The 71,259-nt window shown below is 46.9% G+C and overlaps 1 protein-coding gene across 1 annotated transcript; it reads left to right on the forward strand.

Annotated features, from left to right (window-relative positions):
• The first annotated feature begins 7,294 nt into the window (after positions 1-7,294).
• Positions 7,295-14,652, forward strand: RHOU (ras homolog family member U). The gene is made up of 3 exons (XM_064708535.1): positions 7,295-7,816; positions 8,556-8,614; positions 11,655-14,652. Exons 1-3 carry the CDS (start codon positions 7,492-7,494, stop codon positions 12,108-12,110), a joined length of 840 nt encoding a protein of 279 aa, XP_064564605.1. The 5' UTR covers positions 7,295-7,491; the 3' UTR covers positions 12,111-14,652.
• The last annotated feature ends 56,607 nt before the right edge of the window (positions 14,653-71,259 follow it).

Below are 71,259 nucleotides of genomic sequence, written 5' to 3' on the forward strand. Positions count from 1 at the left end.
TTCATCTTCTTGCGCTAACTCCCTCTGTCAAAAATATGGAGACCTGTAAAGCAGCAGAAGAAACAGGTTTGAACCCGGGATCACATTATCTACCAGTAATGCCCTCGTTTACATCTTCAGTCTGAGGACTTCAAGACATCTACAAAGTCCCTTCTCAAACACTGACAAACTGAGGCTCAGTTTGCACTCAGCAGAAGTTTTCCTGTAGAGTTTTGGGTTTGGGCACGTTAATTCTGTCTGCTCCCTCCCCAGCTAAGAAAGGACACTAATCTGTCAAGGTTATCCAGCAAAGAAGTCTTCGGAATTTCATTCTGTTCAGAAAACTGTTTTAAACTAGACTGGTGAAAACACTACTTTGTGAAAGTAAACCATTGTGGAAGTGACTGCCTCGTAGAGCCGTGCTGGTAGTACATTTTAGTACAAGTTTTGGCAATTCTTTGTTTCAAAATCCAGCTCCAATGAACTAGAATTGCAGTTTCTTGGGCCCAGCCTTGTATGCTAGTGAGGGAGTCCCAGGAAGAGATGGGATGCTTGAAAGGGAAAGAAAACCTTATTCTGTGCCTGGCTTCTATGTCTGATTATGTACACCTATTATGGTAGAAAAGTGCTGTCCTGAAGACTTGGGAGTTGGAAGTTTTCATTCTGTCTCTGAAAAGAGAAATATAATGCCTGTATAACTGCTTTCCAGTACACCAAACTGCTCACAGTTCTCTCCCAAAGCAGACTGTGGGGTGGAGCATGGTGTGTTGAGAAGTGCCTGCTCCTCCCCAGCTGCGTCTGCCAGCAGCAGGGATGTGGGATAGCTGGTTCAGCTAAGCTGGAGAACCTGGGAGTCCCCACATACACCTGAGCCAGGACAGTGCTGTTTTGGATGGCAGGGTTTGCTCCACACCAAGTGAATCCCGTTCTTTGTTTTCTTGCCTTTGTGTTACCATGCAGCACAGAAAAAGCCATGACTTTCCTCCTGTGCCAAGCTGCCCTGGAGCTGTGGATACTTTCCTGCAATTCCTGCCCTCAAAGTCAGGCAGCTATCAGGAAAGAACATCCTGCTCACTTTCAATAAAACTAACACTTGCATTGGCTTTTTCCAAGCCTTTCAATCCCCACCAAGGACATCCTAGCAACCGCTTTTGGAAAATTTCTTAAAATGTGGAAATGGAAAAGGCTTTTCAGCAGTGGCTATGGGATTCTTCCAAGTTTGATATCAAGAGGAAGTGGCTGGCTCCAAAAGAGATAACACTAAGACCAGTTGTTTTTCAGACTTTCAGAGTAACCAACTAAAAATGCATGGGACAAAATGTCTGCAAATGCAGATCAGCACAGAAGTACTGGCTGGGCCAAACTTTCAGGAGTGGGAGGGTGCAGAAGCAGGCATGGGAGCATCTCTGCTCTCCTCATGTCCCAGCATTGTTAACAAAAGTGAAAGGTCCCATTAGGAAGCTGGTTTGAGCCCTCATACAAGGATGTGTATGGCCCAGTGAGGGGCGTTACTCACTAGTCTGCTCTAACAGGGAAGGGAATGCATAGGAGAAAGGAAAGTTTTCCTAGCTGCTGGAAAGAACCCTTAAAGAACAGAAGCATGGCAGACTAGGATTTTGACAGCTATATTGGGAGTCCACCTGGGGAACTAGTGGGGTTGTGCCAGCTAAGGAAAACTAATAAGGGGATTCACCTGCTGGCTGGCAGGCAGTCTGGCAAAGAGTACCTGTGCTGCAGATACCACACCCGTTTCCAGTGCAGGCAGCTCTGCTCTGGCTCCTCAGAGATGTGCCCAAACTGAGCTGTCTTTGCTCAGCTCTCTTTCTCCATCTCTCCCACCAGTGTGCAGCACATTATCCAAGCATGTTTTCTTCTCCAGCTTAGTTCTTAGGCTTCCTCCCTCTCCATTTCTGAAAAAGGGGCTCTTGTGGCAGAAACAGAAGAATAGTTATAAATCCCAGTGAGCAGAAGGGCAGTGAAATGCAATATACTCCAGGGCAGGGGCCGTTCCATCAGATGTTTGTCAAAGCTGGTGTCTTTGTTATTTTTCTTACCAAGACATTTATCTGCCACCACCTAGGTCTTATCCAGTGTGTCCCCAGCAATGCCCAGGGGACCTGCTGGGTCCACTGCTTGAGCCAGCAGGGAGAGCCCTGGGAAGAGCTCTCCCTGAGAGAGGTGGTGAACCCAGAGGGGTGTTGGGCAGCCCTAAGGCAGTGAGGGGCTTACTCAACAAGCTGGCAAATTGGTGACTGTCACACAAAATCAGGACATGCAGTGCTTTTCAGCAACTGTGACCCCAGATCAGCTGAAAAGGATTTTGAAAGTGAGATAAAGGGCTCACCTCCCACCGTGGTTCTCCTGCAGAGGGACTGCAGATAGGAGACTAGGGTTAATTTGTTTTCTGAATTAACTAGGAATCTGGGAGCCTTGAAGCAATTGTGCTTTGTTTGGTTTTGTGAGGGTTTTTTCCAGGTTTATCTCAACAACGGGTTTTGTCTGTGAGTTTTTGGTACCCTGTCCTAAATTCAATCAGAATTTAGCTGGCAGGGTGGTGAGAGTTTATTGTGTTAATAATGTGTGCTATTTACTGATACCATTCCCCAGGTAGTGAAAACTACCCTGAAATCCATACATAGGACATTGTAAATGTTACTAAAAAAAGCGCTGGCAAATACATATTTTTGTAACACTACAAATCAAATGTAAAAGTAGCAGTATTTTGTACTTCTCTAGCCCTTTCCCCTCACAGATCTCATAGAACAGCCTCAAAGGCACTTCTCTAGAGTCAGAGCAGGTCAGAGCAGTCCTTTATAAAAGCTGCCTTTTCTTTCTTGGGTTGCTGTCCTTTCCTTGCTCTCTCCCTCCCTTCCTATTCTTCCCCTTTCTTTTCTCACCAATTCGCCTGCCAATGATCAGCTCAGTTGAGTCACTGGGATCCAACTCTTTGAAAAATGGATGGAGTCATCACAGATGGATATTTTTCCAGATCTTGGGGTTGTTCTTCTGAACAAAGATCAATACCTTGGTGACAGCAGGCCATGCCCTTCCCCTGAACAAGCAGCACATCATGTTCAGAGCATGCTGCCTCACTCCTTCACTTCTCTCCCTGTCAAGCTTTTCAAGTTTCTGTAAGAAAAGAAAAAAGAAAAAGCTTTCATTCTCCAAGGCCAGCATCCCGTTCATATTTTTTGTATCATAGGGAAATGATAAGCCAGGGTATAACAATGACCTACTTCACGTCCTGATAAAATAATTTCCTCTCTCTGTCATTTTTCTTGAAGAATAACATTTGACTAACACAAGCATGTTGGACAGAGCAAAAGCTTTTCTGTGAACTGGCTGATAATGCCTCAGATTCAGCCCTGAGACAGACAACTGCCACCCTGTTGACCTATGAGGAGTTAAGCCTGTTTATCCCCCAGCTTAGAGCTCTGAAAACAATTGGGTTCAAACCTGTAAGATGTGTGCCTGTGATAGGATTGAGGCCAAAAGCTCGGAAACAGGGACTATCTGTTACAGCATCCCTCATCACTGCCCCCTCAGCCCACTGCCACCAGGGCTGCCCAGGAGCTGCTCTGACTTGCTGCTGTGGTGCAAACAGCCCCCCTCTGCAAAACAACCAGTTAGCTCATCCTCTCACACAAAAGGCTTCTGTACTGAGCAGGGTACATTACAGTATAGGGCAACCATGCAGCTCTGAATCCACTCACGCCCCCCTCCCTGAGCACAGAAACAATGCAGACTCTTATAGCTATCCCACTGCAGCCTACTTAGCTCAATGCATCAGCTGTACTTGTCTGCTGAAGGTGTTTAAAAATGTACAAGTGGCATTTTTTGCTTGCAGCATTGCATGAGGAGATTTCTCACATCATATTTCAGTGCCGTTCAAATGGGCTGTCACCCAGTGCGTATCGCCTGCCCCCTCATCTCCCACCTACAGGAGTTTTCCTTGTGGTTATGCATCTTTTTATGAGGAGTTTTCCTTGTGGTTGTGCATCTTAATGAGCTCTCATCATGGCATTGATCCAGGACGCGAATTTGCCATTTGCCATTGCTAGTAAGGGGTGACGTGGCTTGCACATCCTTGTGCCCTCAGTTGGGCCACGTCCTGGTGTGGTGTCAGAGATTGCAGTACATCTGCTCACCCTCTCTTTGCCAAAACTGGACAAAATGGACATAAATTCACCTGCTGTCGTGACTTCATCATATCAGGATACACTGCCCAAGATGGCCAAAGCCAACCAGCTTACAGTCTTTGCAGTCTTTACTGCCAGCATACTTAGTGCGTGCTGACTTCCAGCATCACATGTTATTCCACAGTACTAACAAGGTGCCTGATTTATGGGATGCTGCTGAGACTAAAAGGTAGTTAAAATATAATTATAGTGCTCCTTTTATTTCTTTCCTTGCACAAATGTGGTATGAAGCTAGTCTGGTCTATTGACTTTTCTCCAATTTCTTGTTCCCTGAGCTGGAAAGTTCCTCTGGATTTCAGGAGATGGAAAACTACCAGCTGCTGGGCTCTGGCAGAAGGGTAACACAAATTTTGGCTTTGAGATAGAGACTCCTCTTGATAGCTCCACTTCTCAGGCACAATGGGCCTTTCTATGAAAGCTCATGTGTGCTGGAGACAACTTTCTTGGGTGCTGCTCAGAGCCTGAAGAATGAACTCTGAGGGAACTAGATCCTGGAAAGCTGTACCTCTTCCCAATGTGCATGCCTCTTGCCAGCAATGCCTTGTCTTGTCCAGAGACGCAGCTAGGCATACACTGGGAACCATGATACAGAATAACAATGAAATGCTGGGCTGCAAACGTGGCTCTGCCCCTTGCACAGAGCAGTAGGGAGGAAATGCACCAGAAATAACAGTATCCAGGCTCCACACTCCATGCAGTTCACCAGAAATTACTAAAGATATTCCTTGTTTTAAGCAGATCCTGACTACCTTCAGAGTTTCACTGAAAAGCGATTTGTTTTCAATTCAGAAATAGGGACACAAGCTTCTGTGCAATTAATCAATTTTCCTTTTTTCTCACTTTAAGGAAAAGGTGAGTCTAGGCAATTTTGGTTACTGGGGTTGGTACCTGACTTTGATCAGGGATGTGATTTGTCACCTGCATCACTCTAATACTGAGCTTATACTGTTGAAACAGCGTTGAGTTCAAGATGTTACCACGCCACAGATAGCTCTGAGCTCCCTCACCAGTACAGCACAGCAGCCACACAGGAATCTCAGGCCTTTCAGGGGAACCCCTGCAGGGCTGAAGGCACCCAGTACTGCATGAAACGCTGTGATTTTGCAGCCAGGTGGCCGTGGAGCACGCTTGCTGTATGGCTCTGTTATGGAGGCAGCAAACCCAAGAACAAGTGTGGCAGCAAGCTGACATGGCCGTAACCTTTCAACTAGCTGCAGCTGTTTGCAAAGCAACCTGCAATGCACACATCATGTTTTTCCCTTTTCCCATGAGAATAAGCCAAATCAACATTTTCCTGGCACAACTGCATGCATACTCTAGGGAATTAGCTGCAGTAGTATTACTAAAGCAATTCAGCTTTTCTAGGTAGACAGGCTATAATTACACCAAATTAAAATAGAATGCTTTTGTTCTAACTTTGGCTTCCCCTCGAGGACTTGTACCAAAATAATCAAAGGTATGAATTAAGCCATTTCAGGTATTTTAGTATAAGCCTGAGTGCAGGCAGGCTCCTGCTCCAGTCCTTCTACCTTGGCAGAGCTCAGCTGTCTGGGTGATCTCTCACAGGCTTCATCACAGAGGGACAAATGTAGGAAAGCACCCAATGGGAAGCTGGGTTTGGCTGTAGCCGGTTGCCCTGTGATGGCTCTCTCTGGGGCCAATGCCATATGTGACAGCACCATCTTTGTTCATTTAAGGGAAGGTAATTCTGCAGGACTGGGATGTCCCACAGGAGGGTCAATGGCCCCTATGGGTCTTGAGCATGAGGGTCACACTGAGCCTCAACGCTCTGCTGGTTGCTGTGCTCCATCCCTGCCTGGCTGCGCTCCCTGCAGGGAGTGGGTGCTGCTGAGCTGACATGGGGCTCCACGGAGATGTTTTTTCCTACACCTTCAATTGCACACACAGCGTATCCAACCTGGGGGTTCTGCAGCTGCTTTCAGCCAGGCAGGACCCTGCTTTGGCCCTGCTTTGAAATGTCCAAAATGTCTATGTGCAAAAGAGCCATGGCCCAATGGAGAGCTAGTGACTCTTCCCATGGAAGAGGCCAGGGCACTTACGAAAAGATCAGCTGTACATGGTGCTTTTTTCCATGAGACGTGAGCCTTGGCAGGGCCTTAAGTGGTTAGACCACACCACTCCAGGGTTTAAAGGAGCAGGAAGACGTCAGCTCTAGTGACCATGGAAATACGGATGGGATGTTGGGCAGCTGTAGCACGCGCTGCCTCACATGGGTTTCCACTTCACCGAGGGAAATGGGGAAGCAGCACTTCAGGACTCAGTGGCAACTCAGGGGTGTTAAAAATGGTAAACTGAAATTGTAACTCTGCCATAGACTTGTCAATATCGATTTGGGTAAGTTCAGATGTATGCACTTGCTGCCTGTCAAATGAGGCACCCCAGATTCTCCAGGTAGTGTGGCTCGTATTTTTATGGTGCTTTTAAGGTTCCCTTAAGAAATGCGTTAATAACGTTTCCAACTGAGAACCGAACTAGGCTAATCATCAGCCTTTCATTTTCAGCGTTTTGCTGCAAAACTTTCCATGGCCAAATTATTGAAAATGAGGAGCCCCCTTTCCTAGGGCACACAGCTCAGTTTACCCCTCCCCGATGCGCGCAGGTGGGAGCCCACTCAGCGGCTTCCACGGCAAATACGCCGAGAGCACCCATGGAAACTCCAGGGCTCTCCCGCCCAGCTGAGCGCGACGCCCTCCCCTCAGCCAGCCGCGCCCTGCCGGCAGGGCCGGGCGGGCCCACACGGCGGCTCCGCGGGCAGGGCCGGCCGCGAGCCCCGAGGGGCCGGGCGGCACCGCCCCCTCCGTCGGACCCAGCCAATGGTAGTGCGCGGCGGGGCGAGCGGGCCAATGAGGAGCGCGGCCGCGCGGCGGGGCCCGCCCCCTGTGCCCGCGCGCGGCCGTCGGTGAGTGCGGGGCGGGGCGCTGCGGCGCCGCCTGGCGGCCGTGCCGGGCCGGGCCGGGCTGCGCCGGCTCCTCCCCGCGCCGGCGATGTCACGCGGCGGCGCGGGGCCGGCGGCCGGGACTCTGGCGCGCGGGGCGCGGCGGTAGCAGAGCCGCCGGGAGCCGCCGCCGCGCTGGGAGCTGCCGCCGCGCTGGGAGCTGCCGCCACCGCCCGCCACCGGGAACCGCCAGCGCCGCCGGGGCTGGCTTCGCGGCGGTCGCGCCGCTCCTGCCGGCCCGTCGGGGCCCCGCACCGCTCGCCCCCCGCCTCCGCCGCCGCGCCTCGCCGCCCCCCGGTCGGCGGCCCCGGGCAGCGCGCCGCCCCCCGGGCCGCGGGGCTCTGCGTGGCCGCGCGGATGCCGCCGCAGCAGGAGGGCGAGGCGGGATACATCAGCAAGCCGGTGCCGCCGGGCGGCTGCGAGGTGCCGCCGGTGCCCCCGCGCAGGGTGCGCAGCGGGCGGGCGGCGGCGGCGCTGGGAGCGGCGCTGGGCGGCCGCTGCCGGGCGGCGGGGTCCGGGGCCGTGGCCGGAGCCGGGGCCGGAGCGGGGTCCGAGCCGCGGCGCAGCATCAAGTGCGTTCTGGTGGGGGACGGCGCGGTGGGGAAGACCAGCCTGGTGGTGAGCTACACCACGAACGGGTACCCCACTGAGTACATCCCCACCGCCTTCGACAACTTCTCCGGTAAGTGACCGGGGCGGTCGCGGGCATCGGGGCGGCGGGAGGGGATTCTGCCGTCATGGGGGAGCGTGCCGCCTCAGGGGCCGTGGCTGCAGTGCATGGAGGGGGCGCGATGTCCAGGTTCGGTGGTTTCATTATGGATCTATGGGAAGCAGGACTCCACGGAGCAGGACCGAGCTTGTCAGGCTGCCATCGCAGCCAGCAGCACCGGCCGGTCTCCGGTGTAACGGAGCCAGGCTGGCAGCGGGCTTTAACTGGGAGCCCTCCGGTGGAGAGCTTAGCGCTCTCGGGGATATCTGAAACGCCTAAAGGGCAAGCTTAAATCCTCGCCTTCTCTCGCCTTTGCAAAGGGGGAGGTGCAGGGGTTTCTCTGCGGTTCAGCGGCGGCTTTTCTTGTCCCGGGCGTGCTGAATGTGTACGGGGAAATAAAGCTGAACCCCTCTAGCAGGAGAATGTGCCAGACTGCCGGGCTCGCTCTCCGCGCTGCCTGCGGAGCACTTGTGCCGTCACTGCCTAGCTCATCTCTTGTAGTAGAAGGAATCGGAAAGCACTGAAGGGAGTGCTTGTGTTAGCGACGGACTCCCTTCCAGCTCGGCTAAGTTGTTAAATATAAAATAATTGAAGCAAAGGCTATTAGAGCTGAGGGATGGTAAATCTTACTTTTTAAATTTTTTTCTTTAATGGAAAACATGTAAAGTTGAATTCACCATAGTTCCCCCCCTCCCTTCTTTCTCTCCAAAAGCTGTTGTGTCTGTCGATGGGAAGCCGGTGAGACTTCAGCTCTGTGACACAGCTGGTCAGGTCAGTGGAGCCACGTACTTGATTTAAGTGACAGCGGGAGGGGAGAAGTTGTTGCTGTTGCGCAAAGTAGTCCTGCAAATGACTTCATGGATTTGAAAGTATTCCCAGTGTTTGATCATGTTATTATCGGCTGTCATTTTCACTGCTGCTTGACTCACTGCTCTGCCTGTCTGTTGAAGGGTGGGGGACGGACTGTTTCTCCGTATAGGGGCTGGGCACAGGCTGCTGCTCTGCTGGCTCAAGCTGCAGCTCTGCTTAGCCTGACTGGAAATGCTGAACATATTGGGGATTCAACAGCCGCCTGGTTTTCTCTTTGAGCAGTTGTCACAGTCTTTATTTTTGCTAAATAACTGGGGGTTTAAGAATTGGGGTGTTTGGCATATATGCATGCAAAGCAACCACATCTGTAGGTGTCCAGAGATAGAGACTGTGTTTTTGAAGGGATCGAAGCTGGAGGGAGAAAAAAGTACTATTGGGTGTTGTCCGTGGAGGCTTCATATTCACCATTCCCACCCATTTATAAAGGGCTGCTGTTGCAGAGCTGAGGTTTGCTGTAATCTGCAACCTGAAGGGATGAGGGTAGCTGATGCGTCTCATCTCCTACTTTGGCTGATACATAAAAAAATTCCATGTTTTACCATCTCAGATTTTCTGGAAGACCCAGGCTTGTACCATCTTGAGCAGTGTGCAACACTGCTTGCCAGAGGTTGAGGCTGGATAACCAAAAGTAGCCAAAAATATTTTGCTACCTCACTGCTTGTTTGAAGGCAATGGGAGTTAGAGTCCTGTGCAGCTTTGTGGATCTAGGTCTATGCTTTCACCAAAACCATGCTGAAAAATCTCAGTGGTCTTAACATACAAACCTATTTAGATGAGTGATAGCTGGGTGCCCTAGTTAGGAATGGAGTTTTAAGGGCTATGCAGTAGTAGACAGCAGTGTGCCCTACCAAGCAGAGCTAAAATCCTACAAACAGCCTTCTGCAGGTAGTGATATGAAGTCAAACAGCAGAACTGTCCCATGATTTTGTGTCCTGCTGAAGAGATGGGGTGGTACTGCAACAGTCTTGGCTGTGCATGTTCATATGCAGAGCATGGCAGGTGAAGTTGGCATCGGGTGACAGCCTGTGGACATGCAGTGCCTGTGGAAATGCAGCTGCAAGCTGCAGGAGGGATGAACAGGTCCTGTCACCCCTTGCCTTCCCTGCCCTTAATGGTTAAGGTGTTTGCTCTGGTGGCCCAAGTGCAGCTGGAATGAGTGAAGTTACTGCCTTTAAAATGAAGGGATTATCTAAACTGACAGAAATTGTCCTGAGTAAAAAGATTCCTGGCTGGATACTTTGATAGAACTGCTGCTGGGAGATGGCTGCTGAAATCTGGAGCTAAAAAAACCACTCCTGGCAGCAGGAAATTCTGTTTCAGCATCACTAGCCCGAAGAGGTGTAGAATCGCTGCAGGCCATGTACCTACCATTGAAATGGCAGAAGTGTACTTAGGATATAAAGGGAACTGTTTCATCTTAGTAAAAACCCATCAGATCCAGGGTTTGCTTCCAAACCCATTTAATTGAGCCCTTTTGAGGTTTCACATGTGGCAAGAAGAGGCAATTACATGGCAAGCTGCCTTTCTGCAAACAGCCCTGTTGGTCAGAGCAGCATCTCTCAGTGAATGTGGGGTTTTTCTTGAGCCGAGTGGTGAGAGCTTGGTTTCCTCTGAGACTCAGTCTGAGAATCAAGAGAGCCAATGGATCTTACTTTTTTGACTAGTGTTTTATAAATGTCTCTCTGTCTCTCTCAGAGATACTGCTGCAAAAAATTCATTTGAGCAGAACAAGATTCCTGAGGCTTCAGGACGCTTTACACTGCATATCCTGGGCCTCCAGAGGCTTTAAAGCAAAATTTCACATCTCAAAAATTAACATGCAACTCGCAATTCATCAGTAAACCGAGAGATATATTCAGCTTTATGTTTCTGTGCCTGATTTGAGAACATGGTCCATTTTAATTAAATGTCACTGCCGCTGAGGCAAATCCTACCTGTTCAGGCTGCTACCCTGGTTTTATCCTGCTGTCAGCATAAAAGCAGCCTGCCTGGAGTAACCCTAGCTTCTACCTGCATTCTTCCCTGAGGGTCAGCACACCTTTGTTACCATGAGGTGTTTGACTTACTTGTGGCTTCATCCTGAAGCTGAAAAAGGGCCTTGCTTTGCTGGAGTTTGCACTAAAAAAAAAAAAAAAAAAAAAAAAACAACCAAACGAAAAAAACCAGAAAGGTAGTGCTGGGAGGCCCGTGTGCAGTTTGTTTGATGTGGCATGGGTGGGAGGGAAAGGTAAAGCTCTTACTCTATGCCATTGGCATGTTAAGCCTGCACATTGTAAGTCATTATTGCTCCCATCAGATTTAAATCCTTGGGCACAATGGCAGGGAAATTATTCCCATATCCTGGAGGATGTTGCTAAGTAGTTACCAGTTTAAAAGCTGACTCCAGGAAAGGTACCCACAAAGGTACACATGCTGCTGCATATCTGCTTTGCCCTTGCCCGGGTCTGTCAGCAGAGCAGCTTTGAGGTATGTGGTGCTCCTCCTCAGAGCTGCTCACTGACTCACCCTGGCAGAGGTGGGTCTGGAGAAAGTGCTCTCTCCCTCTTCAGTTTGTGCCTTTCTGTGCTGTAACTGCTTCCCACAGCCTTGCTTCTCTGCTCAAGTAGGGCACAGGGCCTGTGTACAAAGAGCAGAGGAAATATTTAAGCACTTGAAATAACCTGCAGCATTAGTTGGAAAATCTCAGGTATGTGGGGAAGCCACCACCTTTGTCCTGTGTGCCTGATGGTGGCCGGGTGCCCGCTGGCTGGCAGCCATGGGACATCAGGCAGGGTACAGGTGGCTTCTGCATGGGTCACACCTTGCTGAGTGGTGGTCTGGGTGCTCATTTTGGGGTGCCTGTCAAGGTGGCAGTGGCAGGTGGTCCTCAGCTTCACCAAGGCTCAGGGCAGACTGGAGCTGCTCTTTCTGTGGAGTGCTAACACGGTTTTGTTCTGTGCAGGATGAATTCGACAAGCTCCGGCCTCTGTGCTACACCAACACGGACATCTTCCTGCTGTGCTTCAGCGTGGTGAGCCCTTCCTCCTTCCAGAACGTGAGTGAGAAGTGGGTTCCTGAAATTCGCTGCCACTGCCCCAAGGCACCCATTATCCTGGTTGGGACACAGTCAGACCTCCGCGAGGATGTCAAAGTCCTCATCGAGCTGGACAAGTGCAAAGAAAAGCCAGTCTCGGAGGAGGCTGCAAAGCTCTGTGCTGAGGAAATAAAAGCCGTGTCCTACATCGAGTGCTCCGCTTTGACTCAGAAAAACCTCAAGGAGGTCTTTGATGCAGCCATCGTGGCTGGCATTCAGTACTCGGATACCCAGCAGCAACCAAAGAAATCCAAATGTAGGACTCCAGACAAGATGAAAAACCTCTCCAAATCCTGGTGGAAAAAGTACTGCTGTTTTGTATAGGGGCTGCAAGGACCGGAGTGCTGCTCTGAGGAAATCAATAGAGGCTATATTAGCTGAAATCTCAATTTGTGTCGTCTTGAGTGTATAGTGTAGATCTGTATGTATGTGTAAATGTTGCTACTGGATGACTCAGTTGCCCTTTTGAGGATTGCAGAAGGATTCTTAGTTAAATAATTGCTATATATCAGGTCTGGCACCCAGTTTTGTGACCAGACATTCTTGTTAAGGAAAAAAAAAAAAGCACCATGTGTCTGTGAGCATAGAAGGATTTGTCCAAAGGATTCAACTTGTTGTAAGGTGTATGTGATGGGGCGGAGCACAACAGAGGCCTTCACTGCCAGGGCTTTGCATGAGGAACGCACAAGCAACGGTGGAAATGTAGAGCTCTGTACGTGGACGATCAAAGGGAAAAATAACACTGTGCCTCCTAACTGACATTTTTAGCTTTAAACCCCACTCCTGCTCTCTTTGTGTCTTCCCAAGCCAGTGCTCTTAGGGATCACTTTTAAAAGGGTATGCAAGAAGTGTAATCTATACGCAAATGCCATGGTTAAAAAGGTCATGGGTATACCTTCAGCTTGTGGTGAGGGAACCTAATCCCTTATGGAGCTGACATCTCATTTGTTACCTCCTGACTTTCAGAAAGTCCTTTCTGTCCTCCTTCCCCTGCCTTTCCCAGGAAGCCGAGTGGAAGCCCAAAAACATGACCAAGCTTTTAACTCGCTACCTCGAGCAGTGGCATTTTCCTCTGTGTTTTTGCAGACATGACGACAGTTCATCTATTTCAGCTCAAAGGAATGTAAATACTGTTGTGTTGGGGTTTTAATTTTGTTTTTTTTGCAATGTAACAAATACCTGTGCAGCACCATATAAACCGCATCTGGTTTTAAGTCTACAGCCAAGAATTCCAGGATGCCCCATTTTACCTTTTAAGGCTGCTAAACAAATAACAAATCAGACAGATTGAGATTTATAACAAACTGGACTCCAAAAACTGAGGCTACTGCGTCCTCTTCATGATGCTGTTTCCAACCAAGTTAATGTTTCCCTTCTAAAGGCAACAGTCACTTGTGATTGAATCTTGTCCAAGCTCATAGTTGTGAAATTGTCTGAGGCCATCCCTGAAATACAACTGATAATCCTTTTTTTTTCCCAGATCAGTCCAACAGATTAATTGAAATGTGCCTAAAATGTAGCTGAGGGATCAACATAGAGCTGAGTGTGACCTGTTCTCTGACTGAATCTGGTTCCTACTGAACTCAGCCTAATTGCAGTTCTAGTGAGTTCAAGAGACCCAAATGATAATGTGACTCTCTGCAAGGGTCAGTATTTGAACCTGTTCTGCAGAGGACATTTAGTTTGTGCTGTCTGTCTGCCTCTTTTATGGCCGCAATTACTTTTTTCCCTCCTCTAGATAGTTCAAGATCAAATTATACTTCTTTTTTGTTCCCTTTGGCCCTAGCCTTGAAGTGACCTTTTCCTTATTCTTAAACTAAACTGTAGTGACAGAAGGCCAGAACCTTTTTTCATCAGAAATGAATCAATGTCTGATACAAAGAACTGTAGGGGCTGTTTGAGTTGATAAAGCTGACCACAGTTTACCTCCTGGCCCATTAAGGAAAATGACACTATGTAAATGGATTCTGGGCTATTGGCATAGGCTCCACAGACAGTATTTTTTCCTTCTCTACAGAAGAATGAGTGCAGAATGGGTAATGTTCCATCACTGAAAACTTGAAAATGGGATGGAAATCTTTACCTAGGGCCTAATTCAATAAAAATATGTTGGCTTCTGCACTGGAAGAGCCTGGAAAAAGAGTTTCCGTAGCACAGAAACTGGATTCCTTTGACTTGGTTGCATCTGGTTGGTAATGGTTTAATGTTTACTAGTCCTGAAGTTAACATCTGAGCCTTTATATTTCTTACTCAAATGCTTTGACAGGATTTCAGATATGCAGTCATGCCAACATCTTTGAGAAAAACAAAGCTAGATTTCTCCTGGGTGCTTGGCTTCCTTGTGAAAAACAGTCTCAGTCGCTCAAAAAATGTGGGTTTGATGAGGAGACAGGCTTGAATCTGAGCAGCTTCCATTTACAAAAATAACAAAATTTCCTCCGCAAGATCATACTGCTTGGTGTCATGCTGAACTGGAAGCAGTAGGTTATACTTTATAAGCAGCCTGTTTCATAGTCTGGAGTAGCATTACTTTTGAATGTAGCCAGCTGTGACTGTTTCTGAAGATGTGATTTATATACAACTTGTTATAGCCCTTTACTAGGTGTGTGTAAACTGAGGTCTAATAACTCTATGGATACTGCTCTACGTGGGGCCACACAGGGTCTAGGTTTTAGAAATCTTACTTTTAAAATTACCAGTATTTTACAAGCATAAATGAGGGGGAGATGCCTCTATGTAGTCTATAATCTGATGTGCCTTATAAAAAAACTATCTTCTGTTTTCTGAGTGTAGGCTATATTCCAAAAGAAATATTTCATGTGAGAATGATATAAATGAGGTATTTGGAAATAAATTCTGACCTGTGTATGTGTCTGCCTCTGCTGCGTGCTCGAGGAGGCTGGAAGGCAGTCTCTTGGCCATGGACTGGGCTAATACCCAGCAAAATACTGGGACTGTGCTCCCAGTGCCCCAGCAAAAGGCCTCTGCCCAGAAAATACAGCCTTTTTCTGCACTGCCCCAGCCCCAGGGGCTAGGCTGGGTGGGAAGGGTACAATGGCCAGCTTTCTGTCTCCCTGCCAGCACAGCATCTTGCTGTGGCCCTGTGAGGCGTGGACAAGCTCATTGTGCCTGGCCCTGAAAGTGGGGTGAGTGGCAGGGAGCACAGCATAACTGGGGTGTTTGCCTGCTGATGTTGTGCCAAATGTGTCCTGGGGGAGCCAGAGGGCATTTCTGGAAAAGCAGAGCTTTCTCCATTTTGACACCATAGGTCATGCCACTCCTTCCTGGGTCCTGCCCCTCATGCCAGGGCCAAGGCGAGTGAGGTTTGAGATTGTTTGTGCCCAGGAGCTGCATGACTGTGGCACAGAAGCCTTCAACCCTTCAGTGCCATTGTGTTAGCTGAGTGGGGAGCAGCATCTAGACCTCCAGGCATTCCCATGGATCCAGTGTCCTGCTCCAGAGAGGGCGCTTTGCTCTGCACCAGCCAAAGTTTGTAACCTGTCACCATTGTGTTTGTTTTTCTGGGAGCTGAGAGGAGCAGCATGCTGGGGATGGCATACCAGGTGTCCCTCCCATGCCACCTGTCTCTTGCGTTATAAGGCCAAGGCATTTTCAACCATGGGAATGCACACAACCTGCATGAAGTCAGGTCAATGCACAGTTCCTCTTTCTCATGGTTGATTCCTCACTGGAACAAAGCCTTGGCTTCTCCTCTTTGTTAAGTGCCAGGCTGGCTGGTTCACCTGGTGGTGCCTGCAGCACAGTGGCCCTGCCCGAGAGCCAGCCTGCCAGCAGGCTCCTTTCTGGGGATACTGCTGTTGAGTCACCAATGCCCGTGGTGATGCCTTCAGAGATTGCTTCCATGGGGTTCCTGTGCTGCAGGAGTGGAGTTGAGGTGTGCTGGCTGGAGACCAAGGCACCCCACCTTTGTGTGCTGACTTTGCAGGAAAAGGGGATGTGCTAGCTTAGAGTCCAGAAACTGTTCTTGCCAAATCCTGGAACAAAAATCCCTCTGCTACCTGTGGGGCATTGATTTTCTGCTGAGGCAGGCTGCTGTCTTGTGCAGCCCGGCATCTGGACAAGGCTAAGGCAGTTCAGGTCATCCTTTACCCCAGGGTGACTTGGTGCCTGGGTGTGCTGCTGTGATCAAAAGGCTCCCTCAGCTGCCCTGCTTCAGATACTGGATGGGCTGGCAGCTGAGGCTGATAAGGGCTTACTGAAGTAAGCCCACTGTACTTAAGGTTTCCCAGCAATGCTGAAACAGCTGATGATTTGTGATGGATGGATGTTCCCAAGAGAGGAACTTTCATATGAAATTAAACTGCTAGGAAAAATACAAACTGGAGGTTTTTTTGTTAATGGAGAAAAAAGGCACTTACACCATTTCCCCCCACTGTGTTTAGTGGGTTGCAGATGTTTCTAGGGTAGGATTGAAGGTTGACTGGAGATGAGACATTGACAAATGTGACAGTTTTTCCTTACAAGGTGTCTGTAAGGACATTTCACCACACTCTTGCTTTGCTTTTTATTTTCTTTCTAGACTCCAGTTACTGACCACAGAGAGGGGGGCAGTGCTGCAGGGGACAGGGTTTTTGTATGACCACATGGAGCTGACCTAATGTTGTCATAGGTATCATGCTTAAACACTGAACCTTGCTGAAGCATTTGAGTGGCCCTACAATTGAGCAATCTTTCTGAGCTCTAGTAATTTATGTGCTTAGGGGTTTGCACAGAAGAGATCTCAACTTCTGCCTTTAGTGTTGCCCTGGCATGGAACAAGGTGAGGAGAGAGGAAAAATAACTACTCAGGAAAGAGTGAGACATTATAAACCTCAGGAGAGCTGGCAAAAGGACTCCAGGGCAAGGGGGAGTGATAGACACTACTTTTACCTACTTTAGTCATAAGCAGATTAAAAGCACAATTAGAGTAATGCATGAGGAAATGAACAGCCCCAAGGAGGGCTGTTAGGTATTAAAATACAGCCTTTTCTTTGGGAAGCCTGAAAGCTGTGGATAGCTGGAAGCTTGGAGGAAAAATCACTCAGCATTTTCTTGGTTCTAACATTCTCTCCCTAAGCATCTGTGCTGACTAGAGACAGCATGTGGGATGAGGTGGACCTCTGGCATCAATCAGCCTGACTGTCCCAGTCTATTTAATGCTTTTGAAAGAGCAGGATGGGTTTCAGGCCAGCAGCAGGGCCTCAAGATCCAATGAGACCTTCTGAAGCCTTAGCTTCCCACATTGCTGGCAGCCAGCAGGAAAATATAATGGTTGAGGGTTGTTCATTACCCAGTTAGTGCAGACCTCTATGTATAACCTGGAGAGCAAGCAGTTGTGTAATCCAATGAATTTTACTGTCTGAGGCAGGGTATTCTTCAGCGCTGCTGATTTATTTCTCCACAGTTTTAACAGGATGAATAGATCCGTGATGTGTATGAAAAAAGGCATAAAACCTCAGCTTGGAGCAGCTTTTTATTCAGCAAGGGAAATGTGTCTAGAGAAGGAAGCGTGAGGAGCAGCCCTGCTGATCTGCAAGGGACTGTTCCAACCTGAGGAGCTCTCCTGGCTGAAGGAGACCTGTCTTAGACACTGATTCAGACTCCAGTGCTGCAGAGTGTCCCCAGGTATCCCTTGTTCCCTTGGTCTGTGCATTTTGGTTGGATCCTGATATTATTTGGAGGCAAAGGAGGAATCACCCAGGTCTGCAGAGTTGCAGACCTGTAAAACTTTATGTAGCCTTGAAAAGACTCAGGCAGGGATCCCTGTTGAGCTTCTGGCACTGCAGGCACACTTATAGAGATATTGCCTCTCTGTAGCACTTTCCCCCTGGCTTCACTGGGAGGGAGGAATACTGATCCTCTCCTGCTGCTCAGACTTTTGCTGGTCTCTGTGGTACCCTGGGATGAATCTCCCACATACATATCTGATGTGTCTCACTCCTGATCCACAATTCATTCAGGTAACTCCAATTTTCTAAAGACCTTCTCTCTGGGAGCGTCATTTTAGCAGCAGTGGCCAATTTGGGTTAATAGAGATGGGATAAATATGACATGGGACAAAGCATGGTCCTTGTCCAGACAGCTGCTACTTTTCCTGTCATGATGGAACAACCCTGGCCATGTGTGTGCCCTGGGCTCTCTGTGACCACCTGGCCTGGTCATAGAATCACTTAGACTGGAAAAGACCTTTAAGATCAAGTCTAACCATTAACCCAGCACTGCCACATCTACTACTAAACCACGTCCCTATGTGCCACATCTGCACAACTTTTACATCACTCCAGCGATGGTGACTCCACTACTTCCTTGGGCAGCCTGTTCCAGTGATGCCAGCCCCTGAGATGCTTGTTAACAGTAGCAAAAAAAAACAAGTTCAAAGCAAAAATGTGACTTTTATATTTGGCATTTCCATTTTCAAGTTGCTGATGGAGTGAGAACTGCATGCATGGTGTCCTGCCATTTGTCCTGGCAGGCACTTGGTCCTCCGTGGTTCAGCAGGGATAATAGCACCATAAAACAGCTGTACCGTTCTCCTCTGCCTCGCTACACTTCACGGTTTTACAGTAGAGGCATGCTGAACAAGATTTATCTGAGGGCAGTGCTTGGACTATAGCCCCTGATGGAGGGTGCTCTCCACCCTCTCTTCCCACAGCCACCCCTCCCCTGCATTCCCCTAGGCAATTTTCTTATTTTTAATTCAAAACCTCATGTTGCCCAAAGCCTGGTGCTCAGCATTTTTCTGCTGCCTGTCCCATTCTTCTATCTTTTGAGCTCTGTCATGGCCTTTCCACATTTTAATTACAAGCTCAGCAGGCTTCAGGCTCCCCTGTTCCTCAGGGCTGAGGAAAACCACTCCTTTTATTTTCTGCTCGTTTTCGCGTAATCTTCCACAACCCACAGAGGTGAATCGGGGGAGATGATGGCAGCGTGTTGCAGAGCAAAGACTGAAGAAGATTGGGTGGTGATAGTGAGGGGTAAAGTCTCTCCTGCTGCTGGCTGTTGTGGTGGTGATAAGGCTGCTCCAATGCAGGGGCGGCTGTTGACTTCTGGGGGTGAGGGCTCCAGTATCTGCTGGGTTACAGGCAGAGCCCTGGCCATTTTCAAAGGGCTTTGAAGTACCCTCTGACAATCTCCTATGGGAGATAAGAGATTGCAGGGAGAGGAAGGAGTTCCTGGAAACAGCTTTAACAGCACGTATGTTTATCTAGGCTGGGTAACCCAGAAGGAGGCCAAAACCTGGGCTGCAGACACCTGAGAAGATATGCAGGGATTTAAGCTGAAAATGCAAAGTGATGCCAAACCTCGGGGTTCCAAAGTTTAAATCAATCAATTTTCTAACATCTGACTCAAGCCTGCAAGTGAACAAGGTATTTGTGGGTACATCCCTCTCTCATCCTTTCAGTATCTGCATGGAGCTCTTACTCACGGATTTGCCTTCTCCCTAGCAGATGTGGCTGTTGCTGCTCGTGTGGTTGCGCAGAACAGCCAGGCCCAGAGGTCCCACACCTCTGGGTGTAGAGAAGTATTATGCAAAAACATATTTGCTTTTATTTGTTTAAAACAGAGCCCCTGTTCATTCCAAGACACCATCTCTAGCTCCGGCATTGTAGGAGGTGGTGAAGAGCAGTTTGCAGGTAAGCAGGTGGCCAGATGACCAGGAAAGTGTCACAGTGACCCAACCAACTGCCTTCTTGGTTTTGTTAACCACCCTTGTGTTTGCTTTTTTCCTCCTCAGTTAAAGAGTCACAGCTTTTATATAACATCTCCTGACACAAGAGTTTCTCCAACCTCTCAGTCATTTTGTCTGCTGTCCCTTTGGGCCTACCCCAGCCCCACCATCCCACTCCTGAAGGGCAGAGAGCAGAGCTGCAGGCAAAGTCTATAATCCCATGTTTTGCTCTTCAGCACTCTTCCTGGTACTGCCCAATATTTTACTGGTGGTGTTTCAACAAGTTTTGGTATTGAGCCTTATCCAAAATTTTTTGGAATCCATCAATCCTGTCCCTGAGACCTCCCTTATCCCCAAAAATGCTGTTACCCCATAGAACAGCAGCAGCTTTCCAGAAGCATTTCCTTTCAGAGAAGACAGACTGGCACTTTCCCAGCAGACCATATTGTCCGTGTGGTCCATTATGTTACTCTTTATTGTAATATCTATCCTCTGTGTGAACATATGGGAAATAGTCTGTTCTGAGAGTGCTACCAGCAAGGAGAAACTGCCCAGGGATTCTTCTGATCCAGAATTTTAATGGATCTATGACATGAAAGTTAAATGACTGCTTTCTGCATCATGCCCTCCATCAGGAGGACACAGACAGTGAAAATTTCCTATTGCACCACACTACTATGGAGCTCCAGTACCCTTGGCCAAGACTTGCAGGTGCGACAAAAATCTTTGCCACTTTGGCGGGTTGCTCACCAGGGATTGTTCAATGGTTTCACTGATCACTGACCCTGTGGAAATCAAGTCCCTTTATCATTATTCCAAGTCTGATTGCAATAATCTTCAGTTGCACTTTGCCTTTAAGAGGCCACAATTTTTTTGTGGTGGCTGAGGTGGGAGGCAGAGCAGCAGTACAAAATAGTGTTCTCCTGCTGAAGTTCTTTGAGAAAGAGATATTCATGTCCTTCTTCAAAGTATAACTTAAACTTATTTTGACTCATTGGACAAATATTTTATGCAGGACCTGTCATTTGCCCAGTTAGAATGGACACTCATTACATTTTATAAAAATTACACTGAAAATGTTCCCATCATAAATTTGGCACTTGTGCAAATACGATGTTTATGCTGGCAACCCAGAGAGCAGATTTGGCCCAGTAATTTCAAAATATTCCTAATTTTCTGGGAGACTGTGGTCCCAGATTTTCAGCAATACACAACTGCTGTTGCTTGACTTCAGGCAATGGAGACACTTGATATACTGTTGCTCTAGGCCAGGAAACAATTGAGAATCATATTATTATAGCTGCTGCCTTTAGCAGGAAAATGCAAAAGCAGCAAGTTGGATTCTAACCTGATTTTTAAAGAGGTGAAACTTCCCCTTTTTGCACTGGGAGCTTACTGTCAGGATGCAGACAGCAGGCTAGGGATGTGATCAGGCATTTTACCTTTGTGAATCCAGAGAAGCCACTGTTACATTCAATGCTTTTGGGAGCAAAACCATCAAAATACTGATGAGAAATAACAGACAGGAGGCAGTTGGAAAGCCTGATGATGGAAGGATGCCTTGATAAGCACCGTTATTGTTAGAGATCCAGGCCAGATTTTTGGAGTTCTTCATCTGAAGGGTCAGCTAAAGCAGTCATTTTAAACCCCTTTAAAGTGCCACAAATCCATCCTAATTGAAACCAGGTGGTTCTGACTGGAGGCTGTATTTGCCAGTAAAGTTTTGTGGCGTGAACCAGGACTGGCTGACCAGGCAGCAGCCCCAGATCCTCATTGATCTGCCACAGTTCAAAGTGAATCCACTTGTCCCAGCAGCTTTCTTATGGGTCCTTTGTGTCACTTTTCTGCGCAGCTGAGGTCTCAACATTTATGAGGCTTGAAATATTGACCTGTGCTTTGGATGCAGAACACCAGAGAGGAGAGAGTGGTGGAAGAAATGGAAGTGGCACTGGGCAGGGTCTGGGCTGCAACCAAGCAGTGCCCTGGGACGGCTGGGGTTCTTCACAGTGCTGATGTTGTCATTTCTGTAATGAACAGGATAAAAAGGTGTTTGAGGCTAGGAAGTGTTAGTTCCTAGGGTCCTGGTTTAACACGAGCAGTCCAATCTATCAGCATCAGAGGCATGTTTTCACTGGAGGAGAGCAGTTGCTGCACAGGTTTCTATTCATTTTCCTCTAACACACTGTATTTCTCACCCAGGCACTTCTGTTCCTGATGATTAGGAATAAAAGTGACAAAAATATAGCACATTCTGGTGTTTACAAACAGCTTTGTCTCCCTGGGTTGACAAGAGTGGAGGTTCTCAGGACATATTGTCCATAAAATCCCCATAATGGAAGGGCTTGGCATTGCTCTTTTTTCTCTCCATTTCTCTTTTCCTTTCTGGATGGTAGTTTTATTCCTAAGAGCAATATTCCAGATTGATAATTTCCCTGATGCTGCAAGTAGGCTGGAGCTTCTGTTTCAAAGGCTGTTCCATTGCCTCCCTCAGGTCTCCTCTCAAAAGTGAACACTTGAGTGGGGAAATGTGTAATAAATGGAATGGTAGCATTGATGGTGCTCATTTGGAAAAGGAGATAATCTCCTTTGTTTGCACTGCCACATGTTAACGGGTGAAGCATCTGCAACGTTTGCTCAATAAAGCTGGTGCTGGATTTGTCTCCATTGCCTGGAAAATCCTCTTTAATCTTGTGAAATGCTATCTCTGTAATAAGACGTATATCATGACCTGCATCGCTTTGCTTTTCCCCCTCTATTGTCTTGATCTGATGTGGTGCCAATTTGCAAATATTTAGCAGGATTAAAGCATTAGGCTTATGTGAGGCAGAGAAGCATCATGAAATATGAAGAGAAAAAGAAGAGACAGAATTTATTTAATAAATCTCCTTCCAGACACTTTTTACTCAACACTTGAAGTCTTTTGGTTTTACTTCTCCTCCAGCAAGGTTTGCACCCAGGCAATTAATGCCTCCACTTTTTTAAAGCTGCTAATAAAAATTAGATGTTGTTTGGTCCTTTTGGGCTGCATTTTGACACAAATAAAGACCTGATTTATCTGTGATCCATTTGGCAACGCATAGAGGTGGGATTTCTAAGCTCTTTCTGGATAGCTTAGAAAGGCCTTAGCTTTGTGCGCTCTTCTAAGCAGGCAGATGGGGCTGCTTCTGTGAAGAGAAGGAGAGTTTAGATGAAACAAAGAGGGACAAAGGTGGGATTTTCCCTTTGCAGTCCGGTGCTTTGGCCTGCAGACTCAGGTCCCAAATCTGCTCCCGGTTACACATTGTGTAACTCTAAAATAACTTGATTTACAGCAGCCTGCTCTGGATTTAACTTGGTGTAATTGATGGCAGAGTCTGGTCCTTATTATTCATTCTGCACCCAGCCAGTTTAAAGGGTCAGGGAAAATATCTGAGGAACAGAACTGCCTTTGATCTTTGGTTTAATATTTCTGCTATGTTTTACATGCACAAGGAGCTATCATGGCCTTTTGCTAAGAATTCTTCTGCAAGGAGAGATGTGAAGTAGTCCCTGTGATTGTGAGGAAGCTTGGGAGTGAGTGAAGTGTAAAGTAGAAGTGGGTGAAAGAGGAAGATGGATGTCTCTTGCTGTTATTCCCACAAATAAGGCCATATACAGGTAAAGAAAAATGGTTAGTGAGTACACAGCCTCTTTTTTAGATCTTTTCATTTTAATTTGTTGGTTTGTGGTGACACAGAAAATGACATTGTGAACATCAAAACTGTCACTGTAATATATAGTGGGGTGGTTGCACCCAAGAATTCACATTTGCCAGCATGTACCTACACCTGCAATATGCAGTCATTATTCTAACTACAGTGGGGGGCAAAAAAAGATGTTTCAGTTTACTGTTTGTACACGCTAACTTTTGTAACATCAGTGGTGATATTTAGTTTCCTCACTGTCCCAGAATGTAACAGGAAGTGTCAAGAGGGTTACAGAGAGGTGACACACAGATGTGCAACATTTGTTCCAGGTATTCACCAGGGCCCAGCTAATAAGTTGTATTTGACGCTATCTGAGCACAACTTGCTTTTCTTCTTTGCTTTGCAACTCACCTGTAGCAAAACAACGGATGGAGACTCGAGAGGTGTTTTTCAACACCTTATGAGAAGCTGTGCAGCGTTGTGGAGAGCCTGGTTCAAGCATGGCTTAAAGAAAGAGGCCATGAAGGTATTCAGCTAAGGGAAAAAGCAGCCTTTCCCAGGCTTGATTCTGTAAATAATTAAGGTTCTCAGCCACCTTTTATATAAACAACAAGATTCTCAGACCGTTTCCTCAAAAACAGGCAATATTCTGTCCTTGGCTGCTCTAGGAACAGATGGCCGTTCTGAGAACAGATATAAAGGTTTTGAGAACTTTTCATATCATGGTGAGAACACTGATCTTGGTTTCAATAAACAAACTTCAGGTATTGTAAACAAAAGGAGGAGCTGAAGTTTTCTCTACAGCCTATCGGGAGCTCAGATTTTGCAATATGCATGAAGTGAATTAACACTGTTATAAAAGGTGCCTGGTTGATCAATAAATTGGAGTCAGATGCTGAACCAACAAAGGCAGGTCGCTCCCTTCACTTCAATGCAGCGTGGCTTCCCCAGCGTGCCAGCAGTTCAGGTTTTCCTTTGGATCCTCTTCAAATCAAGTTATCAGCCATGCAGAGCAACAGTGGTCAGAGGGTCAAGATTAACCCTTATGAACTGTTTTAACAGGCTTCCAGGTATTCCCATTTTCCAGCAAGTCTCCAGGAAGGCAGACTGTGATGGCCACTATGTGTTTTGAGGCATCAAAGAGGAACAAAACCCTCTGTTAGGATTTCATTCTCTAACTCTGTTAAAGCTGGGTGCAGATTGTGCAAATAATTTTGTAAAGGTCCGAGGGCTCAGCAAGGTGGGAGTGAACATGAGGTGGTAAAGAAAACAGCACATAAGCCCTGAGTCTGCTATAGGGAGAGAAAGCCTCAGGCACTGAAAGGAGTGGGCTTGGGCTTCAGAGGTGTTTTACTTTTAAATCCCTATGCCTGGTTAGAGAAAACTCATTACCACTTTTATGTTGAGATATCTGTGAGGGATCTGCCTGCAAAATTATAGTGTCTAGGGAAAAAACTACATGAGCATACATTTTCAACAAATTCCCTGTGTTGATCAGAAAAGGAGGCTGTCTTTAAAGGCTGTTCCACTCTTTCAGCTGAATACATACCAGGAATGAAGAGCTCTTCAGGTGTGTATTGACATTTTTATCCATATAAAGCACTGCTGCCCCATTAAAAAATCTGTGTATCTGGTGTGTGTGTGCAAATTTTGTCTGCTTCTTTTGCACATTATTTCCATGACTTGTTGATATTCAAGCCAGTGCTATAGAAAATTGGCTATTTTTCACTTCACACAGGGAATTAATTATACTTTTGCCATTCTGACTTGCAGAATTCATGCCAGATAATTTTCCTGTAAGATTAGGGGACTAAGCAAACCTATGAAGAGCCAAACAGCCCCACACCCCCCCTCCCCATAATGCAGGACAGACAATCAGAGGACAATTAATGTCCTCAGGAAGGTTTATGCATTTTGGCTTGCATCCGAGCACAAACATGATAATGGCTGCAAAAAAAACACATTTGTCCACAGCCTGTGCCAACTTTTAGCTTGAAATCCATGAACTGTTCCATATGTGACAGACTGATAGGACAACCCCACGGACAGACCATGGGTCTCTGCTCACAGAGTGCTGGGTGAGCAGCAGCAGCCCCTCTGGGTGAGTGAGATTCCTGCAGCCCTGCTTGCTCATGTATCCTGCAAAAAGACATCCATCCTGCTCCATCCTGTTCAGGACAGGCTACCAGCAGCGTGTGCCAAGCCCCAAACTGCCTGGATCCCTGGGTAACAGCTCCTCAGAGGACATTTACCAGTTCTAAGCTCGGTGCTCTGGTGCTGGCCCAGCTCCACCCAGTCCCTGCAGCACCAAGGGGTCCAGGAATCCCGGGGTGTGCTGCACACACCCTGCCCACACAGGCCAGGAGAAAAGGAGGGCATTGCCTCACCTGGAAATGCCTGAAATTCCTGCAGACCACAGGTGCTCCCTCTGTACAAGCTTACCCAGCACCTCCAGGGACCTTCCTTCCCTGTACTCCAGCTTTTCCTCTCTGCCTCCTCACTCCTGGTCCTGCCTAACCTTGGCAGGGCAAGGGTTCACCCTGTCCTTCCCTCCCGGGAGTGCACGTCCTCTCTTGGACCGTGCAAGGGTTTGGATTGAAACTTTGCTTTGTGGAGCCATTCCTAGTTTTGGAGTGGGTTTTCCTTTCCAAGAATCTGCTCTCCAGTACAAGCAAGTGAAGAAATTTCCTCTTGTAACTAGTCCTTGAGCTTAAAAAAAAATACATCTTTTCTTTGAAAAAAGCTGGTTTCATTTGATAAGTTTTTAGTTTTAAATACAAAGGTCAATGTGGGTTTTATGTGTCAGCTCTAAGAAACCTTCATTTACCCTTTAAAGAACTTTCATTTACCTTCTAAAAACCTGCCCTATAGTTGAACCTGGAGGCCTGAGCAGGATTTCTCTCTCAGAATTCCAAAAAGCATCCTTCCATGTTCCTCATGAGGATTTTGAACACCTCCAAAGAAGGATCACAGACTCCAATAAATGCATTGTATGGGATATCATGCCCTGAGACTCTGCCCACTATGCAGACCTGGCCTGTAATCCCAAAGTTTCCATTTCCCTTTGTGTAATCTCAGTGTCTGCCTGCCTGGGGCACACCAGTTTCCTGGCCAGCAATGCCACTTGGCCAAACCATGAGCTCAGAGATTTTACATCAGTTTTTCTTTGCAGCTGAGTGTCTGTGCCCATCCATTCCCTCCATCACCTGCTCAGTGCTCACAGTCCCGGCAGAGCTGAGCACACAAACATCACACAAACATCCTTCCCCAGGCATGGTGATGTGTGTTTCACCCAGCCTGAGCACACGGGGGGAGCACACACGAGTCACAAGTGAGTGACCTGTGGAGGAAAGCCTCTCCCAGGCCCCACAGACAGGGGTGGATGTCAGTGATTTAGAGCTGCTGTCGGCAGAAAACAAGGGGACGATGGCTCCATTGCTCTGCACACAGCAGGGAGCGAGGGAGCAGATATCGGGCTCAAGCAGGCCTTGCTTTGTGTCAGCAATAGCTGAAGGGTCACAGGAGGATCCTGTTATTAAAGAAAATAAATTTGGGTAAGTTGGGCAGTTATCCTCCAGTGAGCTGTTTGAGGCTGATTGATTGGCCCACAACTGGTACCAGGAGCATGAGGGCTCTCTGACCGACTGCTGCTTTTACAGCCCTACTTCTCCTTCTCCCCCGTCTCCACTTTGTTTTCTTTAATAGATGAGCAGAATAAAATGCAGGTGAACTCTGTGAACTGCAAACAATGGGAGCTCAAAGCTTCTTGAATTGAGACATTCAGGGGCAGCACAGTATGTACTTTGTGCTGGGCAGGGCCTCGATGCCTCTGGAGGAAAGTGAGCCACTTGTTTGGAGCACACACAGCAGCAAAGGGAATAAAATTGTAACATTTGAGAGAAGGAAAGGAGAGAGGGGAGAGGGGAGAGGGGAGAGGGGAGGGGGAGGGGAGAGGGGAGGAGGGGGAAGGGAAAGGAGGGGAGAAGGAGGGAAGGGAAGGGAAGGGAAGGGAAGGGAAGGGAAGGGAAGGGAAGGGAAGGGAAGGGAAGGGAAGGGAAGGGAAGGGAAGGGAAGGGAAGGGAAGGGAAGGGAAGGGAAGGGAAGGGAAGGAAAGGAAAGGAAAGGAAAGGAAAGGAAAGGAAAGGAAAGAAAGGAAAGGAAAGGAAAGGAAAGGAAAGGAAAGGAAGAAAGGAAAGGAAAGGAAAGGGAGAAAGGGAGGGAAAGGGAAAAGGAAAAGGAGAAAGGAAAGGAAATAAGGAAGTGAGCCTAAATCAAAGTGAGCCAGTCGCCATGGAAGGGAAATCAGCCCCTCCAAACTCTACTCAGTGACTGCAGCTTGGAAGGAGATGGCAGCTGAGGACTTGAGAGGAGGCAGGCATAAGAGTGCTGAGAAGAGAATTAGTATGTGAATGCACAAAAAGGAAAGTCAAGGTGATATAGGGGAGGTTTCTTCAAGAACTTGTGCTAAGGAAGGGGTGTGATTAAGAGGACAAAAGAGAGGAAGACCTCCAGAGGATGTAGGCATATCTCTCAGTGTAAACAAGAGCAAAAAACATTCCTGTGTCAAAGTGGGTAACTGGGAACTGCTGGGTTTCTGGCTGTAGTCCACAGTCTAATATAACTTTAAAAGAAACTCAGTAGTGTATGTGCATGGGGAGGTAGACTACATTGCCCATGAAGTAGCCTGGAGGGTCTGGAGAGACCAAGAGATGCAGCAGCATTCTGCATCAGGAAAAAAAGTAGTAAAATGAAGGATGGTACTTAGAAATTTGTGTCCTACCTGACTGAGAGAGCAAGAGGGATGCAAAACAATCAAGGACAAATGCAGGTGGGAGAGAGGAGATTAAAGGCACTTCTATCATGCAGGATGCCAGCTCCTGCTCAGTGTGAGCCTGGCCTGGGGCATTAGGGTGAGCATTTAACAGGAAAGAGCCTGTATTAATAGCAGGGACTGTATGGACTCCAGCGTCCAGGCACAAACCACAGCAGTCCAGTGGGAAGAGCAGCCTGCATGCTACCTGTTGAGGACTGAGAAGAGCATCCCTATGACAGAGCATCAAGGAGGAAAAGGAAATATCCATTGTTCTTTTGACATAGGAATGGTATTTCTACGGGACTGGACATTGCCTGGAGTCTGTAGAAACTTGGAGGAAGGCATTATCACTTCCATCTCCTCTGGAGAAGGGGGGAATTTGTCTCTGGGAAGGGTCTGCCCTCCCCAGGCATGGGGCTGCAGAGGGAATTAATTCCCACAGCACTGGCCCCTTAACATCAGCAGTAACGAGGCAGAGAGTATGATCTCTGAGTGGGTAAAAACCTATTTTATCATTGCATTCCCCAGAATGTATTTCAGGGAAAGCCTTAGGTATTTCCTGCTGCCTTGGGTATCACAACAAGATGGGTCAATTTGTTCATGTGCAGGGAGTATTTCTTCATGCTGGACAATGGGCTGCTCTCCAGACAACAGGGAGGCTGCCTGGGTTGTGTTCAGCATTTGTTATAAACATTTGTCATCTTCTATGGGAATGGTGGTGTGGTGAACAACCAGTGTCCAGCAGAAATATGATAGTGAGGTGGAGGAAAAAGTGTCCTCAGTGACACAGCAGATGTGATAGACAGCTGTCACTGCAAAGTCACACTGTTTACGACTTGAGTGAAAGACAAAAATGGAAAGTAAGAGAACAATGATTCACTTTAGGCAAACAGGGTGGAACTAATATTGGGAAAATCTAGTGGTGCTCATCACCTAGGAAAGAGTTAATTCCTGTACGAGCTTCTCCTAGCACAGAAGCTGGGAAGACTGACATCTCCCTCAGGCAATGATCAGCCATTGAGATTTTTCCCTGATGATGTAACAGTTGCAACGTGACATCTTGCACACCTTTCCTGGTTGGGGTGGTTATCTGCAGAACAGGAATGATACCCCTACACATTGCTCTGGCAGTCGCCATAATACCATGAAACTCAGATAATTTATTTACTTTGTAATAAAATCAATTTTTCTTTTTTAATAAAATAAATTATTATTTTATCAATCATTTGTTGTGTAGAACTGTGAGCCTCATTCTTGCATTTCAGCTCTTCCAGCATGGACCAATTATATCAACATTTAGGATATAAATGAGGGTGTGTAATGGAGGGAAATTAATCCAGTACTTCAAAAGTAGTGACCTTCATTGCATTGGTGAGAGGACAGTGAATCCTTCCCCTGGTGTTCAGGAGAAATGCTGGAAGGGTATTTGTCTCCTATAGGCTCCTGCACACACACACACATATATACATATATATATATATATATATATACCTGCGTGCCTGTGTAAATGTTTAAAGTAAGGTGGAGCTGCTCAAAAAGCACCAGGCAACCAAATCCTCCAACACAAGTCACAAGTCAAGGGCTGGGCTGCTTTTCCAGAATAAATTTATAGTTTTTATAGTGGAGGGAAGCAATCATTTTGTGATTGCTGTGGGCTATTTTAGGTATCTACCACAGGAGAAGATGAATTGTTTCCTGTAAATGCCTGTTTATCTCTTTGAACTGAGCCCAGGGTGTCTGGCTCACGTGTAGATGTCACTCACACGTAAAGACGTTTCAGACAATTCTACTGCAAAGTCTGGGAAGAGACCGCAGGCAAATTTCCCAGGAGAACTCAAGCTCCATTTAACAAAGAGCTAAATGAACAGGTTCTTAGATCCCAAGGAAACAACTGAAAACATGGCTCCTACTGCTCCTGAAAAGCTTCTTCTGCGTTAACTACATGGTTGTGGAAGTCTTTGTTGCATCTTCCCCTCAGAAATGAAGTGTTGGTAGCTGAGCTCCAAAGGCAGTGCTGGCAGTGCAGCCTGTTCAGTAGCACAGCCCCAGCCTGTCTGTGGGGCATCTGCTCTGCTCTGGAGCTTCACTGGCTATTTCACACAGAACATGCTGAGTTGAAAAAGACCCACAGGAGAATTAAGTCCATTTTCCAGCCCTGCACAGAACAGCCCCAGGAGCCACACCGTGTGCCTGAGAGCATTGTCCAAATGCTTCTTGAGCTCTGTCAGGCTTGGTGCTGTGACCATTTCCCTGGGAAGCTGTTCCCATGCCCAACCCCTCTCTGGGTGCCCAAAGGCAGAAAGGCCAGAACACTTAGGCAGTTAAATGCTGAGTATTTGCCAAAGTTTCTGAAAGAGAGCCAGGTGTAGAAAAGCACAGGTTAGCAAGGGGCAGCACCTGGCTTGGGATGGCTGCTGTTGGAGTAGGTGTGCAGCTCTGACTGCTACAGAAGGGAGCCAAGTGGAGTAAAAAAACTCCAACAGAACATAGGCAGAGTGCTGCAGGGGATGCAGGAAAGGCAGGAAGTTTAGCAATCCTGGATTTGTACTCTCAGAGGAGATAAGGAGATGGGGCAGTTATAATGAAGAATGCTTTGCTTGTCTCTCGCACTTCCCTGCTAAGGGCATGAGATGTTCACATCCTCATGTCACTGTGGGGTGGCTACTTGTTCCCACCTGTTACAGAGGGAAGCAGAGAGAAGGAATGCTGAAAGTGAGCCCACACAAAGCCAGGCAATGGCAGCACTGGGAAGAGAGCCACAGCTTCCAAGCCCTCACCCTCTACTTCATTGGCAGGTGGTGCCACATATGCTGAAAGACTGAGGCTCTCAGACAACCTGCACAGCATCATGCACAGCAAGATAGATACTACTTGAGGAACAGAAAAGGGTCAGAAAATTGAAAGAAATATTTTAAAACTTGGTTTGCCTAGGGTAGGGCAGCAGGAAGTTTGCTGAGGTGATCAGTGATTATGAAGACAAGTGGGGTGTGCACTGAGATTTGTGGTCACAATCTGAAAGTGTCCTTTTGAACAAGGATGCTTGTTCAGTTTCAAGTAAGATAGGGCAAGGGCCACCCACAGTACTGATCAGACTAGACAGAATCATCCTGAGCCTTGCAATGATCCATTAACTTTGACTTTTTTTACTTCCTCAATGAAAGCCATCTTACGGCACCTGAGTGTGCCTCAGTTTCCATTCTAGGATGGAAAGATCAGTAGTCCCTGCCTGGGAGAGTGAGGGGAGGAAGAAATGTTTCTGACATAGTTGCCATTTTAGTTTCTGATACTGAGGTAGAAAATGTCTGGAGTACAAAGCCTAGTAGCTGAATAGAGCCCTTCAAGAAGGGCATCTCTGGGCCAGGATCATGGGATCACAGAATAATTCTGGTTGGAAGGGTCACCTGTGGACTCTTTAGGCCAAGCCCTGCTCAAAGCCAGGCCAGCTTTGAGGTCAGGCCAGGTTGCTCAGGACTTGATCCATCTGGGGTTTGAAAGCCCCCAGGGATGGAGACAGCACAGCCTCTGCTGCTCTGAGTTGACTGGGGGGTGAACATGGAGGCAAGAGAGACAGAGCTGCCAGATGTGGTTCCATTTCAGGAAGCTTTAATGAGCCATAAGGCTGAAGGATTTCCTGTAGTCAAAATTCTGTGCCTGCTTCCAAGCCTGCTTGTCTCCAGTTTCGCTGCAAGATCCATGATGCAGTGTGTTGTGGCACTGGTGTGACTGTCTTGGTGCAGAGCAGTGGCTGGAATGTATTCCCAGTAGATGATGCAGGCTATCCTGACCTCACACTATTAGACCTTGGTCTTATTTGCCTACTATTAAAGTCTGGGTGTGTTAAATGTATTAGATCAAAAGTAAGACTGGTATTTCTACTGCACGAATCAGCATGGTGACATGCAGACATGTTTTAGAAAGAAGGCAGGTAAATATTTAGAGAAGATATATCCCTGGCTTCTGAGAGAAAATAAATGATATGTACTGGTATATGATGAAAGTAATGAAATCTGATATTCCTTTTGGTTTCTTCTCTACTTAGACCTTTTTTCCTCTTCCTAAATGAAAGCCCAAAATATTAAGGATTTATTCTGCAGGAGACTGACATTCTCTTCCTAAAGCCCTGAAGGCTTAAAAAAGTTCAAACCCAGACATTTGTCAAATGAAATATTATGTTCAGTTCGAAACTCAGCTTAAGCACTGTCTGTGTTATCCCGTTACTGAGGCTTCCCTAAATCCCATTTGCACATCAGAGCTGCACATTGCTGTACAGATTATTGTGGTTACTTACAGTGGCCTCTGACAACACTCCTACTGTAACAGTCTGTCATTCCTGCAAAAGGGAGGCTTTCAGACAGGATTGAGGGAAGGAAAAAGAGACTGGGGTCTCTCTTCTGTATCTTTGGCAGAGACCAACACCTTCATTTGGGACCAGAAGTGAGCCTTAGGACCATCATCCACAGGAGCTGTCCAAGAGTGCCAGCCTCCCACTGCCCAACCCCTGCCAGTTCCTGCCTTCTCCACTATGATTTCTCATCTCTCCCTAGCTGTGACCAAAAATGACCAAAGCTGTCACTAGGTAAAGATTTGTTCCTATGAGCTCCGTCCAAAGAATCTCAGGTTTTTGCAGTGTTGGTCTCCAGGAAGACAGAAATCCACCTTTGCAACTTGCTGCCTGCTCTCCATAGAAGATTGGGATGAGACCACCTTGCATGCCCCCAGCATGTCCCAAACCCAGCAGAGCAAGAAATCTCCAGTCACAGCTTGATTCTGTAATAGTGTAGCATGGTTTTGGATATGTGCAGCTCCACATATGATGCTTCCAGTAACAGGAAAAGAGAGGAACTCTTTTCCTACCACTCCATGTAGTTTGGCAGGCGATGTGGGAAGGACCAGCCTGTCCCTGTTAGTGATGATGAGGAGCACAACAAAGGTTCTGGCTTTCTGAGCCATGTGGAGCCAGGAGCCAGGATGGGGTTTTTCACTGCCCTGAGATTCTCCTGTCATATTCAGATTGTCACTGTTTGGATCCATCCCCAGATGGCTGGATATTTAATAGTCTTCAGGGTTTTGAGGAGGGAAGGTAGAAAGGAGGAAAGGCTTAAAACTTGTCTTTTTGGCTCAGACAGCCTTTCTTTCATTTTGTCTTTGCACCTGGAATGCACTCGTCTGGCCCCTTTGCAGCATGCACATCCACATCCACCTAGTTATTCCCTGTGGCAAACCTACCAATATTCTGTGTGCACACAGGCTTTCCTAAAGCTCACCTTCTTTGTGAAGTCAAAGCAATGACCTTTTCAAAGTCTTTCAAGGCCCTCATTGAACAGCAAGGCAATTATAGCCAAATATTTGTATATGTACTTGCCAATGTACTTCAAAATTCCCACACAGTAGATCTCAATTACAATTGTCTTTCTTGGATATGAGTTGCAATAATAACCACAGAAAATATGCATCTTGGATCAGTCCTTGGTTAAGCTGGAAGTAGAGAGTGGAGACATCATGTTCCTCATGAGCTGTAATACCTCTAGACTCACACTGAGAATGAAAGAAGAATTTGGTCAAAGGGTCCAAATTTCTGGCTGAGCAATTCTGACCCATTGTCCCTCCTGGCTGAGCACATAAGTAGCAGCATTTAGGGTCATACTTCATGTCTAACTTTATCTCTCCACTGGATAGATGCTCAAAGGAGAACCAAGGGACTGTCAGAGGGATCGGGGCAGGAAATGGTTTCATGAGCCAGAGAGAAATTGGAGAAGGTTAAAAATTAGCTGTGTGAATTCTCTGCTGATATCAGTTGGCCTAACATAATGAAGCTGCATTAATTTACTCTAGGAAACCATCTGACGCTACTCTTTGTGCAGGGCTGTGTTGACAGAGTAGCAGCCTCTCTGGGAAGGACAGGGAAGGGGTCTGTGTCCTGTTCAGCATCGACCCTTTGGTGTGGACTTTGCATGGACATTTATCCCTGCACGGCAAGAGACAGTGAGTTTTGCACTTGTGAAAAATAATGAGTCTGGATGCAGAAAAGCCTTTGGAAACTAAATCATACCGAGTTTTCTCTATGTCTCCCCTAAATCTGGTTCAGTACTCCTCAGTAACTTGCTCTGTAGATTGACAGTGTTTGCTGAAAAGAGTTTGTATGAAGCCTGCCCAGCTGAAATGGAGTCTGAGAATGCCCCCAGCTTGCAGTGCTGTCATTAAACATTAACAGTGAGCAGCTGGGCTTTCCATGGGCTGCACAGACTTGTGCTCCTATCACTGCTAATGGAAGCAAGGAGAAGGAAGAAAGCACACCCTGACATGCAGAGCCCAAACCCAAGTCGGAGGAACGTAAGAGCAATGGTTTCACACTGGGACTGCCTATCTTTGCCTTTGAGGATGAAGTGTGAGGCATGTGTCCCTAAGATGAGAGGCTGGGTTAAGCAGGGATGGAGCTGTCCCAAGCAGCCATTCATATTACTTTGGTGTTCACATCACTTTCCATCCAGCTGAGCACTGCAGTGGGGTTAGGCAGAGAGGACATTTCTCAGGGGCTCAGATCCAACATCAGACAACACAAAGAAAAATAAAAAAGGGGGGTTTAATTGATGATATTTGAGATGGACCTTTGTGGTGTCCCTGGGCTGTGCTAGCTGCTCCAAGCAGATTTGGGATGGTGCAGACCCCTTCCTATGGCAGAGCCAACACAGGAGCTGGCCACTGCTAGCCTAGGCAGCTTCCAGGCTACAATTCCCAGCAGGTAACATTGATTTTTGCCCTGTAGACCTCATTGCTCTGCTGCAGACAGATGATGGCACTTCCTCCTACTCATACAGGACTGAGAGTGTCTCCCCTGCCACCAGTCTAGATACCGTTCAGCAGACAGCTGTGCTAACTCCCTGCAAATCCTTCAGAAGAGAATTTTGGGGAAAGGAGATGAAGACAGACAAAAGCTTAGGGGCTGAGAACATGAGTGTCCCAAGCTGGACTCGCCATCTCGTGCATTGTTCTGTGGTGAATGCCCATGGGCAGCCACTTGCTGTTAGGGCAAGCAGCTCAGCCAGCTAAGGAGCCTCCCATCACCTGTGCCATGACCAACCCATGAGAGCAGCAGCTAATGCAGGTTGCCACGGCACTGTGCCCACGGCTTTCATCTTCCCTTGGCTGCACAGCTGTACCTCTGGCTTCGCCTTTGAAGGCCCCTTTGCAATCATCTCAGGGATGGAAATCTGGGGTTGTGGCCCTGCAGACCACCGCACTAACCCTGACCAAATCCTGCTGCTGGCTTCTGCATTGGGCCTCTGCACAAGCACAGGTTGTACAGACTGGGGCTGAGGGCTGCAGAACATGGGGCTTCACCCCTGTTGGCTATGGGGGAAACCTTGCCCCAAGGCTCAAAGACACACACACCCAGGCAGTGAGGCCACCTGCAGTTAGGTAAGCTGTCTGAGTATCTCCTGATGATTGCATATTCAATGCCTCTCTTAACTGAGGTGGAGATTGTTGATCCCTTAAAGACTGCCTGGTGACTGATTTCCTATGGCTCAGTCAAAGAAAAGAAACTCCTGGGTCTGGATTAGTAGATTGATTTAACCTGGACTCTTCTCTCCAAGTGAGAACTGCTAGATGCTGGCATCACATCTGTATTCACATCAGACATGCACAATTTGCCCTGTGTACGTGCAGGAGTCACTTGGGGTAGTACCACTCAACTCCACAGAATCAAAATGAGCTGGGCTCAGGATGAGTGAGCTTTGTATCAATCCCAGCCCCTGTCTACACAGAAACTTGACTCTGCTTCCAAAAGAAAGCAAAATCCACTCTCTTTTGGAGAGAGAGCATTTTCAGAATGGGATGCCACAGCTGCATAGGTGGACAGATCATTTCAACAGAAGTTAATGGGAGACATAAAACTAAGAACTGCCAATTCCACAACTCAGAACACTAAAGTTTAGAAAATCTGTCCCTTATAATTCTCTTTTCTTTTTTTTTTTTCTCTTTTTTTGTTTGAAGGTTTTACTGGAGGTTTCTTGGAATGGTGACGCATTTTTATACACTAATATGTGCTCCATGGATAGTAGAGGTGGTCTTTTTCCAGCCTAGACTCAATTCACGTTAGCACCCAGGGGAATACAATACACAGGAAGTCTTTAAAAATACAGGACAAGAGCGTGTGAGTGATGAAATAATAATTGGAAGCTCTATTCATCAGAGTATTTAAGCATCTGACTGATTCTGACCAGAAAGAGTTCCACTCTTCACTGGGATTAATCACAATACTACAAACAAATACTTTAAAATATCCTGCAGAATCATAGCCTGAACAAACAAAGCTCATTAATTTGATTTTTTTTTTAAATGTACATGTTTCAGGACCTGCACTTTGTTTGCTGGAGACTCTTGCAAGAGGTTTTACTGGGAAACCTGGAGTACATTTTAAAATCCTGTGTGAGGAGTCATGGAAAACAGATTTTAAATGCCCGTCCTTGAGCAGCTGTGCCAGGAGATCTGGTGCCAGCAGGGGAAGAGCCCCAGGGTCACGTGATTTATTGTTTGAACCATGTAGCTTGGATTTCGTGAATTTGCCATCCAATATTTAATGGAATAAATATCCAAACCGAGTTCTGTTTTAATACCTGATACATACTAGAAGCTTGGATAATTAGTAAATCTGAAGGAATCCCAGTATTATCCATGCTATTCCACCCACAGGGAAAAAGAAGTGAAATGCTTCCCTATCCTGAGAGCCACTCACTCAATCACAGTAATAATACTTCAGTTTTCCAAATGCGTCTTCCATTTCAAAGCACTTTTCAAATGCTAATTAGCTCTGACCATAACCTTGCCAGAAAGGGAAATATTATCCCATACTAGACAGGTGAGGAAGACAAAGACCTAAAGAAGTTCCTTTCCCCAAATCTCCCAGGAATCAGTGGTGGACAGAGCCGGGGAGCTCTTTTTCCCTTTTGATTTTTTCAGTGTCTGGTCTTGCGCTTTAGCTGTTTGCCTAATCTGTGTCTAGACGCTACTTCCTTGTCAGAGCAGGGCCACTGTGGGGGCTGCCCCCCTGCCTCTGGGCCAGGCTGAGCGCTGGGAGTGTGCACCCCCACAGCACCAGGCCACCCTGAGGCCACCCTGGGGACAAGGGACACAGGGGCTGGAAGGCTTCACCCTCTGCTCGAGACCACGAGCGGGGCGGCACTGATGGGAGATGGCACGAGCACAGTGGGAGATGGCACAGGGGGATGCTGCCCATGGGAGTCCTGACCCACTTCTGGCACCTCCAGCACGGCACATGGGTTTCCCTTAAGGACTGTGCCCCCTTGGCCCAGGACATCAGGGCAGCAGCAGCTCCTGGGTTGGCTCCTCTCCCCCAGGAGGAGGTGAGGAAAAACTGGGAACTCACTCTTTGGGTCTCTGAGCCCCACTGGGAAGGGACATATAGCCTGGATGGGCACAGCTGGCAGGACTGCAGCAGGTCAGGCTGCAGCAAAGGCTGCATGGTCTCTAAGCCTCCCTGAAGGGCACCACTTGGAGAACAGAGCGCTAAGTACTTGCCAGGACACAGCAAAAACGTGAACAAACAAACTGTCTGCCGTAGAAGGGAAAGTCTTTAACCTCAAACTTGCTGCTGGAAACAGTTCACAGGCCCTTTTTTCCTTGTCCTCCTCCTTGCACATGGCCTTGCACATGACAAGGGAGAGGATATATGTTATTCACTTTAACAATGTGAGAGCCAGGAGTTTTATCTTGTCTGTGGTGAAAAGGACAGGCTGATCTATCCCAGTGAATATACAGCTCCATTCTAAGCAAATAAAATCCAGATTATCCTTCTAGTATAGTCCAAACCTGTTCCTTGATGGAGAAAAATTGTATCAGCAGCACTACATGGTTTCCTGAGTAGCTACACTAACTCTAGGAAGAACAGAGGTAAGGGAGATAAAAGGTTTTTCATTTACTCCCATAACTGATGTAGCTGTACCAAACTATTTTTAATTACAGTGCTTGCACTGCCCTACTGCAGCAAACCCTGCATTTTCCCATTATACATTATATATTCCCATTTCTCTGCCCAGCAGGTTGTAAGCCACTTCAGCTGTGGTTAAAGCATCTCTGGGCTTTTTTGCTGATGTTATAAAGAAAGGCATTTAGTCATCAGAAGACCTTGGTGACACTTAAATCCCCGGGACAGACAGGCTTGTGAGCTTGCCCAGGGAAGGGCTCCCAGAGGATGCTCCTGGCAGGCACTGTCCCTGTTTCAGGGATGAGCAAACCAAAACCCAAGAAGGAGTTTTTTTTAAGGAGTCCTATTCCCTGCAGCCACCACTGGTGTGATGGTTATGATTAAAAGCACAAGTGGACTGAGCTATTGGGGATTATGCTGGGGGAAGGAGCCCTCCCTCCATCACGTTATGACAAGGAGAGCTATGCCAGGGGATGAGCTGTTAGAGGCAGACCTCTGCCCCCTTACAACCCAAATACTCACACAGTTCAGTGTACAAATCCAGGGAAGTGAGCCACCAGGGTACAGCCATTAGAGAGGGACTTGCATGGAGTGGAGATGTGAAGTGGGTGTGTGGGAACCTTGGTGGGATGGGGTCACTGGCACTGCAAAGAGATGGGAGCCATCCCATGGCCTGTTGGCAGCCCCCTGACTGCTCTTTCTCCTTGTAGGAATGAATGAGAAGTGTATTTCTGTGTGTGAGGAAGCCAGGCTGAGCCACTCCTGCTGACAGTCCTACCGCAGAGTGTAAGGCAAATCCAGCATAACTCACAGAACAAACTGTGTGGGTGCCATAATGAGAGTTAAAAGTGGGCAAATTAGAGCATGGTAGTCTGTTTTAACTCCTATTTGTGTGATAAGAGGAGACATTGAAAAAAAAGAGCATATATGTGACAGAAATATACTTTTTATATTCTCATAATTCATGCTTTACATAACTAAATAAATGTTAGTGAGTTTGTTGGAGACAGTGGAGATGACAGTCTGTGCTCACCACAGAGAGAAAGAAAATTTTCTGGATCCACCCATAAAATAAGGATCTTTCTGATTTTTTTCCTCTTGATATTTACAGAAGGTTTGTTCTCACTAGAAAACTCCAGAACTATCTGGCAGGTGTGTCTTAAAATGTTTTATGACTCTACTCACGACTGCACATCTGTGAAACATCATCTGTGCTGGAGCCTGAGGGATAGCTGCAAGCATCTTTGCTGGCCTTTCCTCTACAGTCCTCTCAGCAGATTTTGGCACCTCTAGTTTTTACGTGAAAAAGCAGATGGGAGAGAGAGCACTTCTGAGAGGGCCTAACACCTTCTTAGCCCAGAGATATTTTAAGCATAAATCTGCTAGAAGACCTCGGGAGATTTCAAGCTCCAAATTCTCCCAAGAAACAGACTCAGGTCTGGTGTCCCATGCTGTGCAAATGCAGAAATGGTCACGAAGGGGGTCTAGAGGCAGTGGAACACCTCCAGCCATAGCAGAGTCGCACCAAATGGTGCCAGTGTGAAAGTTTAGTGAGCAGAGGGGGAGAGCCAAATCCTCCATGCCAGAAAAAGTACCAGGTTGTCTTGAGTTGATAACAAATTTTCCAGTACAAAAGTGGCCAGATGAGCCTCTGAGGCTAGCCTGAGTAAGTGTCAGGAAAAGCAATCACGGTTTGAAGCTGGATGTCTGCCTCTGCCATTGCAGAGCTTTGTTTCAGCACCGGCGGGAGCACAGTGACCCCGGTGCAGGAGGGCGGTGTGCCAGGCAGTCAGCATGGCACAGCCAGGACCTGCCACCCAGACCTCTGGACAGCCTGTACCTGTGCTCCTGACTTGTTCCCACTGGGCACTGAAGGTTCTTCGGCTTAGTCCACATTGAGAGGAAAATTATTTGTTGAGGGAGGAAATACACCAGGAGCTGTTGCTTAAATGAAGCAGGGGCTATGGTTTGACCACTGATTGGAAAGCAGTTTTGTACAGGGCATTTCCAAGCCCACCACACTGCTCACCTCTCCTTCCCTATTGATAATTACAGTCACAGTGTTGCTGGTGTCAAGTTGCTATAGAAGCGCTGACTAAGCTCCTCTGCAAGCTGTTTAATAAATAGAAAAAGATATTTCCCTAGATTTCCCAAGCCTTTTCTTTGCACAATCAGCTGCAGAGCAGCCCAACTCCTCACTGCCTCCCTTCTCCCTGACCCAACAGCCCCCTCAGCTCAGCACCCTGGTCCACTCCAGATAATTTGCCCCAACTGCAGTGCCAGGAAACCTGCTTTCCATAACAAAGTTCCTGCTGACTGCTGTTTAATCCCAGTGCCTCTTCTAGTGTAGGAGGTGAGGTGCTGCCTGGCTGGTGCCAATCTGTTGCCCTTCAGGGCTGGCACATTTACTTATGTAAAGTATGTGTTCTCTCCCTGTGAATCTCCTGTACAATGTTGGGGCTTATGTCTCACCATACCGATATCACTTCATAGACCAAATGCTTAAACTGGCAAAGCATTAACCCTTAATTTCAAGGGGAGATTGTTTTTAAGCTTCATGTATCTGCCCAGTCCACTACACAGCGCTCTCTCCTCTCTGCCTTCAGGTTTCAGGCTGCCCCTGACTGAGCTGCAAACAGCAGTATCCCAGAATGACTGCTGTTTCCTATTCCCATCTCTGGCCATAATTAATGGCTGCTAAAGGAAGATCAGGACTGCCTTTTATACACATTTAGCCACCCAGCACTCCCTCAAGCTTTGTGTTACTCCACTGGAGCCTCGCTGATTTATTGGAGCTCGGGCAGGCCTGTAGTCATAACAGGCTGGGGAATATTTTCTCTAAAGGTTCAGGATTAGCACTGGGGTTCAGACCTTACTCAGGGAAGGGATTACAGTGTGGGTAAGTGGACTCCTGGTACATATATCTGATGAGCCCAAAAAGCAGGGGCTGAGGAGATGACAGAAGACGCTGCACAGACCCCAGGCCATAGGGATGCCTGAGCTTCAAGCTGCTCTCTGGGTTTGCAGCATTCCACGTCATGGCACAGGCATGGGCACTGCTACCACCCTCACAGGCTCACCTCTCTCTCCCTTAACTTTTTTGTCATCTACCAAAGACACAAACCATTATTCTGCCCATTCAGGAGGCAGAAGATGAGGTGTAACATTTCACATGGGCATTTTCTGCCCTGTAGGAGGGCACATTCCATTGCCCCTGTAATCACTGGGCACATTAATGCCATGAATTATTCCAGTCAAGCCTGTTACATCCTCCAAGGAGCAAGATGCCACGCAGGAGGGGTGGTTCATGGTTTGCTGTCTTGTGTACTTACTGCAAACTATCTTCCCAAGGCCAGCACTCTGTGCTGAGTTACATCACATCCTAGTGTAATGCCTTTAAATCATTAATCTGTCCTACTTCTGGACTAGCACCAGAAAAACCGATGAAGGCCAGGCTGAGTTCAGATCAAACCAGAGGACGTTGTGGTTACATTTATGGTTTTTTAGAGGATCTCTCACCTGCAACCACAAATCTGCCTTTATTTGGCTTGAGCATGATCCAAAATTACCTCAGAGGTCAAGAGTGCATGTCTTGTGGATTAGTGAAAACTACTGACTAACCTAACGTAATGCATTATGACTATTAATATTCCGGGAAATAAGGGTGGCTGTAGTCTGTTGTGTTGTAATAAAATCTAACATTAATTTTTCCCTATTGCAAAAATATCCAGAAAAAGGCCAGAAAAAAAAAATAAGCAATGGGAGTGTTCTGCTCACTTCATCTTGCTAAATGCCACAGCTCTTGCTGCAAAGAATTCAGTGTAGGCAGCACTCTAAATCCGCTTTACAAATGGGAATTAACGAAACTTTCCAGCCCCTCCACAAGGTAAGTCAGAGGTGCTGAAGTCAGTCTCCAGAGAGGGACCAGGACTCAGGTCATTGGTGGTAGAGCCCTCTGAGGGAGGACGGTGGCACTCCCTGGCATGCCTGGTGATGCAGCCCAGGGCTCAGCTCCTGCCCACCGCCAGGCTGGCACTGCCTGTTTGCTCCAGCTGCTCACTCCAGCTGCTCCTGTTCAAAGTTCCCCAGAACCAGCGGTAAAAGCACCACTGACTTTCCCGAGATTAAGTCACCTTTGCCCTACTTGTGTGCTTGTAAAATGGGAATAGTAATATTTCCCTGCTGCCCTGTGGCTGGCGAGGATCTGTCGTTGTTCCTGTGGTTGAGAAGGGTGCACAAAAGGGAAAGGAGAATAAATATTTACCCAGAATCCGATATAGGTAAATCCATCTGAGGATTGTCCCCTCCTCCAACAAACTTCCCTTCCTACGGGAAACTCTAGCCTCTATTTGGTTAAATCATTTACGTACATTAACGAACAATTAGGGAGGGAAGAGGGGAAAACCAGCCAAGAAAGCCTTCCACAAAGGAGCTGCCCTCAGTTTGCCTTGTTTGATTTAGGACAGGAGGGAAGTAACCTGACTGTGATAAATGAGGACTCTGTCCCTACCTGGACAGTCTGTAAAATCAAGTCTGGATGGGAGATTTAAGACACAGGGCCAGACATGGTGTTGGTTCAAACTATTGTAGTTTCTCTGGAGCTGCTGGAGCATTGAGAGTTATACTGGGAAGTTGTTGTCCCGTGGGTGCTGAAAGAGGAGAGGATTGTGGCAGCCCCACAGTCTTGGCAGAGTTCTGGCTCTGTCAGAGGAGTTGTGAGCTTTGCTCTTGGTTGTTTAATTCATGCAGCTCAGCCTTGTGATGGTCCCTGGGGCCCAGCCGCTATTGAAAGCTTTCAGCTTTTCACATGAGATCTATTGGATGTGACAAGGTACACATGGGTCATATGCTGCTCTCTAAGTAAGCCACACTTAAGTGCAGCATCACCATAAAAACAGAAAAAAAACAACCCCATCCTTTTCACCCCAGTGCAAACTGCCCCCCGTTACTTTTTTTTAATGGACTCTTTTCCATCAGTATTCCCTGCTAAAGGTGCACTAGAGGCCCCTCCAGTAAACCTCTGCACATCCTGGGGCTCTCTCCATACAAGGAGTAAGGAGCTGGTGAGCTGGCCTGCTGTCCCAGTACAGATTGGCCAGAAGAGGCTAAAGCCCGGAAGGCATGTCCCTGTTTTTATGACCGTTTGGGCTGAGAAAACAGATACCTGTGAGCTGGAGCTTTGGTTGCTGATTCTGACTGAAGCTCATCAAAGCTAGAGAGATGGAGTGCAGAAAGTGGAATAAACTAGATTGGCTTTGTGCTGAAGCCAAGAAATACAGATCAAACAAATGCAAATTCAGGGAGAAACATTGTAGACCTATAAATCTTTGTATAGAAACGTCTCTTTTTTCCTCAAAAAACAGCAAGAAAAATGAACAGAGTACTGCCATCCCAAAGTCCTTTCTGCTCTGAGCAACACTACCTAGCACTTTGCAGGCTTCCCCATGCAGCTCTGCTAATTCCTTCCTTGGAGGATGCATCTGAACTGTTATTTCAAACTGCCTTCAACAGCCAGAGAAACCCAATACTTTAGAAATAGGGCACTGAAGCAGAACCTCCAGGGCCCCCCAGCTCATTCCCAGCAGTGCTGGATCTGCCCCTTTCTCACATGTTGGAGTCAATTCATTGCCACATTTTCTGTCACAGCAGCCCTGGGACAATCCCGTGGGGTTTGGGGCAGGACTGTGAGGTCACCAGGTACACGCTGCCCTCTATGAGCCAGGTGGGGATGGCGACAGAGACTGGCAGGCTGGCAGGAGTCTGCTTGGCTGTGTAGAAACCCTTTGGCGTGGCAAACGGCCATAGCAGATCAGAGCAGACTCAAATCCCAGCGGGTGTTTGAAGTTAAATCTCCAGATGTTCAAATATTAGCCTACTCCATCACCTGTCCATCAAACATTAACTCACTCCACCAAGAGTACACTCACCCAGTCCCTCAGCTCACTGCTTCCCATACTGGTATTTTTTCTTGAGACAGCTGCAGACCACTGCACCCTGGATGCTGCTGCTCTTGCAGAAGGAGCTAAGCTCCAGCCCAGTTAAGGAAGAACATTAAGTACCATCATTTAGTACCATAGATTCACAGCTGGGGATTTATATCGGCATAGGGACTGAGGTCAGGATAAAGAAAAATAGTTTCAGTGCATCAATTTGCACATTAAATCTGCTTTCATCTTGATAATGAAAGTTGAACTGTCAATGCCATGAATTTAAAACAATGTAAGTCACACTCCTAAACCATCACATGACCAGCTTGAAAAATCACACAGCAAGGTCTCCTTTCAATTGCCTTTCTGGTCTTGGAGGTATTAGGAATGTATGATTTCCATGCACCTCTTTTTTAAGGTGAGTTAGATCTGTGCTGCTGTTTCTACAAGTGAGGAGAGACTTGGATAACCCACTGCAGGAAAAACAGAGCTTGGAGGCAAATGGGAAAATGGGCTACAATTTTTGATGAGAGCTGGCAGCACTGCACTGGCAATACAATCTGTCCTGTCTTCTTTGCCTTCACACATTAGCTGAAATCCTCTGAGAGTCAGAAAGTCTCAAAGGAGCTTGAGCCATCCAGTTTTCTAGGGCTGCTCTCTCTTGCCCCAGCACTGCCCACCCCTGCTGGGCCAGGCAGGTATGGAAGAACAGGGGAGCAACAGTCAATGGGAGGTGGCTTGCAGGTAAAAACTAGATTTTTAAAAAACAGGTTAAAAACACTCTCTCTCTCTCTCTGTGCTGAAAGCTGATATAAGTAGCAAGTTTTCCCTCTTTCTTCTTAGGTGCTTATGCAGCTACAATTCCATTGCTTTGGACAGGTGGGAAACAGTGGGGTTGTAGAAGGCAGCCTCACACTTGTTCTCATGTTGGGTCTTTGCTCAGCAGTGAATAAGGTTGTTTCTACCTGTATTATCAAGATCATGTATTGTATTCACAAAATGTTATTTTTAACTTCTATATATCGTGTTCTCCAAACTCATTAATGATTAACTGAGAAGTGTACTCCTGGTCCTGCTTCTCAGCTGTGTTAGGAAGCTTAATTGAGGTGCTTTGAAATTCCAGGATAGAAAGTTCTGCCAAAGTGCCATGTACTGTAATTATTACTTACATAGGAGACAAGCAATGACCATACAGTTACCTAATGAAAGAGCAGAGATTTCACTTGCTATTTCTTCAGTCACAGACATTCTCAAAGAGCAGAGATTGCAGTATGAGATTGCACCATAAATGTGCAAAGTTGGGCTGGTGGTTACACTTTCATGATCTCAATGAAAGAATGTGTTTTGGCCTTTTTTCACTGTGCCAGGGTTTAGCATCCAGAGCTTCCATTTTCCAGGGTTTTAAACTCTGCCGGCAATGTTATCACACTCTGATGTTTGAAATGGTTTTACATAAGGACTGCTCACAACAGCTTGAGCTGTGGTAATCAAGGCAAAGTCACCTGGCTGCCAGCCAGGGAGAACAGGCTCCTTTCTCAGGCAAATTGCTCAGTGGTATTTTTAGCCACAAATGCACTGTCTGCTGCAGTTAGCATTCGACTTGCAGGGCTGCAGGACACATCCCTGCAGCTCCTGCTGGGAAATGTGACAGGCGTGTGCAGAGCGCTCGCCAAGCGTGAGCGCCCCGCTGGCTCGGGTGGCTGGCTGGGGGCCGGGGGGAGCCCAGCATTGCTGGGAATGCTGGTTTCTGTTCCGGGAGCTGAGAGCCCAGCCAGGAGAGCTGGCAGCACTTCTCCCCACGCTGGAACTGGTTATGTGTGTTGCAGGACAAGTCATTAGTTCCTTTGCTAGTAATAACCTAATCATGGCAATGACGTCAGCTGCTGCTCATTGCAGAACCAACCTTTCCAACACCAAACCAAACACTGAAGGGGGTTGGGCTCCTGACAGAGCTGAGCTGCTCCAGCCTTTCCTTGCAGGCAAAGGTGGCTGTGATGTACAGGTCATTTCCTTCCCACTGGGTTATCCAGGCTAACACTCTGACCTCAGCTAGAGTGAGGGCTCCCCACCCAGCAATGTGTGGTCACTGGGTGTGCCACCACAGAGGTACCCACTCCGTGAGGGAGTGGAAGGATGGTCACCTGCCTTGGGATGTACCAGGTTATCTGCAGCTCACATCAGGGAAAGATGGAAAGTCATTTGCTCTACCCTTCTCATACCAAAACCGGCACTTCCATAGGGGCATGCTCTGACCTCAGTGAGTCAAAGTCCATGACAGTGACTTCCCCTGAAACAGGTTTTCCAGAGGAGTATCTCCAAACTGATAATCACCCCTCCCATGCACATGGCAATGGGCTGGAGCTGCAGTCAGGTGGGAGCTTAGAGAACGTCAGGAGTCCCTCCCATGGCGCTCTGGTGAGAAGGGGACACCTTTCTAATGAGGCATTTATGGGTAACAGCTATTTCTTGCACTCAGCACTTGGGCAGAATGCAGCTTCCCTACCAGCAGGAATGAACTCATTGCAGGAGGTGACAAAATGCATGAACATGACTAAATTTCAAGTAGATCAAGTAGTGGTGTTTCTTGCACCTTTAACACAGCAGGCAGCCAGAAAGCAGATGCTGATACACCAGGTGATAAGAGGCCCACACCTGAATTACTCCACATGGTGTTTCTGGTACATTATAGCATTAGACTTCAGATCTAACAGCCCAGGAGAGACCATCACAAGGACATAGTCATAGTAATTTCTGTAAAACAGGATTTTCACTTCAGTTTTTACTCCACCAGCTTGAGTAATGTGTGGCTGAATTTTAGGGATGATTTAGATCTACTGATCTGAATTTTACAGGTGGTAGCTTTACAGCATCCTTCAGCGAATGCTTTCAGGAGTCATTTATCCTGCCTGATAAAAAATTGCACCTCACTTCTTGTTCATACTTTGATATTTCACCCTACAACTTTTGGCTTGCAAAGCACTCTGTAATATGCTGGGGAAGTAAAAGTGACAGGGAAGACCCAAATGCTTTTCTCTGGCTGATCCAGCAGCCCCTGGGAGGCACAACAGCTGGCCCGAGGATGGAGCTGGGATGCAGCCCTGCAGAGAGCTGCTGTGCTGGCTGTGGTGGGTTCTGCAGCAGGGCTCTGCTGTGAGCTGTTTCCCACTCCTTATCATGGCTTTTTTTGGGTGGGGTCAGTACCAGTAAGTCTTCTGCAGTAAAACAAAGTTGATTTAGTTGGACCAACCCAGTAAAGATTTCCACCATCCTCAGCAAATATTTTAGAGGTGAGGTGGCAGATTCCTTTTTACTTCTGTGCACATACCTACATATATGAATATATATATTTATATGAGAAGCAGTCTTTCTGCCACTCCTTTAAAAGATTTAAAAATCTTTTCCCCAGGGTGTGTGTGGAATCTGTCATATTTCCAACATGTTGCAAATCTGCATTTCCTATTGATCTTATCTACTCTTCTGTGCTTCAGCAGTCTCTGTTTCACATTGTAGCCCCGGGGCTTCCATCCTCATTAGAAATCCTTTCCCAGGAGGCTGGAGATGCACCAGCTGATCACAGATCACAGCAGTAACAGCCAGTGACTAAACTCTCTGAACCCCCCAAATAAAAGCAAGAAACAGTATGTGGGGGGGGGGGGGAAAGTGCCTCCCTCCCAAGCAGGTTCCCTAAACCCCTGGTCCTGTTTGGCAGCCTCGACAGTCACCTGCCCTCCCAAGAACTTTGCAGGCATTTCCTGCTGAAGGAGACAGCATCTGCTTATCACTGAAAAGAGCAGCTGAAACTTTTATCTTTTTTGTGAGAATTAGGGAGTGCTCCCTCCTCTCTTAGCTCAAACAACAGAGTTATCCCACTTCTTTATTTCTCACAGTCCCTGTGGGCAAACCCCGCTGTCCCAGCAGCACAGCCCTCACAGCCCCTGAACCCCAAAGCCCATGGGGCAATGCTTGCAAAGGGCCCAAGCTCATGAGAGCAGGATGGTTTCTGAAGTTACAGCAGCAAAAGATGGTTTTAATCATTTAAGAACTCTGACCTGGCTCTTTTAGTGTGTCTTTGCCCCAGAGCTGCTTGTCAGGCACTGCCTGAAGTTGCTGCTTTTCTTTGACATGGCACCTTCCGAAAATATAATGAAAAACAGTTCCTGGACTGCATCAGACTACCTCTCCTTTTAGCTGGGCTAAGCCTCGTGTGTGAGGCTTTCCCAGCTACAAATCTTAATGGAGCTCCTTAGCAGGGCATTAAAACCCATGCTGAAATCAAAGTGGTATCCTTCATTCATTCCTCCTGCGGTCACAATAAGCTCTTGAGCCCTGCCTTGTACTGTGACTAACACAACAGGACCCTGGCTGAAAACTGGGGATCTGCTGAGTCCAATAAAAATAATACATAAAAATTTCACTTCATATCAGGAACAAGAAAACAGCAAACTCATATCCTTTGTAATATACAACACATGTGAAAAGCAGCTACAAGAGCAGAAAAAAAAGCTTTCCTGACTTATGCTTTTCAAGTTGGAGTTGCTGCCTACCCCTCTTCACACAGCAGGCAGGGGAACCTCAAAGGAGCAGGTGTTTTTCATGGGTGAGACAAGCCCCTGGTCAGTGCTTGTTTTCTGCCTGAAACACACCACTAATCTTCAGTGGGGTCCCTACTCAGCTGTGCAAACATGGGGGCTTTGGAGGATTAGGTTCAAATTCACATGAAGTTTTGTGGTTGTGTTTTAAAAAGAAAGATGAATCCAAAAAAACAATAGCATGGATTACTTTCCTTTTGGAGAAACAGATTGCAGGCTTTTCCCCAATCTAGGGCTGGACTGACCTCAAAGTTATACATCCCCAGCAGCTTCCATCTGTAGATTTCATGGCTCTTTATTAGAAGGAATATGGTAAAACATTGCAGTTTCCGTGGGTTAGAGATGGGCTTAAAGGATTTCTTAAGGTTGTAGAGAAGGTACTGGGCACAACCAAGATCTGAACTGACTCCTGGCTTTAGGAGGTCTGCTTATGAGGAAAGCTGTCTGTCTCCCAGTAGTCAAGAAAATAGAGTGGGAAGACCTGGTAAGAAGCTTGTTAGGGAAACTATTCAATATTTTCTAGTGACCATCTAGTTAGCCCCACAAGGGCTGTAGAAGAAGCAAAGTGCAAGCACACGCTATATAAAAAGGAGAGGAGGAATCAAACCTGGTATCAGGGATGAGTTTTGAGCAAAGATTCAGGTTGCTCTCTTGTTTGCCCCTTCCACTGAGCCCCAGTCACTCTGAATGGATTGGTTTGAATCCCCATGGAACATGGAACATTTTCACACTGGTGTTTTCTCCTTGCAGGACAATGGGGGCTGTGACTGGCACCACAGGGAGTAAGTGCTGAAAGACTACCGATATGACATGCTGATACCTCCATTTTTACTACACCCAATTAAGCAATAAATGATTCTGGTGGGAGTGTGGAGCACACAGATTATCATGCAAATCAGGTAACTGTGCTACCAGAGGGCTCTGACATCGCCTGAATTAGCACTGGTAAGATATTAGTGCAAATGTCACCTTTCTCCTCTGTTAGTTATTGCCTCCGATCTCACCCATCATGCAGCCTCCCTGGGGTCAGAGCCATGATGTCTCATAGATTTGGGAGTGCAAATGGATTTTAAAGAGGATTTTTAGCAAAGTTTCTATCATCTTCCATTCCAACACATCCAGAGCTGGTGGCCTGAGAGCCTGCTGCACTGGCAAAGTTACCTGAAGAATTCACCTTGATCCAAGCTACAAATTGGTTCAGGGGCATGCTCTAGGCTAGCTCTAGGCTAGAAGAGGCATTCCTTTTTGGGAGGTGGAGGACAGAGCTGCCTGAAAGCAGTAAGCTGAGGGCCCTACTGGGCATCAGGTTTTCCCACCAGTTAACTTACACCATTAAAAAGTAGAATGAGGGAGCAACACGGAGCATTTTGAATCACTTTATCTCCCAAGTTATTTTGTCCTCCCCACTCCCCTTAAAAGGATCTCTTTTGCTCTGTGTTCCTCAAATGAAAGTGAGACAAGAAGCTGAGCTGCTTGCCCCATCCCAGGCTGTTGACAGCAGACAAAGGCCATTGTTTGCTGCCACTGGTTGTTGTTCCCATGGTGGCAGCAGCCCCCAGCACCAGCCCTCAGCTCTGGGCCCTTTTTGTACTCGGCATGGCACAAACAATTGCACTGTCCCTTTCTGTGGATGGCTGCAATTTAAAGAGAGAAATACATTTCTCTGCATCTTCCCACAGGCCCCAGGGACACAGAAATTCACAGGCTGGCTGGAGCCACCCTACAGCTGGGGGGCAGAAAGGAGGAAATTATCACCCATCATGATAGCAAGTGGCCCAGACCAAGCACACCATGATCCCTCAGGTGGAAAAGGTATTGCTACCATTGGGTAGATCCGTCCCTCAATTGCCAGATCCAAAACCTCAGAACTCAGTTCAGTGGGGTTTCTGCAAGGTCCCCATCCCTGTCCCTGGTGCAAAACTAAACTGAATCCACCCAGGTTTTGCAAAAGGAATCCATGGTCAGTGATGCTAAGACATGAGCTCTCTACACAAGGCTGATAGAAAAGATGAATGCAAACAAACCCAGCCGCATAAACTGTGCACAGGACCCTGCTAACAAGGAGTTCTGGGTCATTCCGTGACTTCTTTGAACATTCACACGACAAGTCCAAGATGCCTGATGAGACCTGATCAAATTGTGTGGATTTCTTTAAATTTGTCTTGGAGTTTTTGAGGTTGTAGTCAAAGATGTGACTTGGGAGACAATGAATGTGGTCTGAAACAGCCAAGAGGGCCACAGGTCTCAGACAACCAAAGGTTCCACTGCTCAATGTCTCTGAGAATAGATGATCTTCACCAACATAAATAAATCTTACTGATTTAGCCTCTGATCCTGCTTTGCTTTGCACCAGGGTAACTGCAAAACTGCATAACCCACCTCAGAATAAAATAACAAAGGGGAGAGAGAGATTGAGATCTTTCTTTTTCCGGCTGCAGTCAGCAAAGCAGAATGCAATATTTTCTTCCTTTGCCTAAACTGGAGAGAAAGGGATATTTTTCTTTTCAGATTGCAAATTGAATTGATTCTTGCTTGCTCCTTTGGGAGGAGTGACTTTTTAAAATATCAGAAGGCTGGTAGAGATGGGCAAATCCCTTTGCCACTTGGCCATGATGCAGTTAAGGAATGTCCTGCAATTTTTAATTCACTGTGATTGCACCAGGATTTTGAGATAGAAAAAAAAAGCAGGAGAGAAATACCCAGGTTTTAGAGGTTCCTTGCTGCTGTGACAAATTGTTTATCAAAGAGCAGCAAAGCAGTTCTGGGGCTTCCTTTACCTTCTCCTGCCCAGCAGGCAGGAGTGCAGCCCTCAGGCCTCAGGCACTCTGTGGCATAAAACAACAAGGGGTTTGTTTTGAGGGCTGTGTTTAAACATAACTTACCCTGGGAAGGTTCTATCAAGGAGGCTCCTGTCCATGTCCCACTGCATCTTCTGTTCCAGGTGTCCATGGTGAGAGCACAACAGGCACAGCCTGGCTGTGCAACACCCACTGGGGGACACATCCCAAAATCAGATTTATTCAAGCTGGCCACACAGCGAAGGCTTCTCCCTTCCCCTAAAAATCCTCACCAAGCTGATATCCTAGAAAGCTTTCAACCAAGGAGGGACAGAGAGATAATGTAGAGAACAGCTAGATGCTGTCTTGTTTATTGCAAGTTTATTTATTGCATTTTTCCATGTTTCACTATTCATAATCCTGCACTCCTTTCCTTCCTCTTCCACACTACCTCCCAGGTTTCACCAGACAGGCACAACAGTGATGGCCTGACCACTCTTTGTTTTCTGAAACAGTACTATAAAAAGAAAAAAACCAGAAAATTCTGATGACCAGGGAGAAGATCTTAGAAAATAGCTTGAACGTGTATCAGGGGAGATTTAGGCTGGATATCAGGGAAAGGTTCTTCTCTCAGAGGGTAGGTGGGTACTAGAAAAGGCTCCCCAGGGAAGTGGTCACAGCACCAGCATGGCAGAGTTCAAAAGGCATTTGGGCAATACCTTCTGGCACTTGGTGTGACTCTTGGGGATGATGCTGTGCAGAGCCAGGTGTTGGACTCAGTGATCTTTATGCATCCCTTCCAACTCAGGACATTTTATGATTCTATAATACGAATGCCCATTGAACAAAACAGAAGAACCTCTTGATAATGTTTCTAGTCGCACTTTTGTATCACCAGTAGTGAAATATCATAAAGCATCTCAAATGCTTTTCATATTAGTATTTTTAAAATTTTCTCTTGATTTTCCCATCTCTCAGTCTAGCCAGTGTCACTGCCAGGCATTTTCACATTTGTTTGGGGTCCTGTTACCCTGTGGATGTGAGCATGTCCCTGGTGGTATCCTGTGCCCAATGCAGCCACCAACCCTGAGGTCTTAACTGCACCTCTGGCTTGGCAAGAGTAATTCCCTGTTTTCCCTCACCCTGCTGGTGAGATGGTGGGGCCAATGAGACCACCACTCTGACACCCCACACTGTCAGGGAGCAGCTTTTCCACCATCCCTGGCTGCCATGCTCCTGGCTGGCTCAGTGACCTGGGTGGAAAATCTTGGTTTTCCAAAAGAGACCCAACTGCACCCAACCAGACAAGCTGGTCTGAGGTAGAGCCCACTGGGCCAGACCTTCCCCAGCTGGAGACATGGGCTGGCTTGAAGACATGGGCACAGCCTCCACTGCTTGCCAGCCCTCCAAAACACAAACTGGGTTTAGTGAAGAGCAGGGCTTTGTGAGGTTTCCAGCTCTTCACTCAGGTCCTGTTGGTACTTACCATCTGGGCCCAGTGACACACAGTACTGAGTTTGTTAATTTGCTTCAGCATCTCCTCTTTTAACACCTCAGGTTTTTCTGGTGCATTATTTTTTATTAGCTGAGTGCAATAAGCATCTCCAGTCCCCTCTCTGGAAAAGACCAGCATTTAAAGGGATCAAATACCTATTCTACTGTAAGATTACTGCTTTGTTGAATTCCTCTGCTTCCCCATCACCCAGAGGGCAAATTCATTTTCTCATGTATTTCAAGGAATAGATAAATTTGCTCCTCCAATTAGCCTTTCTAATTTACTTTTTATATTTAAATCACAGTTGGTTGTTTGGGGTTTTTTACAGAATTAAGAAAAACCAAATAATTTTCTAAAAATTCTTATTTTTTTTTTTAATTTAAGAAACCTAACTTCTTTCCTTTCTGCAGGAGCTTGATGCTAAATTAAAACCTGCCTTAAGTATGCCCCTTGTACTTCCCTGAGCAATAAACCTTCCTTGCCTAGAGATTCTTCTATCCAGTTCCTGCCTTCCTCAAGGACTCCCAAAGCTGTGATCACTCTCCTGGCTGCCCAGGCAGGGCCCAGGCCAGCCTGTGTGATTCTGGTGCAAAGTCTGATGGCCATTTCTAGCAAATTGCTTCATCCATACGCGTGTGTGTGTATACATACATGTGTGTCTGTGTGTGTGTGTATACATTTATGCATGTTTAATCCAATCAACATACAAACTGGCTAATTATTTGTGTGGAGTGACTTTCAAAGAACCAGGGGTCAAACTGAAGCCAGCTGTCAACCCTCAGTCAATTCCAAATTAATAATACAGCATGAGCTGGCCCTCTAAAGGTTTTTTAATGTGTTTATATCTTGGCTTGATAAACACAGTCAAGAGAGACAAGATGGAAGAGGCAGAAAACTTAGCAGGGTTACTTTTCCTTAAAAAACAACTTGTGAAAACATCTGTGCAGCTCGCAGCTCCCCAGATGTTCTCTTTAACAGAGCACTTAAATTGTTTATATTTTGCCTAACACTGGAATCATGGCAGATTATTTTTGTTGCAGGGTCTTTGCAACATTTTGTAGGTGGTCTTGTAAAAGAGAGCAGATATTTAACCCCACCACCACCTCCTTCTCCTTTGCCCTGGTTGTTTACACAGCAGAGCCTGGTACCAGTTCCCTCCGATAGCGTGTGCGTGGGGGGCCTGGGGGCTTGGCTATCGCTCTGCTTTTGCACCACAGTCACTCTGTTGCCTCTGCCGCAGAGACTGGAGGCTGACAACAGTGAATATGTGAGATGAGACAATTCAGGCATTTTGATTCAGCCTGGGATGCCCAAAAGTTGCCCTCAAAATGTTATTTGCTGCCTTTGACTTGTTCATGCCAGCAGCAATGGGGCGCTATCTCAAACCTGCACGACTTGTCCCTCTGAAGTCTGTGTGATGTCCTGTGTAAAAAAAGGTGCCCACACATAAAGAGTCTGATGATCAGAGTCTATATATGCAGTGAACTTCAGTGGATTTTCTATTTGCATGGGCTGGAGAACCATGTATATGTATATTTTACTGTGTACTTGTGCAGCTTTCAATTTGGAGTGTTCTTCTTAATGGTTATTTTGCTGTATTTTCAGGAGATGTATGAAGCACCTGTGATCTCATCAGGTCCAAAGTTCCTTGGGGTCTGAAGGGCTTTACCACCTCCCCCAAAAAATCCCACATCACAATTCTGCGTCATATGGCACATTGCAGGTCCATGGGCTTTCAGACAGCCCTGTGTCTTCTGCTCCTAGCCAAATTTCTCTGCTTCAGCAAGTCTGGGCTGATTTGTGATTAGATCAGTTTGTGGATGGCACATTCTCAAAGGAAAAGCCAGGAGCTGAGGAAATGGTTTGAGCTGCTTTTTACGCTCAGCTTGTAGCTCTGACTGGAGCTGATGCTCTTTGCATCCCACCCTAGAGGGCTATTTCTAGCAGCAGGAATACATTTAGGAAAAGCTGTTAGAGCGTGGCCCAAAGCGATGGGCAAATCAAGGCTGGATATGTCTCCTGGGGAAGCTTGCACAGCAGGAGCTGGGAGCAGGGTACATTGCCCCCAGAAAGGTCAAACAGGATTTACCGTAGATGTCTTATTGACATTGCTGTCTTAGAAATTCTTTCTGAACATGTCTATATGAATGACAGACATAGTTCAGTCACGCAGGCTGAGGACTCAGAAAGTCTTATATTACCTTAATTCATTTGTTTTCTGTTTATTTTTTTACAACTTCAAATGCATTAATCCTTACTGCATTGGGTGGATTGAAATGAAATTGTCCTGGGTGAATTTAAATGAAAGATGCTGTAGAAACACTCTTTGTTTCCCAGTAATGATACAAATTGCAAGCTGTGCTGACAATATTCCATACTTCTGACAAAACACAGACAGTTATAAAAAGCCATTTCTCCAGAGCCCTCTGTGGTTAAGTGCCTGAGTGCTGGAGTAGAAGCTGACAATAGTATGTGGCTGGGATACAACTTAGCATATCATGTACTCCTAATTCGTGCTTTAAATTCACAGTGCACAACGAAGAGTGTGCACTCAGCTTTTTACCCTGGCGTGCCCAATGTTAACCAAGTCTACTCTCTCTTTATGGGATGGTTTTTCAGACCAGTTTGCTCGGATTTTTTGGTGTTTGGTTCTTCCTTTTTTCCTTTTATAGCCTCTCCATTTGGTTTTCCCATGTGTGGGGAAAACATTGACTTTCAGCCCGAGGAGCTGCTCCGCAGGGAGCGGTGGGGAAGGCGCCATATGGCGCAGGCGGAACATCTGCGAATCTCTGACGCTGCAGTTCTGCTTCGCGGGCCCTGGGAGCCTTTCCCACATGTGCTGAGGAGAAATGAATATGACACAAGGACTTTCCAGGAGCCTCGATGTATGAGAAACAGAATGAATTTGCTAGAGGAGACTGTACAAGAATCAGAGCACTGCATTGTGCTAAACCAACTTCCCTAATGGAACTGTGTTGCCCACATTTGCTCCCTTTCCTGTTGAATTGCAGTGTCTATTTTCCATTTGCCATTGTGCAGCGCTGAAAATAAATCTCGTGGAGAACAGAGATGGCTCATCTTACAACTTGCAGAAAGGTTAATTAAATGTGCGTGGTGCTGGCACTTGTTCACAGCAGCCTGAACCCAGGGATGACAGATTGCCGGGGGCGTGTGAGCAGCTTCCTCCCTCAGCCTCGCACGGCCCGCACCTCACACAGGGCACTGGCTTTGGAGAATGTGCTCAGCAACAGCTCTGCTGCTACAGGTAAAGGTATTCACCTACACAGGGGCTTTCTGCAAAGGAGACTTCAGCACTCTGTTCAGTTGTCTGTGTGTTTCAGACAACATTTCTGTGGCATTTTCCCGACTTTTCAGAAGGTTCACTGGTCTGTTTACAAGCACCTCTTTTTCTTTTGGGCTTCTCACAAAGACCTTCTGCCTGCAATGATCCTGCTGTTGTGCAGTGGTAATGATGTGGATAAGCACTCCGAGGCTGATGCACACTTTGAGCACAATCTCTCTTCTTGGTTTTGCCCATGTAGCAGGGCACAGCTCTGTGCTCAGGACCACTGGTAATATCAAGCACCCAGACATTCCCAGGGACTGGCAATGCCCAGGATGACCTCACATTTCATGCACTTCACAGGGACTGCTGAAACTCAGTTCAGCTGGTGGCTCTATAGAAAAACCAGTAGTTTCTTAGCTAAAAAGTGCAACCATAGTCTTTAACTATGAAAATAGAAAATAAAGGAGCAGAAAAAGCAATTGCTGCTACTTAGGATTGTAGTTCAGTGCCTGAAGTGCCTTGCTTCCTGCATTTGTGCCTTCCTAGCCTCTTCATTTTTTGCTCTGCTTAGCCCTGCAAAACAGAATATGGGAGTGTATTGGGATCATTAAGGAGATTTAGGAGAAAAATCCTAGTACAGTCTGTGAGAAAAACTCTGCTAAGTGGCGCCAGCCAAAGACCCCATTCCAGGATATACTTATACATGTGAGCAACCTCACCCACAGGAATAATCACCCTGAAACCTGCTAGGATCAAGGACAGATTCCTGTGTCAGCATCATCATCAGTGGGCTGCATCACCAAGTATGAATCTTGGTACATGGCTTTTTCCAGTATATCTTCCACAGCTAGCTGAAATGCTGTCACAGGGACTTTGATCAGGATACACTTCGGTGGGATTTGAATGTTGCATGGGCCTTGACCTGCAGAGAGAGGAATTTTACCCTTCCATAAATATGGTGTGCCATGGCAGGTCCTGCTCTCTGGGGCTAGCTGGAGCTTGGGAAAAACTATCCATCCACATAATTTCCAAAGTGGGGATGTGAGGTTTGCTCATGCTTGGCTTGCTGGTGCACACGGGCTGCTCTGCTCATACACTCTCCAATAATTTCCAGAGAGGCAGCAAATCAAAAAGCAATGCAAGCATTTCCTGAGTCCCCAGGCCAGGGCTGTTGCCTTCGCTGGTCCAGCCTCACTGGGCAAGCAGGAATGGTGCCAGGAGTGGGGATGGCTGCAGGGCCCATGGATACCTGCTGTGCATGATGAGGCTGAGACCATGTTTTAGCAGAGTTCATCAGGTGATGATTTCCAGTCCCCTGTGATGTCAGTGAGAGGCACCAAGTCACTGCCCTCCTGGGCACTGCTCATGTGCAGCATGAGCTACTGTGCAGCTGCATGAGCTCTCCTTTCCCTGTAGATAGGCTGAGCCATGCATCAAGGATGCTGACAGCCCAGGGCTGTAGATCTGCCAGCACACAGTCTGTATTTTCTGGAGTGGGGATACAGAGTGCGTTTACCTTGACTTAATGATGAGCACATTTAGAGGTTTCCATCATGGAAGACTGAGGAGACTGACAAAACCAAGGTCTGGTTCCTCCTGGACTGCAATACAAATGTTTCCTTTGGCATTCTCTTTTACTGGCTCCGTTCACGGTGGTCTCTGAGGAGCCCATCAGAGGCCTCTGTGCTCATTGTGTTCAGAGCATGGTTTCTACAGACAATTGCCTGCAGCTTGCAGAAACAGATTTGCCAAACCACACATAATAAATCAAAACACAATCTCCAAGTGCTAGAACGAGCTAAAGCTATGTCTTATTACAATGCACTCTTTCCAGGACAATTTCTCAGCCTTGCTTTTTCAGGAATATATAATGAGAGGTACAAAAACAGGTGGTTAGTAGAGAAACAAGGTGTCACAGATAGACTACTTGCTGCCTTTACCTAGTTACTCTCAAAAGCAATCATTTTACAACTGTCAGAGTTCCAGTCTTTGGGAGCTGCTTCATATTCCCATGTCCTAAGAACTCCCACAAGCAGCAAAGCAAGTTCAGTTACAATTCTCCATCACCCTTCAGAAATAAACTTCCTTCAGAAACAGCTGTCTTCTTTCTAGATACAAACAATCCTCCAAAAATGTCCAAGATAAGGCTATACATAATTTTAGCAAAGGAATAATAATACTGTTTTTATACCTTTCAGATATTCATAGGTTCTTTTTTATATTATAACAAAGCTTTTTATATGCTGCAAATTATTTTGGCACCGTGTTTTTAACATCAGATTGCATTGTGTCCATGTCAGAACATACTCACTGAAAAGACCTGAGAGCAAAAAACTACAGGTGTGTTTAAAATAAGCACAAACCTCAAAGCTGGGCCTATTTAATGAAGGTCCTAGCACAAGTGTCTTTTTCCTACTTCCAATTCTTTTTTTCAATTGGCATCTGAAACTAACTTTAGTTTCTGCTTCAATCAGAGATTTCAACAAAATGCTTCTTGGCACAGCTTTTGCCTGTCACTGCCTGTAACCCTCTGTAGGGTTACTGTTTTCAACACTGGGTCTGAATGTGTAACATCCTGCTGGATTAATTCTTAAAGCTTTATTGTATGGGGTCTTTCTGACAGTTCTACAGCCAGACTTTATGCTGGCATCTCAGAGTTGTCCCTTTCCAGGGATAAGGCTTCTAGAAATGCATGTGACACGTTCATGTATGATCCACCAAGCACAGCTCTGGCAAGTGATTTATAGAGAAATGCACGTGAACCAGAAGGTGCCCTGAATTACTTCTGAAAATGCACCTATTTGGTTACCATCCTTCATTAAATAAATGTTAATGAGGTGAAATTTTCTCTCCTCTCCTGTGTTGTTAGAGACAACGTTTGTTTCATGGACAACCCACAGTCAAACTCTGTGCCACTGCCTGTCATGAGCATCCCTTCAGCTTGGATCCTTGGCAATCATCATCACCTGAATTTTGCAGCTTGCATTTCCCAGGCCCAAATCCTGCTGCAATATCACCCTTCTTTATTTTGGGAGGCCCACACACATATCAGAGTTAAGTGCACGTGTGGGGGAGGAATATTCCTCCCTTATTTTCCACGGTGGTTTTCAGAGGTTCTCACACTCCTGGTGGGAATGAAGCATACAGCTAAATCCCTTTGACTTTAGACTTTTAACTTACCCTTTAGCTAAAGTTTAATTAATTATTGTGGAATCCATGCTAATTTCATGCCAAATACCTCATAACTATTATTTTTCTGCAATCCTTAAAACATTTAATATTCTTGAAGGTGACAAATCATAGAATAGAGTCATGAAATGGTTTGGGTTGGAAGGGCCCTAGAAGATCACCGAGTTCTAACCCTTTTGCCATGGGCAGGGACACCTTCCACAAGCCCAGGCTGCTCAATGACCCATCCGACCTTGTACACTGCCATAAGCTTCCCTGAGCAACCTGTGCCAGAAAAAACTCACAGAAAAGAGTTTTGTTTTCTGTGTATCTGACCTAAATTTCCACTCTTTTCAGTTTGAACCCATCACTCCTTCTCTTATTACTACTGTTCCTGAAGAAATCTCCTGCTGGGGCTATGCTAATGCAGTTAGCACCTGCAAATGGGTCCATAAAAAGAGGAAAGTTCCCATTCAGTGAAGTGAGAGACAGAAGGATGCTCCTGCATCTGCACCCTCCTCCACAGCGCACCTGCAGGCATATTCCTCTGCAGGGCTTTGGTGTAACTGATTCAAATGGCAGAGGAGATGAGGGTTACCTTCTGCAGGTGGGGTGAGCATTTCCATCTGAAAGTGCCCTCCTTTGTTCAGAATTTGCAGCTAAATCGGGGGAGGGAGGGAAAGAAAATTTTGAATGATGTGACAAGCACTAAAGATAACTTGGGCTGTGATCTCTGCCTCAGACAAGAGTTAGCGTGCAAATAAAGCAGGGAGACAGAAAGATTTAACAGCACTGCAGAGCTGTCAGGGACTGGTCCCTCAATCTGTCCCACTTCCTTTCCTAGCTGAGGGAAGCTGAGAGGGGATTTCCAGATCCCTTCAAATAGCCCTGCTGGGAAATTTCTGTCTCTCCCAGGCTTATTGTGGTTTTTTTCCCTTGCTCTCCTGATGCCTTTTCCCATCACAGGAGTATCCAACATCTTCCATTTAAAATAATTAACAATAATGAGGTCCCTGGTGAGCTTCATAGAATGACTGTAATTTCTGCCTTTTCCAAGGGAAATTGTGCCTTGGGCTGGGTGATCTGCCTCCTCACAGGGATGATGAAACCCTCCTTGTATCTTTGAAACCATTGACCAGTGAAGAGATGAATCTAAATTCCTTTAATAGCCTGTGAGCTGGGCATACTGCACGGGGGATGCAAGCAAGGAAATACTCCCTCTGCCCCAAAAATTATGTCTTTCTTTGCTTTTATTATTTTAAAAAGGCCACGATTTCCAGAACTGGACATGAGAACACCCTGTTTTAAAGAAAACCCTTTTCAAAGGACACAAGAACATCCAGTTTTGGCAGAATAGTCTGAAACCATAAAGTCAGGAGGCTCAGCTTCTCCTCTTTCCTCCTTCACCCTCTAAAAAGGAAGACAAGGCAGGAGCTGGGGAAGAGCTCCACATATGGGGTTTATGGAGCTCTCACACCCCAGACAAAGCCAGTGCAGACACCTGAGCAGGAATGCCCTCCCCAGCATGGGATTCTCAAGCCCTCAACCTGCAGGGTTTCTAATCATGCACTGCTGCCCCTGAGGTCTTGCCCCAAGGGCAGCCTGGGGGTCAGAAGGGGAGGAGGAGGAGAACTGGGGGTGTTGGTTGGGCACTCCTTTCTCAGATTTTACTCTGGGGTGTCAGAGGGGCAGTTTCCCTTTGCCCGCCCCAGCCCTGCCCCAGGTCTAATCCAGAATTATGTGTTGGCTACTGACATGATCCATATACTCCAAAGCTCCATGGAAGCTTCCACAGTCCTTGGCCCCTGTGGCAGGCTTCCTCTCCATGGCTAATTGCTAGCATCTGCCAGGACAACCATTTCAGCCACATGCAAAATCCAGGGTGGGGATCTTTATGCTTTCCATAAGAAACCACTTTCTTTCAGGATGGGATTATACACTTCCTCGAGCCATGAGAAATTACACACAGATCTCGCAGGGCCAGGCAGCGCTACAGTCACTAGGGCAAGGAGAAACTACCCTCTTATTTATTACATGGGGCAGGACTCTGTGTTTCCTTGTGTTCACACACAAGATTCCCAGGCAGCAAGAAGCAGGAGCTTTGCCCACTTCACCAAGGCTCTGTAGAAGTGTTTTCTGGGCTGAGGGCAGAGGCAAACCTCTGCCCCCAGATATTAAACCAGAAAGTCCCACTCTTACTGCTGCTTTTTGCAGCAGTGTTACAGAACAGGTATCTGGAGGCAGGGACAAAACTTTCCCTGCTGGGTTATTCTGTAGCCCTTCACTGGTGCCTCCTGAGCAATCATGGAAACACCGTGTCAGAGCATTGCTGCCTCTGCAGGCAGGGGCAGGCACAGAGGGATGGGCAGCTGCCTACAGTGAAGGCAGGAACAGGATTCCTTTGCCCTGGCCCTCAGTCTGGAGTGGGCTCCCTTTCCCTTCCCACTCACCTCCATCAAGCCATCAGACTGGGACGCTTCCTGTTCAGGACTTCAGCATTTCCATTTGTTCCAGGTAGGAATGACAGGTTAAAAAAAAAACCCAACCAAAAAAATTCCCCACAGTTCTCCATGAAATATGTCAAAAAACATTTTAGTTTGACTGAAGCATTTTGTGTCAATTTTTGCCTTTTAGTTAATGACATGTTACAGCGGAGATAATAACCCTTAAAAAGCAGTCACATTAAAATGCTGTTTCTGAGAAATCAAAACATTTAACTCTGTGACAATATTGAAACCTTCCACTTCTCTGCTTTCAGTCTTCCTCATTGTTCCTATTTTCCACAAAACACAGTTGACATGGCTGCCTCTGACTGTGACTCATAAAATTAAACAGAGATATTTAAAGGCTCATGTGATGTGATGGACTAGATAGCTCATCTGGTTTAAAAATCTGCTCCATCCTGACTCCTTCTGTGTCCTAAAGACTTCCCACCTTTTTGGTTTCTAGTGTGTCAGAGCTGCCTCTGTGTTTGTGCCTGTGTCTGTATCCATGCATGCACCCATATCCATAGCTCTGTGCTGCTTGGGCCCATTGCTTTCTGAGCTGCATCACGTCACAAACACTCCCAGGTGACCCATTCTGGCAGAGCAGCACTGGGCTGCACCCTCAGCCCTCCCTGGCTACTCTCACAGCAGAGGACATCTCCTGCCCCTGCCCCTCAGCTGTGAGAAGGATCTGTGCAACACCTATGCAAGAGTCTGCCACAAGCAGAAGTGCATCTGGACTCCAAGGCAGGCAAGAATTGGGTCTGAACTTTATGGCTTGTCAGTTAGGCCTTTTCCTAAAGCGAAAAATACTGCTCATCAGAGCAAGGTAGCATATTTTGAGACTTCAGCCTGGACTTTTTGTAACTGTAAATGCAGAATTCAAAATCATAAATCAAATATCGAGAGTTGAGTTTGGATGCCAGGTACTGCTGCTGGGTTTAAAGGGTCACTTCTCTTCCTGCTGCCCAATCTATAAGAGCTACAAAACAGTGGGTTAGAAGGGATTTCTTTGATCATCAGTAGATGACCTCTGGGATGGGAGTGCCCCTCCTGAAGGGCCCAGAACTGCGATGCTCCGTGTGGTACACTGTGCATACTTTCCATTGTTCCTCCTGGTTGGCTCCTGCTGAAAAGCCAACATGTGGCATGGCTTGGAAGCTCTGGCAAATGGAGCAGCAGTGCAGCCTGCCAGCAGCCTCGGTCAGTCAGTGTCCCCAGGCACCCTGCTGGATGCAATTCCAGCAGCAGAAGCTGAGGAGCCCGGGTTGCAGCTGCTCCATTGTCCCGAGCCGGTGCCTTGGCCCAACAATGAGCTGCTCTGTGGTAAAGCTGCTTTTCCTAAAGCAGGCCTAACCAGGAGGCTCCACATCAGGACATGAAATACCTGAACTAATGCTAAACAGAAGACAGGTTTGTAAAAAATAAGTGGAGAATTTCCTAATTTATCTATGGCTGATAACTAATCTACATAGGTGATTCTCTCCTCTCCTTAGTAGGTTGTGGCACTGGATGAAAGGGATGTGGGTAACATGTTGGTGCCAGCCACATCATTAAGGAACTTTTAAAATGAAAAATGGTCAGATCAGACTTTGAAAGGTAAATCTCTTCCTCCCACTCTTGGCAGGATTTATGAGGTTAGCAGCCATTGGCTCCTCCATAAAATTCACTATAAAATTTTGTTGTACCCAAACCCTGAAGTCTGTCTGTGCACAGTTTGTACCAGGGCTCCTCCACTCCAAAGTGTTGTGGACGTGTCAGTCGTTTTTATGGGGCTTCTTTGCAAAGAGCTGTGGGGGGTCTGGTCCAGAAGGATGTTCTGGGCTATCCTGAGCATAGAAATGTTGCAAGGCTTCAAAAACTGTGGGAAAGAGAGTCTTGCTAGGCTTTAATCTTCCCTCAACATGTGGCTGACGTTCACCATCGCACAGGACTTTCCTTCTGAAAGGTTTACTTTATCAGAGAGCTCTTTTCCTCATTAAATTAAAAAATCAAACCAAACTAACCAAGACCATAGTTTATTTTGTTTCATGCTATGGGTTTATTTTAAATGTATTAAATTTCCTTCTTTAAAAAAAAATGCAATAACTGATAACGAGTGCATATGGATCTTTTCAGTTTAATGCTTTGTTTACACTGAGCACTGGTTTGCTGCAAAGTGTGTGTTTTAAATTACTCTGCTTTTTTTTTAAACCAAATATTAACCTCTCTGTGCATGTGTGAGAAAGAGAAGGAGAAAGGGAGATGAGAGGGAGCTGGATGACGAGGACCACGTTGTGTGCTGCATTTCTGGGGGACCCTCCTCCCCTCCTGCTCTGGTGCCATTCCCACTGCTCCTCTCCACCACCCTCAGCATAAGAGCCAGAATGTGTAGCAGTGCAATATAATGCTTGTGACACAAAACACAAAGGGAGACAACAAAGAACCTCCTTTTTTTGTCCAGCCCAGAGGGTCTCATGGGGTGTAAGTGGCCCTCAGTGCCATTGCCCAGCTGTGCAAGAGCACTGTTCAGCAGAGCCCCACGGCTTGTGTTCCCACCAGCCACCTGGTACCAGGGCTTGGATCAGCAGTGAGAGGAGTAAATATGCAGTTGTGAAGCATCAGGCATGTGGACATGGTGCCACCTAGGCTATTATTTGTCACCAATTTGCCACTCCTGCTGTAAAGGTGTTGTTCACATCTCAGAGGGAACAGGTAAAATGGTGTTTTCTCCCTTGGGGCAGCAGGAGGGTAAGGAGGAGAGGCAGCTCTGCAAGTGTCACCCCAGGAATAGTTTACAAGGATTGGCAGAGCCTGTTGAATGGAGTCTCCATCAGGAGGCAAATCTGAATTTCTCCTACAGTTACAGAAGTGTACGTGCTTGGTTAGGACATTTTGGAGCCAAAGCCTGCCTGCAGCAGCCTGTCACTTTGAGGAAGAGCTATTTCTGGGCTTCCCTTAAGCTCATGACAGTAATACAAAGCCCTGAAATGGTTTTACATATTGCATTCAAAGGTTTTTGGATGAAGCTTATTCAACTTCAAAAGCAGGCAAATCCACAGAATTTTTAAATCTCCTCAGTCTGTTTCTAAACACAGACCCGACATGTTACAGGATGCTTCCTGTCTGCTGGACACATACTCCCAGTATTAAGTGAGCACTAATATCACAAATTGAATCCCCTGGAATATCTCCAGACTGCCTAGAAAACATGACCCAGACTTGAATTAAATCCTTTAAAACCAGAAACAAGGCTTCTTGCAAGCACAAATCATGTGGTTTTTAGTGCCTTCCAAAATGAATCTCAGCTCTAGGTTGAAGCTGGCCTCAGACATCCTTCCCAGTCCACAGCCTAAATTTCTCTGGTTGTCACTGCCTCACCGCTTGACTGTAAATTCATCCTTATAAAAGTGTATGTTGTCCATCTGTGGAAACTCTCAGGAGCTGAATGACTTCTGAAGGGAAGGACAGGAGCACAGCCCATGTGTACAGGTCTGGGCAGATCTTGATATGAAATAGCCCCTTTTTTTCCTTGATGCTGCACACAAACCCTGTCTTAGTTGCATTCTTCTTCTGTTTGTCATGTTTGTGTCAATTTAGCATCACTATATTCGCTATTATTGCCCTAATACCCAACTGCAGCTCCATTGTGCCAAGCACAACCTTGGAAGGTTGTCTCTGCCCCAGGGAGCCTCATTATTCAAATGTGAGACAAGCCACAGCAGAGGCCATGGCCAGGTGGACATGAGCAAACACTGGCTTGTGGTCTCTGCATGCCAGACACAATTTCTATCCCATTTCTATCCCATGCCAGACAACATTTTCTATCCCATGGTCTGGTACTGATTCTCTGTTAAAACATTTCCACAGCAGTGGGTGAAAATGCACTACATTTATAGTTTTTTAGCAACAGAAAACACAAGGCAGTGTGCTAGAAGGGAAAGACAGAGCACAGTATTTTGTGTTCTCTTTTTCCATCAAGTCTGTAAGGCCAGAGCTGAGGTGCCCTCATCCCCACAACTTTCCCAGCACTGCTACTGAGACTGCCTGTGTGCCTTCTGATGCTCATGTCCTGCAAAGAGAAGGAATAAAGGCTCTGAAGAGGAAGGAAACTGAGGTATTTCTTTGCAGGGGCACTGAGCAGAGCTGTGGGAAACAATGGATCTGCAGGTCCCTGTATTTGGCATCACTCTGTGGGCTTTTTTCCCTCTATAGGGTGAGCAGGTTTCCTCTGGTGAGTGGAGGGCCAGGGCTTTCACTCCTCTCCCTGTGGAATGACCATGACTAGCACAGGCAAACGCTCCAAATGAAAAATTAATCTCTCCAAGACTTCAGAGCAAGCCAAACCTTGCAATTCCTTGTAGAGTCCTCATACTACTTTACATTCCCACAGACAAAGGGGCCATCAGAACACAGTGAGGTGCTGTGGCTGGCCAGGGACAAGTGCCCCCAGGCTGTTTGGCACTGCTCAGTTGTGGTGTTTCAGGGAAGCTCTGTTCCCTCCTTACTCAAGCACAGAGTTTCAGAGAAGCTCCACTCTCTGTACAGGGTCAGCCCTCCAGAGCTCTCAGCATCCAGTGGCTTCTGGGATGCTGCTCCCAGTCAGGTTTTTAGGCAGCATGGGTGCTTTTTTGAACACTTAGACACTATTTTTGGGCCTGTGGTGGGGAGAGATGAAATTTTTTTCTAATAATTTCTTGTAGAGGCAAGTCATAAGGGAAGGTGTTTGTACAGTTCAGGGAGTAATTGCAGTTGTCTGCCTCACAGTCTCTTTCATCCTTTCCATTCCATCCTTCCTAGCACACTTATCTGATGTCTATTAGAGCTCAGTTTATCAGCCTTTCATCTGAAAACACTGGCAGGACTTTTATCCATTGTTTCATAGTTAATTTTCATAACCTGGAAGAAAAATGACAGCTTTTAAAACTCCACTGTCCTGTCAAAATGGTTGGCCAATGCTTTGAAAAGCTATTGGCAGTAGATAGTGGCAGATGAACTCACAAAGCCTGATCCTAGAAACCTTGTTTACTTAGGGAAACAGGCTAAAACCAGCTATAGCCTGGAGACCATAGTATTTCCACTCAGGACAAGCCTTTCACCTAACACTCAAAGTAACATTTCCTCCTCCATCTGTAGCAATTAGGAGGCAAGATGTGTTCAAGCAGTTTTCGGGGCAGTTTCCAAGCTGCTGGAGTGGACCCCACACCGACAGCCACATTTCTGACCACCCTGCAGCCTGCCATGCAAGCAGTGACAGACACATGCCGGGCTCTGCTGGGTGGATCTGGGCACGTTTTCTGGGGACATGGAAAAAGAAATGGGCTGGATGATCTGGAAGAGGGGAGGCTTCCTTTGTTAGGGAGAGTGGTTACAGGTGCAGAGGTGCCATGTGCCTTTGACTTGAGAACCAGTGTACATTATTATTTATGATCAAATGTCCATCTGTCAAATTAAAATGCCTTCTTTTGAAGTTGCACATCACAGAAGAATAAGAGTGAAGTTCAGACATCTCTGTACAATGTTTTTTTGTCCATCATTCTGTGAAGCCTATTGAAGCAGAAAACACATTTCCATTACAAAGGATGCAGTGCCTTTGTGTCTCAATGCAGTGTCTCAAACCTGAGCAACCTTCCTTTCTAATGATGGTCAAGTAAAAAAACTGATCCAAACTAATCTGTGGTGTGACTCCTGGTAGTTCAAAGGAGTTACAGCAAGAATAAAGGCTCCCCACTAATCTCTTTTCCAGGCAGTGCTCTTCCCTTTCAGTGCAGCCTGTTGCACCAACCCAGCTACAGAGGAGACACCAGCAAAGAGTCCCCAAGGACCTGGCTCTTGTCCCCCTCATGGTGCACATCAGGCTTGACAAAAATCATCTGAATTAACTGTGGTGAAAAAAGGTCGAAACCATGGAGCTTCCACTCATCAAGCCCACCTCCAGTATAGTGATTTGGAGGCTCAAGCATGTTCATCTGCTGTCCCAATATTCAAAAACCAAAGAAACATGGCAACTTCAGCCCAGCTGTTTCTAAAGAAAAAGTTTTCAAGGGATCAGTTGTTTTCCAAACCTTTATATGACCCCTCTAAAGGCCTGGATTTGTAACACTGGTTTGTTTTTCTTGCCTTCACACTCATTCTCTAAGGCCACATAGCAAGGGCCCTGCCCTGCTTGCTCTTGTTCTGCTGATGGGATCTTGCCTTTTTCCATTAAGAAGTCTCTTTCACCCCTGCCTCCTGCAGCACAGACCTTGGTGAAAAGCCCTCCCTGCAAGGGGAGGACGAAGATAAAAGGATCTGCATGCCACCAAGGGAGTGAGCAATTGAAGCACTCCTTGCCAGGAAAGAGCTGTTGCAGACGGCCGCTGACTGCGGCCCCGGTTTCTGACAGCAGCAGCTGATGCACAATGCTCCCATTCAGCTGCTGACAGGTCCTCGGTGCTCACAGGACAGCCTGGCCCTTGCCTTAATTCAGTATGTAATGGATAAAGCACATAAAGGCTTTGCTCCCTGCACTCAGCCTAGGCTGGAAGCGCAGCACTGGGGGAGCCTCAGCAGCCTCTGGATTCAGCCCCAGGATTTGAAGGAGAGCATTTCACTGGCCACAGTTTGTGACTGTCTTTCCCTGAAGCTGAGTCTCTTTCCCGCTGGTTTTATCAGGTTTCCTTGTTCTCACTTGCATTGCTGGTGGCTCCTGCTGCCTGCAGCTCCTGCAGTGCAGACCCCTCCCTTGCTGAGGTGTCAGTGCTGCTGATCCTCAGTGGTACCTGAGCATCACTGCCAGCTCTGTATGCCATGGTGGGCAGCAGCAATAGCCTCTCCCTGCCACTTCACCCCACCAAGTGGCCTGGAGGCTGAGGGATAATTTGGATTTAATCAGGTGTAATTTCTTTTTGGAAGATAAGGGTTGGAAAGGCAGGTCAGACAATGAAAGTGAGGGATTATGGTTTAGGCAGGCATAGAATGACTCACAGTGAGAGGATAGTTTTGAGACAGACAGAATAGAAAACATCACAGCGATTGCTACATGCATCTTCTTGCTTCTTCCAAAACTTTCTAAGCCAATTCCATCAGGAATTCACTAAGAAAATCCCATTATGTTTCTATTCCTACATTGCACTTTGCCCTCAGCAAGGTAAACCACACTGAACACTGCAGGCAAAGCTCTGGCAGGCTGGGCACAGAAGAGACATGTATGAGCTCCAGCTTAAGCTGTATGACATTGTGAGTATTGGCCAAGCCAGCACGTTCTGCCCCCAAAGAGGGCTTGTGTGGTGCATGTGATGCTGTGTGAGCTTGGTGCAAGTGCCATCCCTGTGCTCTCTGTCTCCCCTGGGAAAGAAGCCTTCGCAGCATGGGATTCAACCTGCAGCTGATGAAGCTGCTCGAAGCAGGGCCAATGAGACAAGGTTGCCTAGAGTGGTGTCCAGTCAAATTTCAAATATTTCTGAGAATGAACATTGCTCATCCACCTTGGAAGCCCACATCGGTGCTTAGCCACAAGCATAGGGAACTTGTTTTTCCTAATATTCAGTGACTCACAGAACAATTCAGGTCATGATGACTAACATTATCTTATGACAGGAGGACATCTTTTCTTTCCTTGGTGTGCATGACCTTGTACTTGTGGCAATTTTGGCTTAACAGTTGTGAGAGCATCAGGGGGAAAGTGGGGCTCCCACTACGTGATGAAAGGCTGTCTGAAAAATTCAGTCAAAGATGGCTCCAAATAAACCACATGCTCCAAAAGCTCTTAAAATGCCTAGTAGCTCAAGCTTGGCTCAATAATTTTGAAATCTCATCAATGAGCAAGGCTTAGTTTATGGCTTTAGATAGAAATCAAATAAATGTGTAGAGTTCTGGCTAAAAAACATGTTTGGGATTAATGGCTTGTAGGATTTAAAAATAGCTATATCATTTAAATTAATCTGGGAGTCCTTTGGTGGTCCTGCATCGTGAAAGCTGCCAGGAACAACTACAAGCAGCAGGACGTATTAATGTATTTTTCATAGAGGATTATGTGGAATTCAGTTCTGCCTATGAGGTCTCTTGCTACCAGTCAGCTAAGCAGGAGCAAATAGCCCTCTAAGGAAAGGGATGTGCCTGCTCATGGGGTCCATCTCTGTTTGGATTTTGTTGCTCTGATGCTGTCACCTCAAGTCCTGACAATTGGTGCCTGTGGGGAGCCCTGGTAATTAATTTGAAGGGGCAGCTGAAACAGCTGTAGCTCTAGCCCTGCCTGGGGCAGCCCACGGCACCATCAGGAGAGAGGCACAACTCCCTGGACAGTGTTATCAGCGAGGGGTTTGAGCTGTGGTGGCAAAGGGAGAGGGCTGCAGGCTTTGGAGAGGCAGAGGAGGAGCAGGGCCGAGCCCTGCGGTCAGGCCCAGCCCAGGACCCTGCAGCAGTGCCCCAGCGAGGTGGGAGCCAGTCAGTGACTGCTGGCAATGAGTGAGAGCTGGCAGCTCCACATCACACACTCCAGCCCAGCAGGTCCTGGATGAGGGTCTGGTTCAGGCTTTGCAGCCACCATCTTCTCCTGTGTGACTGTGACTGTGATTTCAATTGATCCTCTCACCATTCAGCCAGGAGCCAAAGAAACAACTATGGCTGGTTCTCAGAGCTGAGGGCAAGCCCATACCAGAAGCTGCTCTCCTTTCTTTGTGAGGTAAAGATTTCTGTATTCTCCTGGTCAGTGAAAAAGCCTTCAGGTCTGGAAATTAATTTCCTACAATCTCTGCCAATCATGCCAAAGCTCCAGCACTTCAGCAGTTTAATCAGATCCCACCCTGCCCTGCCCAAGAAAGCATGAAGTCAGGAAGTGCTGCTGTAAGGCCCTCTCCACCAGCATACCCAGAGCAACTTCCCCAATGATGCTGTGGGTGTTTTTTAGCTGCTGAGCCTCATTACTGAGACACTGCTTAGTGGCACAGGTCACCCTGGCTCTCTGTGCAGCAGTGTTGCACAATTCATGTGTAAATGTCAAGTTTCAGCAGATCCCAGCCTTGGCCCTGGCCCTCGTGCCACAAAAAAAAAAAAAAAAAAAAAAGCAGGAGTAGGCTGCTGTGGGACACTGGGGAGGGAACAATAGCTGCTGCATATGGGATAGGTCAATGGGCTGCCATATGCTGGCTCCCTCAGAGCTTTGCTGCTTAATCCCCACTTTCAATACCATTATCAGAGCTGGATGCTCACTGCCTCTGCAGAAAGGCAGTTTATACTCTGCCTTTTAATGTATTCTTGGTTTTAAGTCCAAGAGTGCTTCTGCTTTGTTGTAGCCTTATTAAGATGGAGAACAGATTAACAGGGAAAGGTTAGCGCTCTGACTGCCCCACGAATGAGTCCACAGCCAGCCTGGGAAAAGCATGAAATTCATCTTTTAGCAAAGGCTTCAGTCATGAAGTTTAGTTTGTGGCATTCACCCTGTGAAGCAGCGGGGCTGTTGGGCAGGAGTATAGAAAGGGCTTTGTTCAAGCCTCCTTGCCTTGATTTATATGATGAAGGGGTTCTTGCACCACATAATATTTCATCTGTGCACGAGGTTGTGGTACCGATGGAGCATGAAACTCCCCAGTGATAGAAATGAGGTCTCCACTCAGCAGCTCCTTATTCTGCATCCTGCTCAGGATCTCATTCTGCATCCCTGCCCAGCAGCACACCATGTCTGGCATCCCCCAGCTGG

Source organism: Zonotrichia leucophrys, chromosome 3 (assembly GCF_028769735.1).
Source record: "Zonotrichia leucophrys gambelii isolate GWCS_2022_RI chromosome 3, RI_Zleu_2.0, whole genome shotgun sequence".
Taxonomy (NCBI): domain Eukaryota; kingdom Metazoa; phylum Chordata; class Aves; order Passeriformes; family Passerellidae; genus Zonotrichia; species Zonotrichia leucophrys.

Excerpts from the sequence above, each read along its gene's own strand:
- RHOU (XM_064708535.1), top strand. The coding sequence starts at position 7,492 with ATGCCGCCGCAGCAGGAGGGCGAGGCGGGATACATCAGCAAGCCGGTG. Across the intron at positions 7,817-8,555 it reads CGCCTTCGACAACTTCTCCG|CTGTTGTGTCTGTCGATGGG; the intron begins GTAAGTGACCGG and ends TCTCTCCAAAAG. Across the intron at positions 8,615-11,654 it reads TCTGTGACACAGCTGGTCAG|GATGAATTCGACAAGCTCCG; the intron begins GTCAGTGGAGCC and ends TGTTCTGTGCAG.